Raw genomic sequence first — 72,089 nt, 5'->3', positions numbered from 1 at the left:
TCCCCAGGCCCAACTGGCCACCCAGGGACCCCAGGCAGGGCTTCCCGGAAAGCGCGGGGCGCGGATGAAGAAGTTGTCCACAGACTGGAGGAGGTGAAGGGCCCGCCCAAGCCACCCAGGGCTGCCGCATTTCGGCGAGTCCCCGCCCGGGCGCCCGTCCCCCTCCACCCCGCTCGGCGCCCGCGGGCGCGTCCGAGGCCTGAGGGTTGGAAGGGAGTTGGCCACCAGGTTCGCCCCGCCGCAGAGAGAGCGGCGCGGCGCTGCCAGCCGGGAGGGCGCTCTGCTGAACCCCGGGCCGGCGTCCGAGTGACAACACAGCAGCCCCCGGGTGCCCTCCTCCGCTCCAGCCGTCGCCCCGGAGCAGGACCGAGTGTCACCGCCGGACGCGCACGGAGCTACTCACGTTCTTCCGCCGCGCCCACCGCTCAGCCCCGGCGCGGCCGCCCGGCTCCCCGGAGCGCGGACGTTGTCCGTTCCCGACGGAGCTGTGGCCTCCGGCGGCCCCGCGGTGTCCCCTGCGCCGCGCGTCTGAGGCTCCGACTGCGGCGCGCGTCCGCCCGCGACCCGGGCGAAGCAGGGCTGGCCCCGCGTCGGCGCGCGCCCCCGCCGCTCCCGCCCCTGCGCGCCCGCCCCGCGCCGCGCTCTGCCTCCCGGTCGCTCGCTTTAGCGTCCTACCCCCGCCGCGCTCGCCTCCCCGGCGTCCCCCGCCCTTCCCCGGTTGGCCCGGCCCCTCCCTCCCCTGCGGCTGCGGCGGCGACGAATGGGCTCCGGCCGCCGGCGCCTCGGGGACCGGGTGGCCCCCTCACCTGGGATGCCGCGCCCTCACCCCGCCAAGCGTGTGTGGCGGTGGTTGTCGGGGTCGGGGTCGGGGGGGCACGGAGGGGCGGCAGGGATTTGGCTACAGGAGACGTTCCAGAAAACGGACGGTCTTTAAATGCCGCTCTCATGGGTGTGGGTTTCTGTCTGAGGTCTATGGCCTTTTCATTTTCTCCTTGTGAAGCATTGAATTTCTTCGAAACTCACCGGTTGGATGGGTGAGATTGGTGAACTGGGGGGGGAGGTGTATTTTTATTTGTTTACTTCTATTTATTTATTTTTTTGCAACCGTTCTTTCCAAACAGCCCCCAGAAAGGGGAGCGAGCATTCAGTGTAAGGTAGGTGCTGACTGCCTATTCGCGGTAGGAATTGGGTCTTCTGGTTCCAGGCAATAGGATTAGTTTACATTTGCTTAGTTTCAGATTTGGAAGCTTTATGGAGAACCATTTACAAGGAAAAAAAAAAAAAAAGAAAGAAAGAAAGAAGAAAAAAAGAGGGTTTTCTAAATGTGTAGTATGTTCGGGAGGCCCTTCTCCACTATACCCTAGATGGGGTCCAGGATTTCTTAGCCTGGCACTCAAGGTCATCAGTCATCTCAGGTCTGCAGCCTGACTTCTGAGAACTTCCCTCCCAACCGCCAGGCATCACACGGCTTGACCAGTTGACCATTTACTGCGGTCTCGAACCCTCACTAAGGCTTAGCTGGAGAATGGAGTTTTTTTCCTTCTCTAGTGTCACTCAGGAAAACATTTGTGAAGCCCCTCCTCTCTTCTCTCCACCCCCAGGCTCCTCTCCTGGGCCCCAGGACTAGGGCAGGGATTCGGGAATAAAAAAGGCGCAAGGGCGATGTTCCAGGCCCTGACTACTCCTCTGCTCTACTCTAACTTGAGTTTGAACTTGCCACTTCAACCCACCCACACACGCAGGGGAGCAGCCTTCCTTTCCTTCTGCTAATACCACCCTCTCCTCCTCCCACCGCCTGATATGCTCCAGGCACCCAGAACCTCCTGTTCCTGAAACCACAGTTCCCGAACCCGTGTTCTCATCGCTGACTACGGGTCTTTGCTTAGTCTCATCCCTCTTCTGGCCCTGATCTTTACCCACTACCTCTCACCTCTCAATGAATTGTCCAAATTTCCTTCGGAATGACCTTTCAAAAAGAAAAAAGAAGAAGAAGAAGAAGAAGAAGAAGAAGAAGAAGAAGAAGAAGAAGAGGGGGAGGAAAGAAGAATGTGCTTTCATGATACCCTTATTTCAAAGTTTGGCCTGGTTCTCTGTTGCCTATAAAATAAATTCCAGAACTCCTGGCAGGCTCCTTCACGATCTGCTCTAACTTCTGTCTCCATCCTCCAGTGAGAAGAATTGCTTTCATTCTAAGCCTTTGCACGGGAGACTCCTCTTACCTAGAATATTCCTCCATTTTTTTTTTTCCCATCTGGTAAACTTGTTCATCTCTCAGACTTGCTCAGTTGTTACTTCCTCCGTGAAGTCTTTCCTGAGTCCCTGTGTGTTTAGCCGTAATAATACCTGTCGCATCGTTACGATTGCATGTCTGACTATACAAAATATCCCTTCTTGGAGGACAATTTGTCATTTATTATTGTGTGACCTTATTTCCTACCCAACACAAATGGACCCACCGGTAATCACAATACTCCAATCTCACTGCCTCCTCATTCCCACCCGTGTGAAGGACTTCAAGACCCATCGACCCCCTCCTCACCCCAGTCATTGCTGAGAGTCCTGGGGTTTCCCGCGTATCCTCTGCCTTGTGCCCACCTACCCCAGGGGTGCCCCTTCACCCCAGCCACTGTGAACGTTCTCCTTTCCAGGGCAAGGATGAGGTGGGAAGATGGCACTCTGCCGTCTCCAGTTCTTGCCCTCGTTTTGTGTAGCAGTTTGTCCCAGTGGGCACTTAAGCAGGACTGTCTGTATCCTCTAGTGTGACAACCTCATAAGGACCATCCTGAAACAACAATTCCAACTTCTGCATGGAACCGTTCCTTTCCTTCAGGCCTCAGCCCTGTGGGCAACATCAGGTCAAGGTAGACACTAAGCGGTCCCGGTGAGGTCCAGGTCGGTCCCGACGCCGTCCAGGCGGCCTGCAATGCAGAGGTACTGAGGTTCTGGAAGGGAGTCTCAGGCAAGTGGCAGCTTCTTGACTTTTCCTTATCTCGACAGGTAGAATAGCAATACTTCATACACAAGTTATTTTAAGGGTCAATCTATATAGCACAGTAGAGTCTGGGACTCAGCAAGTACTCAGCAGATTCTAGTTGGAAAAGCAATTGTTTGATCAGGTGTTTGCTAAGTGAGTGCATACTATTCAGGAAAGGAGCAAAGACAGAAGAGGAAAACAGCTCTGGGGGAAATGGGAGGTTAAGTAACCTGCGGAGGTCACAGACCACTGGGATTCCGGCCAGGGCATTCTGTCCACGCTCTTAACCACAGCTCTCTGCCCCCCTTTCATTGACAGTGCACTCAAAGTTTGTTTTGGTGGGTGCTTCAGAATTTCTCTGCCTCCAAGCAGCGACATCAGAAAGCCATGGAGCCCCCCAGTGGTACCAGCAGTGAATATGTGATCAGCCTTTCCCGTTTCCTCCCGTTTCCTCCTCCATAGTCCTGCTTCTCTTCCTCAGAACCCTCGCTCTCCTTTCCTCTTCCCCTGCTACCGTCTCTCATTTCATTTTCCGTCCTAATTGTCCATCCATGCGTCCGGCTTCCCGCAGGAGGCAGGGCGATGGCCCTGCCCTAAAGCCAAGGCCACGTTCACTGAAACCTAACATGGACCCGGCTATGCCAGGACCTGGCCGTGCATCTGGGAGTGAGTTACTTCCTCTCAGTCTGGCTCCACACTGAGAAATGAAGGAGCCAGGCTAGCTGAGGACAGATACTCTTTTTTTTTTTTTAAGTCTGTCATTCTGTGATTCTGGTGGTGACCAAGAGCATTTCTTTGAGTCCGGTGGCCAAACTCGCAGGAAAGCTGGTGGAACTCTAGGTAGGAAAGAGTGGAACACTGGCAGCAATATAATAACGTTGTTTCCTACACGAGTGCCTCGCACGGGTATCATCTCTGTCTTAATAGCCTGTGGCTGTGCAACGTGAATCGGGGTATTCTAATCCAATATGGTCAAACAGCAGAGTCGTTATTGTGGGCAGCTTCTTAGATGGCACCTAGTGATCCTCTCTTCCTTGTCTATATGTCCTGTGTAGTCCCCTCCCCTTAAGCATAAACTGAACTAGAGACTCACTTCTCTCTCTCTTTTTTTTTTTTTAATGTTTATTAATTTATTTTGAGAGAGAAAGAGAGAGTGAGTGTGCACGCATGCGTGAGAGGGAGACAGAGGATGCCAAGCAGGCCCACGCTGTCAATGCCGAGCCTGGAGCAGAGCTCGAGCTCACAAACCATGAGATCGTGACCTGAGCAGAAATCGAGAGTTGGATGCTTAACCGACTGCGCCACCCAGGCGCACCGAGACTCACTTCTAATGAACGTAATATGGCAAAAGTAGTGGGATGTCACAAAAAGACTGAGGCTCCTTCTCTCTTGCCATTTTGCTTTTTCCCTTGCTTGCTGGAAGGGAAGCCAGCTGCCATGTCGGGAGCCCTCCACACGGCAGGGACCTGAGGGAGGCTTCTGGCCAATAGTTTGTAAAGAGCAGAGTCTTGCCTTAGCCATCTGAGCGTGCTTGGAGGCAGGTCGCCCCTAGGGAGCTGCAGGGTGACTCCAGCCCAGGTCTTGGGAGAGATGTTGGGTCAGAGGACCCAAGTCATCTGCCCCTGGTTTCTCAACCCACAGGAACTGGGAGACAATAGGTGTTTCTAGTTATAGCTATAATTTCGTCACTGATACGATTGTTTAAGTGCATTTCAGAACTCTGAATTCACATCTGACCATGCATATCATATCTGTTTTCTGGATGGGAGAGGGGAAACTGGGTCAGCTGGTGGTTGGGATAAGATGCAGACACAGTCTGGGTAAAGAAGCAAGTGTGGAAAACGCGTTAGACAAGTGTGCCTTGTCCAAAGGTCAACCCCGGCAGTGCCACATCCCAGAGCCACACTTCGCTCCTATAGCCGAGCCCGGGCTTAGACATGCACCGTGCCCCCCAACCCCCCAGGCTGTGCTACTCTCTCCTCTTGGATGTTAGCCACAGCCTCAGCTGGACCACACCCCTTGCAGCCTCACAGTGGGTGCTTATTACCCACCATGGATAATAATAAGATGTGCAGTTATGGATGAAATATAAATAATAACAGGCTGTGTAGTTTCATGCATCACCTAACCAGTAAGCAGTAGAAAGTCTCCACAGATGCAAAACACCAATAGCTCTCATGCCATCTGCCGCACGACCACAGAATTCACTGTCCCTGCCTGGTGCCGTGTGGCACCACAACAGAAACCAGAAATGTGCAACCCAGTCATTGCCTGGTGCTTAGCAACACAGTATCTCTGCACCTATCTAAAGAGCGTACTGCTTAAGCAATTGGAGGAAAATGTGACCTTAGTGGTTGCCATCTGTGGATTTCTTCTCCGGAAGCTTGTGAGTCACTAGGACCTTCTGCTTGGCTCAACCCACCCCCGTGGTTGGGAAACCGGCTTGGAAAGAGGAGAACATTTTCAGTGGTAATAAGTATGTTCCTTATAGCCAACTTCTCCATCTGTTCCTACAGTTTCTATCCATAGGAACGTACAGAGGTTCTGCGGATTGGATTTCAGACTAGCCAAGGTCAGCGTGCAATCAGCCACTGTAGTTGGGGTCATTAGCGACAGCGAACTGTTGCTCTGGAAAATAGAGATGCTGAGAAACACTCTTGATATGTGCCCTTCATTGCTGGCTTAAGAGGGAACAGATGACAGGTACAATAAAGATGGATTCACCACAGAGAAACAAAAGGAAATGGCTTCAGAAATGATACTCTGGGGTCTAAATGAAGGGTTGATCCAAACGCTTTCTCATTTGGTGTTTCGTTGAATTTATTTAGGAAGAAAAAATGGTGTTAGGTTGATGGGCCTATTGTATTTCCTTTTATATTTTTCTTTTAAGCCTCGATTTAAATTTTACTTTAAAGCCTTCCAATATTTTAAAATGCCAAATAGCGACAGGAGACAAGCAAGTTCAGTACCACCGTGCCCTGGGCCTTGTGCTTTCGAAGGCCCTGCTCTGGTCCACAGAGCCCCTGTCACCCCTTCCTCCTCCTGGACCACATCTGGGTACAGAGGATCCCTGAATCTCATCAGGACTTGCAAAGCGTCTGCTCCTCATGCTCCTAACAGAGGACTTTCTGGGGGTGGGCAAAACTGCAGGCCTGATGCATAGAGATCTTAAAAGTTCTCATCACAAGAAGAAACGAAACGAAACAAAGCTGTAACTGCGCATGGCGGTGGATGATAAGCAGACGTATTGTGGTGACCATTTCACAAGATATACAAATGTTGAGTCATTGTGCCATCCACCTGAAACTAATAGGTGTCAATTATATCTCAGTGGAAAAAAGTAAGTGAAGTGATGGACAGGTGGACCATCATGTGATCGTGTGACAACCAGGTGGTAATCGTGTCACCACAGATACGTCTAGAAAATCATCTCCTGGGGCGCCTGGGTGGCTCAGTCGGTTAGGCGGCTGACTTCGGCTCAGGTCACGATCTCGCGGTCCGTGAGTTCTAGCCCCGCGTCGGGCTCTGTGCTGACAGCTCAGAGCCTGGAGCCTGCTTCATATTCTGTGTCTCCCTCTCTCTGACCCTCCCCTGTTCATGCTCTGTCTCTCCCTGTCTCAAAAATAAATAAACATTAAAAAAAATTAAAAAAAAAGAAAAGAAAATCATCTCCTTGTACACCTGAAGCAGACACAATGTTATGTGCCAAATATATCTTAGGAAACCTGGAAAACAGGAACAAAAACAAAGAAACAAACCAACAAAAAGCCCTGGAAGTCCGGTAAGTGGCTGATGCAGCAGTGTGGACAGGATGTGGACACATGGATTGGGGTGTTCACCCAAGTCGGCTTGAGGCCCTCGAAGCTTTATGACTACACCAGGGATGGGCCATGGGCTGGGGTGTGGGGCTGTTTTCATCACCATATTCTGACATGCAACTACGAGAACTCTAAAGTTCAAACGTGGACGTCAAGATCTTTATGAAGGTATCTTTGTCAAAATAGGAAGGCAGAACATATCTTAAAACTTTTAAATATTTACACATGTGGTGTGGACCTCCAATTGTATTCTTTCCCCAAGCTTCCCCTCTCCCCCATTTATTATGGAAGATCCTAAAAGAATCCGTTTCTTACTATGATCAATATACTGATGTATTAAAACATACTGTTAGAATAATAAGGTTACGTCTGGATTTAAGTGATTTTGGTTTGTAATGGTTCGTACATAAATGGATCTCATCTTAATTTTTTTTTTTTTTTGGTAGGGGAGGGGAGAAGAGAAGTAGGGTTATTAGTGTAATAAAATTGTCTTGAATTGACTAATTTGATATTGGTACAGAAAGTGCTTTCCTACCGTTCTCCCCTAGTTTGAAAAACTTACTGGATTTTCATTCAAAACCTACATTTAGAGATAAATGTGTTTTTGTCCTTCAGTGTTTTGATTATTCAGTTCGTTCATTGTTCAGCATTGTTGGTTTCTTCTCGTTGTTGCCATTTGTTGTTTTATTTGAGCTGTTTTCATTTACCAAGAATTTCTTTGATAATGGAAGGGGTGGCAAAAATCAAATCACATCACTTCCTCCTTGATTCCACTTGCTAAAATTAGAGGATGTTTATATTAATAATTTAACGACTTATGGTATAACACAACATGAAAATATCATGCTATAGGTTAAAATAAGGAGAAGACTGAGAAATGAGGAAAATATTTACATGCAATATGGAAGAGTGGAGCGGAAAATGATACGTGTGCTATTATTGCAACTCTAAAAGGCATAAAAGAGAAAGATTATATGCAAATAAAAAGTTCTATTAAGGTGACAGAATTATGGGAGATTTTTAAATTGTGCATGGAAAGTTTGACCAGACATATCTTTCCAAAATAATATTTTTATTTAAAATCTCAGACTCTTCATCGGAATTGGTAAGGATGGAGTAAAACTTTCACTATCAGCAGATGACATGATACTATATATATATGTGTGTGTGTGTGTGTGTGTGTGTGTGTATACACGTATATATATGAATATATATATACATATGCATATGTATATATATGTATATGTACATTTATATATATATATGTATATGTACATTTATATATATATATATATGTATATATATGTATATATAAAACCCTAAAGATTCCACCAAAAAGCTATTAGAACTGATAAATGAATTCAGTAAGGTCACAGGACACAAAATGAATATACAGAAAGCCATTGCATTTCTATGCACTAACAATGAAGCAGCATAAAGAGAAATTAAAAAAAAAAATCCCAGAGAATTGCACCAAAAATAACAAAATATCTAGGAATACATTTGACCAAAGAGGCGAAAGATCTGTGCTCTGAAAACTAGAAAACACTGATGAAAGAAATTGAATACGACACAAAGAAATGAAAAGACATTCCATACAAACAATCCTAAAATTGGTATGGAACCACAAAAGACCTCAAATAGCCAAAGCAATCTCGAAAAAGAAAAATAAAACTGCAGATACCACAATTCCAGACTTCAAGTTGTATTACAAAGCTGTAGTCATCAAAACAGTATGGTACTGGCCCAAAAACAGACACATAGATCAATGGAACAGAATAGAAAACCCAGAAATAAACCCACAGCTATGTGGTCCATTAATCTTCAACAAAGCAGGAAAGAATACGCAATGGGAAAAAGACAGTCTCTTCAACAAATGGTGTTGGAAAAACTGGACAAGCAACATGTAGAAAAAAGAAATGGAGGAGTGCCTTGGTGGTTCAGTCGGTTAAGCATCTGACTTCGGCTCAGGTCATGATCTCATGGTTCGTGGGTTTGAGCCTCGTGTCAAGCTCTGTCTTGACAACTCGGAGCCTGGAGCCTGCTTCAGATTCTGTCTGTCTGTCTGTCTCTCTCTCTCTCTCTCTCTGTCCCTTCCCCAGTCATTCTCTGTCTTTCAAAAATAAATAAACGTTAAAAAAAAAGAAGAAGAAAGAAATGGAACCACTTTCTTACACCATACACAAAAATAAATGGATTTATCCTCAAAATGGATTAAGGATCTCGATGTGAGACCTAAAACCATAAAAATCTGAGAAGAGAGCACAGGCAGTAATTTCTGTGACATTGGTCATAGCAACATCTTTCTACATATGTCTCCTGAGGCGAGGGAAACAAAGCAAAAATAAACTATTGGGATTACATCAAAATAAAAAGCTTCTGCACAGTGAAGGAAACAATCAATGAAATTATAAGGCAACCTACAAAATGGGAGAAGATATTTGCAAATGACATCTCTGATAAAGGGTTAGTGTTCAAAATATGTAAAGAACTTACACAATTCCACACTGAACACCTAAATAATCCAATTTGAAAAATGGGCAAAAGATATGAACAGACATTTCTCCAGAGAAGACATACAGATGGCCAACAGACAGATGAAAAGATGTTCATCATCACCACTTACCATCAGGGAAATGAAAATCAAAACTGCAATGAGGTATCACCTCACACCTGTCTGAATGGCTAAAACCAAAAACACAAGAAACAAGTGTTAGCAAGGAATTGGAGAGAAAGGAAACCCAGTGCACTGCTGGTGGGAATGCAGACTGGTGCAGCCACTCTGGAAAACAGTATGGAGCTTCCTCAAAAAGTTAAAAATAGAACGACCTATAATCAAGGAATCGCATCACTCCGTATTTACCCAAAGAATATGAAAACACTAATTCAAAGGGATACAAGCACACCTGTACTGATTGTAGCATTATTTACAATAGCCGAACTGTGGAAAGAGCCTAAGTGTCCATTGATAGACGAATAAAGAAGATGATGATGATGAGGATGATGATGATGATGTGTGTGTGTGTGCGTGTGCACGTGCGCACGTGTATAAACACAGTGGAATATTATTCAGCCACAAAAAAGAATGGAATCTTGCCATTTGCAACAATATGGATGGATTTAGAGGGTGTAACGCTAACTGAAATAGGTCAGATGGAGAGAGACAAATGCCATATGATTTCATTCATATGTAGTATTCGAGAAACAAATAAAGGGGTCCCCAGTGGCACAGTTGGTTAGGCATCCTACTCTTGATTTCGGCTCAAGTCATGATCTCACACTTCGTGGGATCAAGCCCCCCATCGGGCTCTGTACCGATGGAGTGGAGCCTCCTTGGTGCTCTCTCTCTCCCTCTCTCTCTGCCCCTCCCCTGCTCTCTCTCTCTCTCTCAAAATAAATAAATAAAAACATTTTTTAAAAAAAGCAAACAAACAAAATGAACAAAGGGAAGAAAAAGAGAATGACAAACCAAAAAACAGACTCTTAACTATAGAGAACAAACACGTAGTTACCAGAGGGGAGTTGGGTGGGGTGATGGGTCCAATTGGTGAGGGGGATTAATTAAACTTATAATTAATTAAACTAAATAAAATTATCTTGATGAGCACCAAGTAATAGATGAAAGTGTTGAATCACTACGTTGTACAACTGAACTAACATAACACTGTGTGTTAGCTCCACTGGAAATAAAATTTTTAAAAAATGTAAGTCAATGAAAAGTCTCTTTTCTCATTTTTCCCCCCCATCCCTTCTCTACATCATGCCATAGACCAGACTGTGGTACCTGGTGGGCTCCTGGGCACTGCTTGGCCTTGGCACTGAAACTTGGAGCTAAGGCAGCTAGTATTTTCACTCGAAGCCCGGGGAAAGTGTGTCCCATGAGTGTGCCCTGAGGTTACAGGGTCCTCTGCATTCTGGTGATGTTCAAAAGATGGTCCAGACAGAGAAGATACTACAGTCATCTGACCCCACAATACGGGAGGCATACATTGGTGAGGCAAAGACCACGTGCTTGCTTAACAAACTCCTGGACATTTGGCCCTTTAGCGATTGTCTTTGGAAACACATGGTATTTTGAAATTGAAAAACCTAAAGGCAGAAATAAAACCCCCAAACGCTGTATACTTTGGTATACTTTGGTCATCGCTGCATGCTTCTGTGTAAGCACACAAAAGTTCTATGTGATACAGAAGGTATTTCTGATTCAAAAGCAGTACGATTGAGGCTTAATTTTTTTAAACGTCCAGAGAGACTTTTCTGTCAAGTAAGCTAGGTGTTCAAAGTCCCTGATACAATTTTGGGTTAATTAAGTAAATCCTCACAGCCATATGATTTTCCATCGTTAATCCTGTCTTGCAGGTGAAGAAACCGAGCCTTGGAGGTGTTAATAACTTCCCGAAAGATCATGAATTTGAAGTTTGTTTTGTTCCAAAGACTCAGTGATTTCCACCACAGTATTAATAAAGAAATTATTTCTAGAAAAGTAAACATAAATGTATATACCAGAAATTGCATATTTTCTATAATAGAAATTACATGCTTTAGATACATAGCAGAATTTATTTATTTAGATTATATATATATAAAACTGAAATTATATACATAAACATATACTGGCCCAGGAGAACAGTTCCAAAAGAGAGGTCCCACTGGGAAAATCACTGATAAAACTGCAAAGCTTCCCATAGCAACTGCTTTAAAGGCCAAGAAACTCTCTTTTAGATGCACAAGGTCTGGGGTGCCTGGGTGGCTCAGTGGCTTGAGCATCCGACTTGAGCTCAGGTCATGACCTCGCAATCTGTAAGTTTGAGCCCCGTGTCGGGCTCTGTGCTGACAGCTCAGAGCCTGGAGCCTGCTTCAGATTCTGTGCCTCCCTCTTTCTCTGCCCCTCCCCTGCTCTCTCTCCCCCCGCCAAAAAAAAATAAACATTAAAAAAAAGTATAGACGCACAAGGTCTGGTACTTTGGTGTTTTCATCACTCTGCCTGTTTTATTATAATTTCTTGAATATGTCTGGTGCATATTAGATGTTTAACAAATATTCGCTCAGTGAACAAATTGAATCATCAGCGCAGAGAACTCATAGGACTCTGGAACCATGGTGTGTGTATGTCAAGTGGAGGGGGGGTGTGCAGCATAAAGAACAATGAAGACACTCTGTGAAATAACAGTAAATTTAAAAACACGTTAACGTGTTTTTTTCAGCTACAGGGCACCTGGGTGGCTCAATCACTTAAGTGTCTGACTCCTGATTTCGGCTCAGGTCATGATTTCATGGTTCGTGAGTTCGAGCCCTGCATTGGGCTCTGTGCCAACAGCTCAGAGTCTGCTTGGGATTCTCTCTCCCTCTCTCTCTCTGCCCCCCTGCCCCTGGCTCATGCTCTCTCTCTCTCTCTCTCTCTCTCTCTCTCAAAAATAAATAAATAAACATTAAAAAGAAACAAACCAAAAACATCTTTTCTCAGCTACAAAGGAAGGTTAAATCCCCAGACCTAGGACAACAAAAATCAATCTCTGGAAACTCTTCCTTTCCTGCCAGCCACATTCCTGCCAAGGAAGGTGGACTAAACTCTCTCTTTTACATTTCTTGAAGGAGGAGTCTCTGTGCGAAGGGAGTACACTCCACAGTCGGGATCTGACATGCTAACAACAGGAATGCCCACGATGGATTTCTTCACAGCTACCTGGTTTTATTTGCACAGTTAGTAACTATTGCAACCTGCTGGAAATGTAATTTGCTAAATATCTTAAAGCATCTTTTTAGGCATATATAAGACATGTAGGGTCTACAGTTCTCATGCTTGTTACTCTGTCTTATTTTATTTTTTGTTGTTGTGGTTGTGTTATTTTAAAATCAATTTCAGGAAATTGTTTTAAAACCATTTGGAAGCAAATAACAGAGATGTAATAATTCACGTGCAACAAGAGCATTTGTATCCTCGATTTTTATCCCAAAGTACAATACTAAGTATAATAGCATTAATGTGTTTAGCAATGCAACACGCAGTATGATTTAACAATAATAAAAGATAATACAGAAAACTAAAAAGACGCCCTGCCCTGTCAAATGATTCTATGATCCTTACAAGGTTTGGAGGGGAAGAGTGTTGCACAACTAGGGCTAAGATATTGTGTTTGAGAAACACATACTTAGATGTTGGAACTAATGCATTTCCGGGAAAAAAAAATATTAACTGAATGTACTTTCCCTCAGTACCTTAATTTCCCAGAACACAAAAATAATAGCAATTACTAGTTGAGTGCCGACTATATTCCAGGCACTTTGACTTCTATTATTCTTCCTGCTCACAACACGGCACTTTTCGGGTGAGGAAACTGTCGGGGAGGTGAAGGAACTTGGCTCAAGTCTCACTTGGAACCACAACAAAGACCTTCATCTTAACACAAAACCTATCACCTCCCGCGGGCTATGACAGGGGACGCTTGGGAGACTAGACAGACAACTGGACAACACAACACCGTTTGTGTACTTCCAAAGCACATAGGCTATCACTCTCTGTATTATTTTTCTGACATCCAGATCTTTCACATCCAGATCTTTTAGGACAAGTTTCTCGATGTACCGAAATGGTATTAAGAGTTAAAGGCAATGATACAAAAGGGCCCTTAATAAATGTCATTTAGACGATGAAGCCTTCCCCTTTTAGAAAAATAAAAGCAAATGTCACAGAAACACAGCTCTTGCGCAATACCGGGCAAGAATACAAGTCACTACCACGACCAAAACCTATTAATTGCATCCAATCTCCCCCCCCCCCCCCGCCCCCCCCCCCCCCCCCCCCCAGCTATTATTGGCGAAGCAGTGGAAAGAGTCCTGGACTGGGAGGCCACTGGCTCAAGCCATCATATTGAACAGGGTGAGGTCACGCAAGCCTTTGGATTTGCTGGTGATGTGCTTTTCATATATTCCTTGTGGGGTACACGTGCTGGCCCGGCCAAACCCGCAAGACGGTCGTTAGAATAAAAAGAAGAAGTATATTTGCAAGTGTTTGGGAAAGGCTAGAAACGCTGTCTGCAACCACGAATAAATGTATACGGATGTGTGACTATAGTTACTGTCCATTGAAGACACAGAGCTCCCCACCCATAAATTTACTAAAACAAGGTGCATCTTCAAGGATGTAGACAGCCCAATAAAAAGACTCCATCTGCAAAAAAAAAAAAAAAAAAAAAAGACTGAGACCCCAAGTGAGGGGAGCAGCTAGGATGAACAGGAACATGGTTTTAGAATGAGAAGATACTGGTGAGATAGAGGTAGATAAAAGCTCACGTTTCAAACAAAAGAAATCTGTCTTCTGTGCCCAGAAGGGCTGTATTTGAGCCCCTGTCAAGATGAGAGGCACACAGACCGATGCAGCAGCGTTTACCCCAGGCGCCAGGCGCCAGGAAATGCCAGGCTTTGTCATCTGTGCCATTTCTATGATCTGTAAAGGGTCCCACTCACCCTAAGGAAAATGGTACCCGCCAAGATCCTACCTACCAGACAGGGAACGGCCCCGTGTTCAGATTTCAAAGGTCAAGGGTTTCAGACAGTACTTTTGAAAGCAGTTGCCTTTCCCCCACCTCCCTATAATGGTTTCAGGGAGATCAGTCAGGTTAGCCTCATTTAAGAAAAATATTAAGGACCTCTAATGTATCGAGCAGGGGGCCGGAAACCGTGAGGTATTCGCAAGAGAAGCGTATGATAAGCTGAGTTGGGAATACATAACATAATTAGTTAAAAAGAAAGAAACTTACGTTACTTCAATTATGGGACCCCGTGAGAATGTTCCTTCCTTTCTCTTTCGTGCTTCAAACAGAAACACGAATCATAGTTTCATTTACGTGTTTTAAAATCGCAATCATGGCTCGCAGATATTTGCAGATGACTGCAGCGCCTACAAGACGCTTGTTTTTAAAAGAGTGACTCTGGTTGTGAAAATCACCCTAAAGAGATGTGGAGTTGAGTGGGTGATCACGCTTGTTGAGCTGGGCGTGGCAGTATTTTTCCACACACTATTGCCCACATTCAGGACACTGCGTCTGAAGATCAGGTTCACCACGTAAGAATGGTATAAGCCCGTATCACAAAATTCTCTGCTCTCTAACCTTCATCAAAACCTTTGAATCGCATGTTTCCTTCTTCTGTATGCATATATAAACAGATATTTTCACTACACTCAGCAAACATGGCCTAAAATCCAATGCCTCTACAGTTTCTGAGGATCAGACTGGATACGTTTCACGTAATTCAACATGGGAAGTGGATGCCTAAGGGCATGTTTAGATACGTATGGATTATTTGTATCCTGATACCAAGGGTGCATTCAAAATTAGCAAAATAACAGCACCTGTGATTTACAAAGAATGTGGCTTTAAGGATTCACACACACACACACACACACACACACACACACCCCATGTGATTTTGAAATGGTTCTTAGTTCTAGTATTATTCTGAAAATTTGAGTGTTTTAAGAACAAATTTGAAAGGCAGAGAGAGGTTGAGTTACAAGAGCCTTTTCAATCTGAGTCTTTTAAAAATCTCTTAGATGGTTGATGCATGTTACCACAAACACAAAAGCACAATGCCTAATGTTTGTTACCCCAGAACATTTGTTTTTAACAGTGTGGTCCAATTGTACGAAACATAACAAGAATGATAAGGCACTTTCTTTTGCAAGATTCCTATAGAGTGAATCCCAAGGACTGTGTTGAATATAGAACGTAGCGTATTTGGTGACTTTTTGGTTTTTTTCTTTTTAATATTCTGTTCTGTTTGGTCCAGGTATGGATTATTTTCAATTGCTGTCACGCTTCTTTCTACATTATTTGCAGAGGTAATTTAATTCAAATGTACATTAAATACTATGTTGGAGCAAGGTATGCTTGGAATACAATGTAATGTGATTAATATAAGATGACATAGCTTTCCTTTCTCAGATAACTGGATGGACTTTTGGATTGCTATTAATCACTTTGTTTTTTTACAAACACCGTCAGTAGAGGGATATGCTATAAGAGAGTGTTTCCAACTAGCAATTGTTAGACTATTTTGTTCTATAAAAGGGTACATTTATCTTGGGTTGATCCTTGAAAATTGTCTAAACAATACCAATCTGGCATTTACATGTGATAAACCTTAGATTAAAGTATGTGAAAGGATATTACAGTATTTATTTTAGGTGTATAATTTTTAACAGACTGGTGTCATTCATGTTCACACTATGATCTTTAAGTTCCCATTGATAATGAGAAGGTTGTTTGTTTTTCTTTGGTGAAGGACATAGAGCCTGAGCAGCGCTCAGGAAAGAGAAGACCTTACTCACCGTCATCATCATCTCATGCTAGTTTAGCAGAGATAATGCTAACACCTACCTCACAAGGTTAAATGGCGATAAATGTTAGCCACAGCTATTACCAGAACCCCCAATCATTTTGGAACATGTAACCTGTTCATATTAATCAGACTGAAATCTTTAAATTATATCTCAACTATATATGGTCTAGAGGCGAGGAATGAATCTGTATCAAGTTAAAAGAGTCTTATCATGAAGGTAAGTCAATGTTTTGGTCAATATTTTAACCAATTACAGAAACTAATAGTTCCTACCTGTGGAATGTGATGAATTTCAAACCACATGCATCGGTCTGAATAAAGGTTATAACGAACAAGGCAATCAGTGTGACTTCTGAGACAGACACATTTTTCAAACCCTTGGACCAGCGCATGCAAACAGTTCAGTCCAGAGACATCTGTACTCTGTGAATCTTTTTTGGAGGGTAGATAGCCCCTGCCAGGAACAGAACAAACTGTTTTTTAATGTGATCTCCCTCCCTCCTATTTCCTAGTCATGAAAAGAGCAATTGCCATAGATGTGGTCCAAAAAAAAAAGTGAGATGAAGTGAACAGCTCAGTTGTTTTTCAACTTGGCATTAAAAAAAAAAAAAAAGAAAAAAAAAGAACAAGAAGCAACGAATGCAGCAAGAATTCCTATTGGGATGAAATGGGAATGGAATTTTGCACACGGTGGGTGCACCCTAACTCTGGGTCTAAGTATACCCTCAATTTCTTGTGGAAGAAATTCGTTACTTGCATTTTGTGGATAAGCAGCTCATACTTTCTGAAAGGGAGCAGTGTAGGTTTTTGGGGTGGGGGAATTCTTCACAATGAAGGGCTCTCCTCCGCCCGGTCTGTAGTAGAACAGTAACCATATCCGACTCCCCGAGTACTAAATGCTGCTAGTTCCCCCAGACAATCACTCCCTACTCCCCTAGATTTTCGGGGATGTGGGTAACACCACGCCTAGTAGAGACCCAGTGTGGTAGACAAGGGTGTAAGCACTATTGACCCGATCTGATGTTGGAATTACACTCCCTCACTGACTAAACCCAAGAGGGGAGATTCGGTTTAGCAAACAGAGGTATGAAGTCACTTTGCAACTTTTCAGGAAAGGACATTCTAGGAAAGAGGGTTAGAAAAAGTTGTGGTTAAGAAAATGGATTCCTGGGGCACCTGGGTGGCTCAGTTGGTTAAGCATCTGATGGGCATTGAGGAAGGCACCTGTTGGGATGACCACTGGGGTGTTGTATGGAGACCAATTTGACAATAACTTTCATATTAAAAAAGAAAAAGCATCTGCCTTCAGCTCAGGTCACGATCTCACGGTCCATGAGTTCGAGCCCCGCATCGGGCTCTGTGCTGACAGCTCGGAGCCTGGAGCCCGCTTCGGATTCTGTGTCTCCCTCTCTCTCTGCACCTCCCTTGCTCACCTCTCTCTCAAAAATAAATAAACATTAAAAAAATTTTAGAAAATGGATTCCTCTTAGCTTTCCCATGTCCTGCCTGTGGTATGCTGTGCAACTTTTTCTTACCAAGGAAGGGATGATGATGATACGCACCTCACAGGCTTTCCGTGAGGATTAAAGGTGCTAACACGTGTAGCTTGCTTAGCTCCATTCCGGGTACACGGCAAGCACTCAAATGTTACAGCTGTGAGGCATAAAGGTAAGAAACTGGGAGTTCATGCATTTAAAGGAGCAAGAATTTGTCAGAATAACATACACCCGAAGGAACAAAGGTCAATTACGACAGCCTCACAGAAAAACCTAAAAAGGGGCACCTGGGTGGCTCAGTTGGCGAAGCATCTGACTTCGGCACAAGCCATGATCTCATGGTCCGTGAGTTCAAGCCCCGCATCAGGTTCTGCGCTGACAGTTCGGATTCTGTGTCTCCCTCTCCCACTCACACTCTCTCTCTCTTAAAGATGAACATTAAAGACATTAAAAATAAAACTAAAAAAATAAGGCAAATGGCAATTTTCTACCGTCAGAAGCATGTCTTATTTGTTGCCCTGTTAACTGGTAAAGAAAAAATAAGAAAGTGTGTATTTTCATAAATTCACAAGACGTGAGATGAGCTTTCGTGTTTATTATTTTGTGCCGTATTTTAAATTCATCATGGACTCCTGTTCAAATTCGTAGAATTCAGGAACTCTACACTCGATGGCTCACAATTGCTCAGCCTATGTCAAAATTTTTTGTTTCATTCATTCATTATGAATTTGGTGCAGGAATCCACAATGAATACATGAAAACAAAGAGAACAGGCACTCTAATTCCTAAATTCATAACCTAACAAATAAATGGACAGAGCACCTAACATGCTGTTCTCTAAATTAGCCTGTAATTCATATTTTTACTGATTGAGACTGAACTCTAATCCAATTAACACATTTAATCATATATAAATTCAAAACATCTTAGATAAGAATAACATAGAATGCTAAAATGTGACTCCGTAGCTGGTGAATTACTCAGTGCCTGCAACAATAAAATATCATCTGACCCAGAATCCAGGATCTGACTTTTTCTAAATGAATAAAATTCCTAGAGATTTAAATCCCTTTATGCCAAAGTAATGCAGTAATGTAAATGTGATATTTAATACATACACATGCTGTTGCACAATGAATACCGAACACTTTAAAATATGTGTTCACTGCCCAAAGATAAAAATAACCCAGAACTATCACAGTCATGCGTTACCAGTAAGACCACTATGAGAATACTGGGATGATTTTTCACGATCTGTAGCACCCTGCCCGTACTTCATGGGCCAGGCTACTGTGACATTACTAGGTTGGTAATTCACAAACTGGAAAATCATGCCATCACCAGAGGTGCGATCACTGTATGTATGTATTTCTACAGGCCAGCATCAATTACAAAATGCAATTAAAAAGACATTCTGTTCATAATGATATCAAAATGAATAAAATACTTAGAAATAAATTTTCCAAAAGGAGGGCAAGAGTTGTACGCTGCAAACTACAAAACATGGCTGAGCTCAAATTTTTTAAATATCCAAATAAATGGAGAGATAGTCCATATTCATTGCCTGCTTTGAAGGACAGATGCTACTGAGACGCAATGTTGTTAAAATGTCAGTTCTCTCAACATTACCTATACATTCAATGCAATCCCTATCATGTTCTAGCAGTTTGTGTGTGTGTGTGTGTGTGTGTGTGTGTGTGCGTGTGTGTATCTAAAATTTATATGGAAATGCAAAGGAACCACAAGCGCTATAATAATTTTTAAAAAGAACAAGTTGGAAGAATTATACTTTGCTTTCAAAACTTCTTATATAGCTATAGTAACAAGGACAGTGAGTTACTGATACAGGAATACCATACAGGCCAATGGGACAGAGTAGGGTCCAGAAAGAGACTCACCAATTTAAAGACAACAGATTTTTGACAGAAGTACAGATGCAATTCAATGGCGAGAGGATATTTTTTTCAACAAATGATGTCGGGGCAACTGGATATCCCTACACACACACACACACACACACACACACACACACACACTTTGACCATTATTCATATCATAAACAAAATTAACTCAAATTGGCAAAATGATAAATTGATGCTCATCAAAATTAAAAACTCGTATGCTTGCTTTCAAAGACACCATTGAGAAAGTGAAAAGACAAGCCACAGACTAGGAGAATAGAGCTGCAGATCATGTATCTGGCAGGAGACTTGTATCCAGAATATAAAGAACTCTTACAACTCAAAAGGAAGTCAGATAAATCAACTGGGAAATGGGCAAAAGATTTGAACATTTTAACCAAAGAAGATACACAAATAGCTAGTAGGCACCTGAAAAGATGCTCAACATCAATAGTCATTGGAAGGCCACAAATTAAAACCACAATAAAATGCCATTACATGTGCCCTTGCATGGCTATCTTCAAAATGACAAACATTACCCATGTCTGATAAAGATGTGCAAAGACCGGAACACACACGCTGCTGACAGTGACGTAAAATGGTATAGACACTTTGGAAAACTGCAAGGCTGTTTCCTGAAAAGTTACACATACACTTACCACACAACTGCAACAATTAACTTCCAGATATCTATTCAAGAAAAATGACAACACAGGTCCTCAAGGAGGCTTGTACGCGAATTTCACAGCAGCATCACTCCTCATAGGTAAACACTGAAGACAACTCAAATGATCAACTTTGAATGGATAAACGAATGTGGTATATCCATACAATGGAATACCACACAACAATAAAAAGAAGTCAACCACAGACACATGCCACAACGTGGATGAATCTCAAAAGCATGCTAAGGAAAGAAGCCAGATGCAAGAGATTACATACCGTATGATGATATGTACATGAAATATCCAGAAATGGTAAATCTGTGCTGACAGAAAGATCAGTGGTTGTCTGGGGCTGGGGACAGAAGCCGGGAATGACTACAAACGCACATGAGGGAAATTTTGAGGGCTAACGGAATTGCTCTAAGATTGGATTATGGTGATGGTTATGTAACTGTATAAATCTGCTAAAAGTGACTGAATTGTATAGTTACAAAGGGTGGCTTTTTGGTATGAAAATTCTACTTCAATACACTGTAAAAAAATAATGGAAAAAAAAAGACACTTCACGTTAAAGTGGGAGTTGGGGCACCTGGTTAGTTCCGTCGGAGGAGCATGCGATTCTTCATCTTGGGGTCACGACTTCAAGCCCCATGTAGGGTGTGGAGATTACTTAAATAAATAAAAGTTTAGGGGGGAAAAGAGAAAGAGGCATTGATCTTCAATGGGTGATGGAAAGGGTGAAGTCCATTCTGGCATAAAGATGGCAGTCGAAAAACATTTGTACAATGAGTAATTAGCTTCTGAGCTTGGCTAACTGGGAGAGATAAAAAAAAACTTTACAATATTCATGATTTTCTTCATTTCACTATTATTTAACTTTCTAACTGCCTCGGTTTCCTTCGCTGGAAAATAAGAATAGTAATAGTACCTCCTTCGCAGGGATAGAATGAGGCCTAATGAGATGATGGACACGGTGCTTTCAGTATAACGCCTGGCATGTAAGTGCTAAATATTAAATATTAGCCGGGGCTCCTAGGTGGCTCAGTCGGTTAAGTGTCCGACTTGGGCTCAGGTCATGATCTTGCGGTTTGTGAGTTCAAGCCCCACGTCGGGCTCTGTGCTGACAAGCTCAGAGCCTGAAGCCTGCTTTGGATTCTGTGTCTCCCCATCTCCCCGTGTCTCAGCCCCTCCCCTGCTCATGCTCTGTCTCTCTTTGTCTCTCAATAATAAATAAATGTGAAAAAAATTAAATATTAACTCTCAGTCATAAAAACATTCAGATTGCCTCGCTAGATGTTAAGATACTTAACAAAACACATTGATATTGCTCTACTTCCATGGCTATGAAATTTCCCTAAAAGTAAAAACAGAACCACAATGAACTTTGTCAACCTTAGTTGTCATAAAATTATTGACACCGGAGACATTTTGGTTTTCCAATCAGATTTTAAAAGATAAATCCATTTGCAAGGACCACAGTGACATATTTTAAAAACACAAAATGAGACATATCCATTGGCATGCACAAAAACTAGCTGATCTAAATACATGTTTATCAAGAAGCATAATGGTTTTATGGAAACCAATTTGACAATAAATTTCATATATAAAAAAAAAGAAGCATCATGGTTTGCTGAAGACATCAGTTAAATCTTACACCGTAAATAGGAAAAAAAATGTAATATCCTAACTTCTTGTTTTTTTGCAACTTACCTATTGTTTCTACGTTATCACAGAATTACAGGATTTAAGGAATCCAACTAGGCCAATGATCTCTTTTTAAGAATTTTCTCTCATAAAGAACCTATCCTACTTTAAAAATAGTGAAGAATCCATAACCTACTTGGTAGCAAGCGCTTATCTTTCCGAAGAGTGTTCTTTACTTCTGTTCTTTCCTGAAAAGAAATCCACTTTGCTTTTGGAGAATGCGAAGCACTGGCTTCATTATAAGATGAGGGTTATCTCAGGTGAATTACCCAGCTGCTCAGATAACCAGTTTCAAGGACAAATGGGGACAAGAATGACTGAGAATTGGTACACCGCACACCTGGGTGTGCCTCCTGTTGGAGAGCGAAAAGAGCTCAAGAAACAGGGACAGGGACACGGGGACATACTTAGGTGCCGTGCAACGTAGCGCAAGAGAGAAGCTATGGCCAGAGGACACTTGTCTATTTTGTAGTGTTCAAGAGGGAAATAATCAGCGAAGCAAAAACAAGGACAGAGAGTTAACTTCAGCTGGAAAAGAGGTAGGCTGCATTAACATGCTCTGTCTTCACATTGATAATAGTGACCTTAGGAGAAGGTGTGAATCTGTCGACTGCATTAAGTATTACTTTACTGGGCTTGAAATGTTTTATTAGAAACAAAGTATTTCTGGGGACTCCTTCTGACTCCCAATTGTTTGCATTTTTCTTATGAGCTGCTTCAGTTGCATAGCAATACGCAATTATTTGTGGTCTGAAAGGACGACTTTACATCTTTAGAGATCATTGGTATTTGGGCAGACCAAAACCCTGGAAAGCCAAGTCCCTTGCCTATAGTCCTTGGGCCCTTTCGAATGCTCCCTCTCCGAAAGCGAGCTTTCATGCTACTTTAACTTCCCAATCTCATACGCTGATAAACTTTTGCCTGCTGCTCACTTAAAAAAAAGAAAGAAAAGAAACCATTGGTATTTTCATACTTACTTACACTGGGTCTAAAAACTGTGTAATCTGCATCTCACAAACCTATCATTTTAGTCACATTACTAGCACTGACACTTGTGACATATTCAAAACTGTGACAAGAATTATTGCTAGAACATAGCAGATTAAGTAAAGTTTTGAGCTTCGAACTTTCGGGATCCTCGCTGCTTCAGTAAGTAGCAGCTCGATACAGGGTGAGCTGTCAGCTGCTGGCAGGGGCGGGGAAGCTCAGAGGAAGCCCGTCTGTTCTATCACCAGAACAAAGTCGTAAGCCTCCCCTCTGTCCCCCCAGACTGTATGCTGTTTGTGACTTCCTTCCCTCTGGGAAGATTCCTTGGGAATCTACTTTCTCCTGGATAAAATGGGGTGTGGGAGGAGCGAAGGCTCACAGTGTCAAGTTAACCCAGGCCGGGCTCTCTCCTGCCTCTAGGGGAAATCCCACGCAGCCCATTTGCCTCTAGAGACAGCTCTACCTGAGCTACGATTTTTAATAAAGATTAGTATCTGTAGCAAGAACAGAACTGAAACATGGCCAGCATACCTTTTATTACAGAAACAAGAATGTTGAGACACTCAAAGAGGCCTGGGCATCAAAACCATTTCTATTCTCTGTGTTTTTTATATGATGTGTTGGAGAATTAACTACATTTCTAAAATCGACGATTTTTCCTCTTTGCTGCTTTGAAAAGAGCAGGTAATTCTACCAAGCACTAAGACTGAAAACTCATTTTCACATCTCTTCCCATGGTTTGCTTGTATATTTGCAGAATTTGGATTGCCGTAAAAGAGGACGTAACATCTTAGAGCCAGCTTTTCTCATTCGATCAATAAAACATCCAAAGCCCAGAGCGCCTGCCCCCCCTCCTCCAGGTCACAAACAGGACTTTGCCTCAGAGGTGGGATTAACATCCAGACTCTCAGCTCCCCCCAGCACTCTGAACCATGCCTCACTGCCTCTGTGAATTCACGTTATAAAGAAGCAAGAGCCATGCCCAGGCAATGGGGTTTAGCTTTAGTTGATGTGTACACAAAGCAAAAGGCATTTACCTTTTTTCATTTTTCTGGACAAATCTAAACATGATGGAAGGCTTTATATGACAGATGGAGAGACAACAAAGCAAAGATGAATTTGGTTGGCATAAACAATGATTCGGGTCGGTACACCTACAACCTCCGTGAAATCCGATGGTTAAAGGAGTTAATCAGGTAAAACAAAACATAATTTTTTAAGCACACTGTGGACACGTATATTCAAATGCTTACAGCAGGTGGGAAGAAGCTACGTTACGAACAATAAAAACTTTACAAATGACATTAGCCTTTCAACAATACATTATTTCAATAGTTTATTTTTGTTAAGATAGGGATATTTTCTCAGTAAATTCAAATAGTTAATTTTATAACAGTGAATGGATAAGCTAGAGCTAGAAAAGTTAACACCCAGCACTATCTTGAAATTTCAGGTGGAAAAGTGGTTGATTGGAACTTCTCCTCTCTTTATGAGCCAAACAGTGCTAAAAGAAACAAATTTTGAATAGAACTGTGTATCTGGTTCTTTCATATTTCAAATGTGAAAGTCCTCTGATAGAGAAATTCCACGTTTCTGCACCGGTTTTGATGTCATTACAGTCAAAGGCAACATTTGGATCCTAAAATGCAGCTGGTCAAAACATCAGTGACGGAAATTTAAGAAATCGGCTTTTCCACTAACAGAAAACCAGTCATCAAACAAATTCAACATGATTATGGTGACTAAAGCAAAAACATCAAGTGTAGTGGTGTCACAGCTCTTGCTTGGCACATATATTAATACATTTTCAAATATCAAACAATATAACACCAAGATCTACTAAAACCAACTAGCACAGAAAGATTCCTAAAGCACTGTTAATTATGAACATCATAAAAACCGAATCCCATATGAATTCTGTAACCAAGCACACCCTCTGTGCTGCACAAGCCGGTCCGAGCACGTCTTTCTTCAGGAATTCTCCGGCATCTCAAGGCAAACTCGGGCCAAAGCCCCCAATTCCTTACTGAATTCACTGCATCTTCTGAACAGGCCCTCACTTAGGGAGATGGATACGCACACACTTCTCACAATTTTGAAAAAAATGGAAGGCCTTCGTACATGTCAGTTTTTAGTTTTATCCAATCGTTAATTTTCTGCAGAGTTGTTTTTTCTTGACTTAGTATTTTTGCAAGTTTTTTCATTTTTTCTTCATTTCTTTCGATGTACTTCAACCCTTCCAGCTGCAGCTGATTGAGCTTTTCATTTCGGCTTTCGTCTAGAGGTATGTTTTCACACATGACAGGATTAAATCTAAAATAGGTGTCAGGAGGTAACAGACCATCAAGCATCACATGGACTTCTGTTAAAACAAAGAGAGAACAGGGTAGATGAGAAAACGGACTTACTCTGCAATGATCTAATTTTATCCTTATTTAAAATTATCTTCTTTTAAGGCAAATTACAAAGCCTTACTTATTTCATCACTCCAGCCCATTAGAAGTAGGTTTAAGGAATCCATACTAATGAATCTAAGGAAATTCATCTCCCAAGATACTTCTTCCTGTAATTCTGCTACTTGCTCCTTTACGCTCTTGTCGCTGTTTTCGGTCATACTGTTAGCCACCGCTGAAATGCCTTTCCAACTTGTTTTGTTTTTAATGTTTATTTATTTTGTGAGAGAGAGAGAGAGAGGGAGAGGGAGGGAGGGAGGGAGGGGCAGAGAGAGAGGAGACAGAGAATCCCAAGCAGGCTCCACACTGTCAGCACAGAGCCAAAAGCGAGGCTCCATTTCACAAACCTTGAGATCATAACCTGGGCCGATATGAAGAGTCGGATGCTTAACTGACTGAGCCACCCAGGTGCCCCTCTTTTTGTTTTTAATTTTGGGTATCATCTTTATGGAGGTATAATCTATCTACGATAAAATTCACCAGTTTTAAGTATATAATTTAAGAAGTTCTGACAAATGTATACCTTTGTGTAATCACAACAATCAGGCCATAAAACATTTCTATCACCCCAAAAAGTCCTTAATGCCTTCTTAATAGTTCCTCCTCTCCTTACTCTTTGGCTTTTCTAGAATTTCATACAAATAGAATCAGAAATACATAGTTCTGTGTCTAGCTTCTTTTACATAGCAACACACTTTGGAAATTCATCCCTGTCATAGTATGTATGTATCGATAGTTTCTTCCTTTTCACTGGTGAGGAGGATTCCATTGCACAGATATACACCACAGTTTGTTCTTTCCAGTTCTGGTTCTCTCCGGTTTTTAGCCAGTTGGAACAATCCTACAGTAAGAATTTACATATAAGTCTTCTTGTGGATATATGATTCCATCTCTCTTGAGGGAATACTCTGGGATGAAATTGCTCGATCATATGGGAAAAGTGTGTTTATCTTTTTTTTTTAATTGAAGCACAGGAGACAATGTTACATGTTTACTTTTTTAAGAACTGCAAACCATTTTCCAAATGGCCACAGCATTTTGCATTCCAACCATTAATACATCAGAGTTCCCACTGTTCACATCTGCCAAAACTTGGTATTGTCAGCCTTAATTTTAGCCATTCTAGAGAATGTGTGGTGGTATTTTGTGGTTTTACTGTTCATTTCTCTAATGACTAATGATGTAAAGTCTTTTATGTACTTTTTAGTCATCTGCGTATGTTCTTCAATAAAGTGTTCAAATATTTTGTCCATTTTTTTCTGAATGTTTTCTTTTATACGTTATATTTATATAATGTATATATGTATATATGTATATATAAATTCTCTATACAGTTTAGATCTGTTTATGTATTTGGTTCTGATAATGGATCAGATACATGTTTTGCTAGTATTTTATTTCAGTCTACAGACTATCTTTTCATTTTACTAAGACTGTCTTCTGAAGAGCAAAATCTGTAATTTGATAAAGTCTACTTTATTTTATTTTTTTTGGTTCATGTTTTTTGTGTCCTATCTAAACAATCTTTACCTAAACTAATGTCATTTAGATTTTCTCCAGGGTATTCTTCTAGAAGTTTTATAGTTTTAACTCTTATATTGAAATCTATGATCCATTTCAGATTAATTTTTGTATATGGTGTGAAGGGTCAAGGTTCACTTTTTTGACTACAGCTACCTAACTGTCCCTATACTATTGGTTAAAAAGACCATCCTTTCCCCATTTAGTTACCTTATTAAAAATCTTTTGAGCTTACATGTATGGATCAATTTCTGTACTATTATGTACCATTCATTGATCTAAAGGTCTAACCTTATGCAAATACACAGTCCTTTGCTTACTGGAGTTTTATGGTCTTGAGATCAGAGAGTAGAAGTCCTCCAACTTTGTTCTTTTTCAAAATTGTTTTGGCTCTTCTAAGTCCTTTGCACACCCATATAAATTTTACGGTCATCTTGTTAAATCTCCACCCCAGAAAAAGGCTGTCTGCGTTCTCATAGCAATTGCATGGTGTCTATAGATCCATTTGTGGTGTGCCACTGAAACAACACTGAGATTTTCCAATTCATGAATACGGTATATCTACTGCTTTACTCAGTATTTCTTTAATTTCTTCCAGTAATATAGTTTTTAGTGTTCAGGTCTTGCACATTATTTGCTAAATAATTCCTTCAGCGTTTAATATTCTCATGCTATTATAAATGACGTCTATCTTTGTATATATTTAATTTCAACTTCCAGTTGTGAGTATGCAGAAATATAATTGTTTTTTACTGACCTTGTGTTCTCCAACTTGTTGATTCTAGGAGCTTTTTAATAGATTCCTTGGGATTGTCAACATAGACCATGGTGTTATCTATAAATATTTACTTCACATCTAATCTATCTGCTTTTTATATCCTTTTATTGCGTTGTAATACTGGAAAGGACCTCCAGGACAATGCCAACTGGAAGTGATGAGAGACATCTTACTCTGCTCCTGATCTTAAATAGAAAGTATTCAGTCTTTCACCATTAAATATAATGCTAGCTCTAGGTTTCTTGGGTTTTTTTTTTTTTTTTTTCATTCTTTATAAATGTCCTTTGTCAGGCTGAGGAAGTTTCCTTCCGTTCCTAATTTACTATGAGTTTTTATCATGAATGGATGTCAAATTTTGTCAGAGTCTTTTCCACATCTATTGAAACCACCACAAATTTTTCATGTTTTAGTCTATTAATATGGTAAATTATATTGATGTTTTTAAATGTTAAACCAACTCTGTATTCTTGGGATGAATCCTACTTGGTTATGCTGTATTCTCCTTTTTACGTATTTCTGAATTCAATTTGTTAGAATATTTTAAGAATTTCAGCATGAGGAAACTAATCAGGAATTGGTATTTTTATGTACTTTACAATGTTTTTTTTTTTTTTGTTTATTTTTTTTTTTTTTGCCTGGTTTTGGAGTCAGGGTAATGCTGGCCTTATAGAATGAGTTGGGAAGTATTTACCCTTCTTCTATTTCTTGCAAGTGTTTATGTAGAATTGCTATTCATCTTGTCAGCTGCATCTTTTTCACTTCAGATAGTGTATTTTTCATCTCTAGAAGTTTGATTTGGGTCCCTTTTGTATCATTCATTACTCTCCTTATCATGTTCAAGTCTTCCTCCAGCCCACTACATGTAAAGCCTGCTTTTAATAACTACTGTAATGTCCTTGTTTGCTAATTGCCTATCTATCATCTGATTCATATCTAGGTCTGTTCTCATTGATTGGATTTGCTCTTCTTGGTGAAGGGTGTCTTTTCTTGGTTCATTGTATGCCTGGCAATTTTTTATTGGATACCAAACACTGTGAATTTTTGTTTTTTTTCTGTACTGGAATTTATTGTATTCCTTTAACAGTGTTTGATTTTATTCTAACAATGGATGCTGTTAACTGGATTCAATTTGATCTTTTTGAGGATTGCTTTTAAGCAGTGTTAGAGTGGATCCAGAGCAGCCCTCAGTCTAGAACTAATCTGATGCCACTACAGAAACAATGCTCTTCTGAGAACCCCACTGCATGATCTCCTGTAACACAAGTTCCTTCTATTCTGTTGATAAAAATCTGAGCTACTCTGGGTCCTATGTGAGCTCCAAGAACTGTTCTAACCTTCCTGGTGGTTCTTCCCCTGCCTTGGGTAGTTTCCTCATAGGTATGCACCAATCAGTACTCAAGGGGACTCCCCTGTATGTCTGGAGCACTCTCTCTATGAAGCTTCCTCCTGTTATATTTTGCCCAAAAATTCTAGTTTCCTTGGCCTCCATGAACTATAGTTCTGTATCCTATTCTGCTTTTTCAGGTTCACCCCTCACTGTGCTGTAATCTAGAAATGCTTTTTAGGTAGCAAGCTGCACAACTGCAAAAATTGCTTCATTTATTTTCCTTCTCTCAGGGATCACTGACCCATTACACCTCTAGAAGTTTGATTTGGGTCCCTTTTGCATCATTCATTTCAGACATCTAATGTCGGTTTGGTTCAGTCTGCTAATGGTTTAAGGTGAGAGGAAATGTATGGTTTCTATTATTTTATCATGGCCAGCAGTGGAAGTCTTAACCCTCTTTTAAAATGTCTAAACCCTATTCTGTTATTAAGACCTGTATCAAGTCTAATTCACTTCTTTTTAAAAAAATTTGTTTAAATGTTTTATTTTTGAGAGAGGGCGAGTGGGGCAGGGGCCGACACAGAATCTGAAGCAGGTTCCAGGCTCTGAGCTGTCAGCACTGAGCCCAATACAGGGCCCAAACTCGTAAACCCTGAGATCATGACCTGAGCCGAAGTCGGACACTTAACTGACTAAGCCACCCAGGCGACCCTAGTCTAATTTACTTATTGTAAAATCCCCACAATAACCTATTTTAGTTTTCTTATTCCCCTTCTTAATTCATAGTTTTAATCATTTACAACTATTCACCATTTATTAATTGATAATACTTTAGACTGAACTAAATGGAATTGCATTTTTTTTAAACCTGGAAATATTTTTATTGATAAATGTTTCACATACTTCTATAATACCTTGTTTTTCTTTTCTTTTTACCATTTTGTTTATTTTAATTTACATCCAAGTTAGTTAGCATATGGTGCAACAATGATTTCAGGAGTAGATTGCTTAGTGCCCCTTACCCATTTAGCCCATCCCCCCTCCCACCTCTCCAGTAACCCTCAGTTTGTTCTCTATATTTAAGAGTCTCTAATGTTTTGTCCCCCTCCCCGTTTTTATACTATTTTTGCTTCCCTTCCCTTATGTTCATCTGCTTTGTATCTTAAGTGCTCATATGAGTGAAGTCATATGATATCTGTCTTTCTCTAATTTCGCTTAGCATAATACCCTCTAGTTCCATCCACGTAGTTGCAAATGGTAAGATTTCATTCTTTTTGATTGCCAAGTAATACTCCATTGTATATATAAACCACATTTTCTTTATCCAATCATCCATCGATGGGCATTTGGGCTCTTTCCATACTTTGGCTATTGTTGATAGTGCTGCTATAAACATGGGGGTGCATGTGTCCCTTCGAAACAGCACACCTGTATCCCTTGGATAAATGCCTAGTAGTGAATTGCTGGGTCCTAGGGTAGTTCTATTTTTAATTTTCTGAGGAACCTCAATACTGTTTCCAGAGTGGCTGCACCAGTTTGCATTCCCAGAAACTGCAGTTTTTATAGTTCAAGAACCATCTAGTACCAGCAATTACATACGTTTCACTCAATTTTTTCATTAACTAGAGTGTAAGTACACTAGAGTGGAAGCAGCATTACTTGTTTCTTGAAAATTCCAATTAGTCCATCACATGCTTTGCACCAGATACACAGAAATATTTTGAGACTGGCTGATTAGGGCTTCTTTTTCTCAGCAGATTATACAATCACAATATTGTATAGACCTAGATATATGCTTCTTGATAAGAATGGTGGTAATTTCAGAGTCTGATGAAAAATAGTAAGAAATTTTCTTTTACTATTTTTAAATCACAGATCAAGCACCATTCTGTTTTAACTTCTCACTTGCATGTCCATAAAAATATGCCACACGTATCGTATCGCAGAAGCAGTGTCATGCCATCCTTAAGAAAGTTGTCTTATGCCACCACAGGCACTTATTTCAATGCAAACATTCGGAAGTTTAGTATTCCGGGTGTAAGTCAAATGCATTTGTGCTGTGATCGAATACAGTAAAAATGTAATGGGGAAAAAAAAAAAGAGAGAAAAGAGTATTTTATTGATTTGATGACAAAATTTCAGATAGTGAAAAATCCAGTATATAAGCTTCTCTTGGGTTGTCATTAATAGATAAAAGTCCTTAGTGGGGAGTTTAAGATCCTCATGTAGGCTAATGACTTGACGATATGGAAAGAATGAGATTCAGAAGCAAGGTGCTGTTAAATGGTGACAATTCTTTTTAAGAACTGAATAACGGATTTATAAAAGACTTAAAATAAAATAGTAAAATAAGAAGATCTACATCTCAAGGCCAAAACTGGACACTCAACATATACTCATTGACTGCCTACTATGTGGTGGGCACTGCAGTCAACATAGTCAACTGGAGAAGTTTCCACCTTGTATTCTTGCAGGATAGAGAGACTATAAGCAACCACACAAGCAAAAATGTAATCCATATCCACACAATGAGAGAATGCTCTAGGTTGGAAAAAGAGAGAGAGAGAAGGAAGCAGGGTAAGGAGGTTAGAATGACATGGTGAGGGGGTGGAAAGGAATCAGGAACAGTCTCTCCGAGGAAGTGACATCTGAGCAGAGACCTGAATGAAACAGGGAAGTGAATCAAGAATAAATGTGGGAGAAGACCTCACAGAGAGAGCACAGCAACTGTAGAGGTCCCGAGGCAAGAGACTTCCTAGCGAGTCTGAGGACAGCAAGAACTAAAGTGTGGCTGGACGACTTGACAGAGGGGGGCCATGCGAGGAGAGGGGGAGGGATGCAGCTCTTAAAGGACCTGGTATATTTCAGTGATTGAGGCTTTGTGATTTTGGTCTAAGTGTGATGGGAAGCCTAGAGGGTTCGGAGCAGGCTAAAGACAGGATTTAATTCACATTTTAAGAGTCTCCAACCAAACCTTTGTGCTAATCCTGCTTCAGATACTTCTCCAACTGTACCCAGGCAAAGGTAACACACCAGGGCCCAGGTGAAGAACAGTCTCTCTTCTGGGGTCACTGAGAAGAAATGAGTGAGGAGAAATGGAAACATAAGATTTGCTCCCCTACATCCGTGAGCCTCCCGTGTAGACACAACACACTCTTTTGTAGTCGGCAGCGGCATATGCTACCCAAAAGTGAACTTGAGACGTTACGGTGCTTTAAGGTGGCAAACAGACTAACCTTCTGTATCCGTAGCACTGTTGATAACATTCGACAGCTTGGTTTTCAAGCTCGTGTATGTCACAGAGTTTCTCACATCACTCTCGTACCGCCCGGTGCCCAGAGACACGATGCACTCCAAGGGCACGTCCGGCCAAAGACATTTACACTCGTGCATGGCGAGCGCTGAGGGGTTATTCAGAAGCAAGCCTCCATCCTGCAAAACAGGAGTCAAGAAAATATAGTGCAGAACTCTGAAAAGTGAAATTCCATTTTACAAACATGAAAACAAAGCTGTATTTTAAACAGTTTGAAATTTACTCACAAGGAGAGTAGTGAACGAAACAAATTATTTAAAAACAAGAAGTTCCCTTAAAGTATTTATTTTGTATACCACAGCTTCAAAAAAGACAATGGGAAAATTCACTGGCCTTATTACACTTTCCTTCCTATTATGAAAGTTTTTTAACTTCTTCCTTGATCGCTTTGCATATTTTTCTCAAAACTACTAAAACGAACAGAATTACCTTTTAAAGATATTATCCTTGTTCAGTGGTCACTATAGAGTCTACATAAAAACTAACAAAAAAATTGCGGTTCTACCAAACGATTAAAACTAGCTTTTTGTTCATAAGTCAAATAGAAACAAATTAATTCAACTAATTTCACTGCAACTCTGTGAACAATACAATTTCAAAGTATCACATTCATTAAAACACATATATCATCTAAACAAAGTAGGCAAACCTTGTAATGCTAAGCATTTATCAATTATAACTATTATTTTGAAGAATTCAGAAGGATTAAACATGCCAAAAAAATACTGTAAAACTGTAGAATAACAGTATATAGACAGCCTTGCATCACTGGGATAAACCTCTCTTGGTATTAGTGTATCCCTTCAATCCTGAAAAACTATAAACTGTTGGAAAAGTTACTCCTTCTAATACGCCCATATCGCCCTCTCTGTAACTGTCTCCCATTAATTCCAGATAGTGCCACACAGATTTGGTCAGCTTCTAAGCCTACAGTCCAGTCACTCATTAATTACTTGCAGGTTTTTGATAACCCACATCCCCTTGCCTTTGTGCCTTTGGACATGCTATCTCACTCAGAACACTCTTTCTCCAGCCCCCTTCTTAGCTCAACTAACTCCCATTCACTCTTCAAAACATGGGCCAAGAGTAATTGATCCAGCAAGAACCTAAGTGAAATAATCCTAACATGTTGAGCTGAAAACAGTCCGTCTCTACTGGAAGATAAGAGACTGCCGAATTCTGTACTAGTACACTGAAAAAGAATTTTGAAAAAAATAGGTTTTCCTCAAGAATAGGAAGAGGAGATACAAGCTTAAATTGGCATATCCTAAGGCAGTACACATGTGAAATACAGGCACTGAGATTACAGTGACACAAATATTACGGGATAAAGATCTATAAAGAAGTAATATTTTTCCTTAAGACCTGTATTTTCAGAATTCTTTTTCGTTTTTATTTTTTTTTTAATGTTTTATTTATTTTTGAGAGAGAGAGCGTGAGAGAGAGAGCAGGGGAGGGGCAGACAGAGAGGGAGACGCAGCTTTCAAAGCAGGCTCTAGGCTCTGAGCTGTTAGCACAGAGCCCAACGCAGGGCTCGAACCCAAGGACTGTGAGACCATGACCTGAGCCAAAGTCGGAGCCCCTCAAAATTCTTTTTTAGTGTACTACAGCAAAATTATGGCAAACTAGGATCTTGGGCAAATGAGCCACTTTGCATGGCTAAGTTTTCCTTAGGACAGAGTGTGTGTACAGGGGTGTGCATTTAATAAAAACCCTTTCTGCAATAAGCCATATGCTTTTCAAAAAAGAATATAATGATGATGTTTCAATTTTCTCTTGATGATTCAGAATTGTGGGGGAAAACACAGATCAGAAATATTGCTGCTTCTAATTCCAATCTCAGCTTAGCTTCCACTTCCTAGCTCTTTGGCAGAGGCATCACGACTTTTAAAAATAAGATGTGACTTGATAATTTCTAAAATTTTAGGATTAGGTACTACACTGAGTGTATAGGCTCAATGGCAACTTATTTTAGTACCGGCCCTAGAACTTCAAGAAGTGTTTGCCGACAGCTTTCCCCCAGTAATCTGCAAGTTTCTGACAAAGGTAAAAAGCAGTACATGCGGCGATCCAAGCTCCAGTGAGGTAGTGATTTGACTGTCTTTTTACAAAACTGGGGACTCAAAGGATCAGAGACTTCTGCCAAGTGGTTTCCTTTCCTTGTGGAAAATCACCTCCCCCACCTCCCCCACTGCCAACACTACTGTTCTCTGGCTTCAAGGCCCCATTAAAAACATGCAGCATTTTGCCTTGGTAACGAAGTGACCAGTGTCACTAAAATTTCTCACGGACCACGAAAGAGAATCGCACCTTACCTTTTTGTGAATTTATGTTCCATTATCTTAGGGGGAGGGGGAGGATTTATTTCATAGATCACAGATAATGACAACTCTTCATTATTTTAAGCGTTACCAAAACAACTTTTCAAAAACACATATCTCAAGTAACACCCTGCATCGGTGAGATTACACTAGAAGGCAGCAGCACAGAAATGTCCCAGAGGTAACTGGCTCTTTAGTTATGGAACAGCCGATCTGACCCTAACAGTCCTTTATTACGGCCCATGTCATTCATCCCCAGGGTGTAGCCTCAGGATTCCTCTGGGGTAACAGGCATACACGGGATTCGCAGAAAAACCGTTGGGTCACGCGTTTTCACTGCTCGTTTTGGTCTCCATTTCAGGATGGGTTGTTTGCTGCCACTTCTGATCTGATCTCTACCTCCCTCCATCACTCTCTAGCATCATCTCTTCAAAAGAATGTGTTTTAGGTATCCACACGTGTTGACTTTCATGAGAAAAGGCTATTCTTTCGAAAGACATCTCCAGTTAACAGGGGCCCATTTATTCGCAGGCCCACCACACTTCAGCTCTTTGGCTGTTTTCAGAAAGTCCCTTTGTGGCTGATAGAGGCTCGAGTTTCGACTGTCGCTGAAAGCTACAGACTGCAGAAAGCTGGCCTGTGGACGGCCTCAGGTCTGGGACACAAAAAAGGGGGAGACTGGGTTCTGTCATTTGTCACCCGACTGGCAGGAGGTGTCCTAAGGAGGGGGAAGCTTCCCTCCCTTGTCTAGACTAAGGAAGAGGGACATGTGTGACTGAAGCACACACGCCATCATCGTGCTTACCTTTATTACAGATCCCACAGGCCTAATTTTCAGCATGCGTGTTAGGAAAACAGTTAAGTCATTCCGAAACCCGAAACAGCATGGCAGAGAGAGAATACACACAAACGATAAGAATCTTAAACGGATCAAAGTGCCAGTTAAGACCAGGAGAAGTAAACCTTCTGTGCCACCGAGTAGGCTGCCTCAGTTCATCCAGCAGAAACTCGGATGTCTGTCTACGCCATGCCAGGCCGAAAGGCGTGCCAGCCTCGAGTGTGCCGAGCCTGAAGCAGGTGAACCGACACTGTGTCTGCTGGAAATGATCACCGTGGAGGGTGGGATGGTTTTTAAGGTTTTTAGAGCTACTAGGCTCACTTTCCTCAGACCCGATAGGGGCTAAATTCACCTGTTATTCTAAACTCCAGTGTCTTTGCGCCATTCAACATTGCCACTCAAGTCCCTGAGCCTGCTTGCCACGGACACAGTCTTTCACTCCTCCTGGACGTCTCCCGCTGTGCTGTACGGAACTGCTCCACAGTTGAAACCGCCAAGGTCATCTCACCTTCTTCTGAAAGTGCGCTCTTTAACAGAAATGTGGCTCTTCCCCAATACTGTTTCCCAGGTAGCTGTTGATTCTTTCATATCTCCCATACTTTAGTGGTTAGGAGGACGGTGTCCTATTTATTCTTTAGTGTTCCTTCTAGACCATTATTAGTCTCAATCCACTTGGAAAATTCATGTGCTTTAACGGTTCTGCTATTCCCCCCAGCCACCACCACTGTTGTCACCTGTCACCTCCCCATTCAACAAACTGGTGAGCACCTGGCTCACAGGTTTCCTTACTATCCCATGTAGGAAGGGGTAGAAATTCTTTATCACACCCCATGTGACTTCACAACTTTCTAACACCCTAGACTCTCAGATGCTCAATCCTCTTATCTTCCAAATCCATTCTTCCATCTACTCTCCAAGGTCACACATTAGCTCTTGTTATCAAGATAGATGGAATCATACGGTATTCAGTGTTTTGAGTCTGGCTTCTTTCACCTAGAATAATGCTTCTGAGATCCATCTATGTCACTGCACATGTCCGTAATGCATTCCTTTTTATTGCTGAGTTGTATTTAATTATTTGGATGTATCATAGTTTATCATTCACCAGTTGAAAGGAACTATTTTTAAATTTAGCTATCTTTAGGGTGCCTGGGTGGCTCGGTCGGTTGAGCATCTGACTCTTGATTTTGGCTCAGGTCATGATCCCAGGGTCGTGGGATCAAACCCCATATGAGGCTCTGTGCTGAGTGTAGAGCCTGCTTAAGATTCTCTTTCTCCCTCTGTCCCTCTCCACTGCTCACGCTCTCTCCCTCTCTAAAAGAATTTTTAAAAATTAGCTATCTTTATACATCTGTTGACAGTTTTACATCGGCCGTTTGTACTGTTTAACTCTGTGAAAACCTACTAGGATTCCTTGAATGTAGGTAGCAATAATTATTTCGTAAAGGCTTCTCAAATATAAATTTTAATATTTTCAACTTTTTCCTTTGTTTTCAATTAATAGGACATTAGAACAATACCTATCACATAACAGAGACATTTCAGAACAGACATTTCACTTCTAATTCAGCAAGAAAGTTACCTCTTTTAAAACTTTTGTTTTAAATTCTGGTTATACTCTCTGTAACTTCTAATCATCTCAGTATTTTAGATGGAATACTTCACTATTATAAAAGCCCATAAAGAAGGGTCAGAAAAGACAGAAAGGGGAGAAAAGATAAGGGGCAAGCAAGGTGTAGCAAAAATTGATAATAACAAAACCACTCCCAAATTAAAGAGTTGCCAGGTTTCTAATGGTTTTAATAGTCATGCTTTAAATTCCCATTCCTTTACCTTTACCTATTTTCCATCAAATACGTGCAGAAGTTAAGATTTTTGTGTTCACTCTAGTCCACGGAGAGGCACACCGTCCCTTGAGCCCTGTTATACTTAGCCCACTCCTGTCAAATGCCTCTTCTATCAGGAAGTCATCAGGCTAATGTTACGACCGTGGTATTTCCTTTAACCTTTCCATTCATTTAAGTATTCATATTTACAGTTATTTATTTATTGTGTATTTGCCAGGCCCACTGCTAGATGCTCATGTAAAAAAGACTTAAAAAATGAACTGATTGCAGGGCGCCTGGGTGGCTCAGTTGGTTAAGCCTCCGACTTCAGCTCAAGTCATGATCTCAGCTCAGAGCCTGGAGCCTGCTTTAGATTCCGTGACTCCCTCTCTCTCTGCCCCTCCCCCACTCATGCGCGCGCACACGCGCACGCTCTCTCTCTCTCTCTCTCTAAAATAAATATTAAAAAAAAATGAACTGATTGAATAATTTGCTACTTATCTCTCAGAGATACATACAGGATTGTGTTTTAATAGCAGTACATCATACATGCACTTAACAGCCTAAAATTTAAATACTTTTGATTGATTTTAATGTACATTTAATCATTTCAAATCATACGGAATCCCATCCAGGAAATGACCATTGCACAATGTGAATGTCTCCTAATCATCTCATCTCAGCTTATTCTTTTTTGAGTTAAAAAAAACTTTGTTTCTTATTATGGTAAAATTCACCAAACATAAAATTGGTCCTTTTAAGCATTTTTAAGGTTACAATTCAGTGGCATTAATTACATTCAGAATGTTTTACAACCATCGCCACTGTCTATTTCCAAAATGTGTTTATCACCCTCAAGAGAAACTCTAAAAGCATTAAGCTCTCCTTATTTCCCTCCCAATCCCGTTTCTATCCTGCCCTACTCATTCTTTCTCTCTCAACTGCAGTGGAAACGTCTTTGTAAAGCCAGTCCTGATAGAATAAACCACTTCCTACCCCTGTACATATTTTCGTTATTGAATTTATCCTGTTATTATTTTCCTGTGCTTATATTCCCCTCGCTTGAGCTATTCGAGGGTAGGACCCAGGAAACGCAAGCAATAAACTGGCACTTATTAAAACCTTTAGGGTCTTCAAGGTTAACACAGTTTCTGGCACTGAGCAAGCAGTCACTACATTTTTGACCAGTTATACTGAAAATTAATAGTTGTGGCCTGGCGCAGGCACAATCTGCCAGGTACCAGGCCGGTTCTTTCTGCTAAAGACACTATTTACCTGGAACATTTACATGAAATAACAAAATCCCTTTTAGGTTAATGTATTCTGAGTTCTGGACATAACCTTTCACAATGTAAATTAGGCCTAAGACAGATAACATATGAAAATCTGTCATGAAAACCTTTAGTGCAAATGAATTTATCAGGGTCTTTCTCCAAAGGCAGAGAATTAATGATTCAATTCTGGAGGTGGAGATGGGAAAAGGTAAGAGAGAAGGGACATGCATATGTCCAAACTCATCAAACTGTACCCATCAAATATGTTCACTTTGGGGTATATCAATTGTATACCAATAAAAGTTAAAAAGAGAGAGAAGGGATAATTTTATGTAAAACGCACTATTTCAAGATAGATACGATGCTACTTGGGCAGGGGGGAGAGAAATAATAGATTAGAAAACTACTCAAAAAGAATTCCTCTCACTATAATTTTCTAAGACATGTAATAAACCTTGTAAATATTACCATATTCTTTTCTTTATAGGAAAAGGCAAATGTAATCCATACATCTACCTACTCGCACCTCTTAATTATAGCACTATTTTCAATAACTGCTCAAACAGAATGTTAGTCTATAATTTATACTCTATGTGGTTCCAAAAGGATATGAAGTAACTTACATTAAAACATATGTCAGACATGACAGTTAAAAGAGATTTTAAAGATGAGTCTGGAAATAACTCAATTATTCAAAGAGCTCAGGATAAGAGGACTGTAATAAGTAAGCACCATATTTTAGTTTTAAACTTCGTAACAAGTTCTGAAGGGTTGGAAAGGAACTTCACTTGAACGTTTTCTTTGTTTAAACGATCAAGATCATTCACATCTTAGAATGTTCTAATCAATCTTTCACGGTGTCCTTTCAGTAGAAAAATATCCCATTTCTTCCTCATGTTTGGAAGAGAATAAGAAAAATATTCTTAACAATAGGGCTTGCTTAGAATCCAGATTTAATTTAAATATGATTAATTAGATGTGCAAATCTTCCCGAGTCAAGTCACTGATTTACATCCAAGTATAGTCTCTGTACATGTGATTACATGCTTTACATAAACTTTGTACAGTAAGTTATGTTAATCTGTAGCTCAACCTAAATTCAAAGATTATGGTCATCAATATAAAAATGGCTAAGCATGAAAAGAAATATCACTAGTCTAAATGAAATGGAAAGAGAACCACTTGGATTACTTTGGTTTGTTATAATGTATTCCCAAGGACTGAATTAAACTTTAGAGCTACTTCCTCTCAGATGAAAAAAATAAAAAGAAAATGAGATAACTTCTTTGGAAGTCTGGGAACACATGGTCCTGAAATGCAGTAACTTATCATTTGAGACTTCTACTAATATTTGGCATAACTGCGATTTTGTAGCATGACAATCATCTTAAAGTTATGTTATAAACCTTAAGTACTATGTTTTGAATACACAGTCTAAATTTATCTCCGTTTGTGACATGGTGAGAAGAAGAATATGCAGAAATCATTGTTAGAACAGCAAGGTACATATTAAAGTAAGAATTTTATTTTGACCAATAAGTCTTGAAACCAATGTCAGAAGGACTCTCCAGCTAGCACTTTCTGCCCTGAGTGGGTGGAAGAAAGAAGAAAGGCGAGCAGGGGAAGTGCCTTACATAATTCAACAATGACTGATTTGACAAAGTAAGAAACAGTCTGAAGTGGCTCCAAAGACAAAAGGAATCCTATGTTAAATTCGTGACTACAAAGATTGTGACACTACTTCTAGAAAGACAGGGGAAAATGGGATAGTTGACCATAACATTTTAAAATATGTGTAAGGTACTATAAAAACATAAGAGAAAATAAAACTGATAAAAGTATTTGTTATTATAACATTGACACATGTAAACTGAAATTATATAGTTGATGTGTAGCTCATATAGACAAACGACGTATGTAGGAGCTTCTGAATGACATGTGAAAATCTTTATCAAAATAGTTTTCCTCTCAACATTTATCCAAATACCAAATACATAGAGCACAACAAATACTTCACTGCTAGAGAGTAAAGTTAAGGTTAGTAGCTCTATGGAATGAGACTGACTTTAAGTGGGATATCATCTACAAAATTAAGGATATATAAAACATATTTTGGTAGTATCAGCTGAAGAGTTTTCGTCACTTTTTTATCATTTAAGTCAGGAGTTAAGATTTCCATGAATAATGGGAAAAACTTGACAGAGGAAAGATTCATGATAAATAAATAAGTCTACATTACAGAAAAAGAATAAATTACCAGAAACAATAGTCAATGTTATACATCATTTAGCCATAAACTTAGAAAAAGTGTAACTATAGACAGCTTCCTGATCCTGCCGCTTGCTAACTGTGATCCTACTCGTTAGTGAACATTTCTCAAGACTCCACTATCTCATCTGTAAAAGGGGAATAACTCTATCCACCTCATAGGCAGTGATAATTAAGTGACACAATGCATGCCAAGGACTATGTAAGTATCCAGCACATAGCTAACTTATTATTTTATATCATCTCCTTCAAAATATGTCCACCAAAACTGTCAAACGGATTGGGTTCCGCGTTCCCAGGGACCATGTTTCACCTTGAATTTTTACTTCATTTTATTACATTTGAATGTTTTCTTTTTAATTTTTATTACATTTGAAAAGCCACACAATTTTCCATCAATAAGTGATCATAATTAGTTATGAATCACATTATGTAATATACAAAAAAAAAAAAAAAGTCTTTCCTAAAATGTGTTCTCAAGCCAGAAGGCCTGTTGATTTAAGGAAAACAAACAACAAATAAAAACATTCTGTGTGGCACATTTTTTACCACACGGAAACATGAAGAACAAATGTGACATTTAATAAGTGCCGATTCTATAATCACGTGAATGTTTCAAAGGTAAGCCATGGTCCACTTACTTGGTGAAGATCGTTTCCCAGTGCGTACTCCGCAAAGTAGCCGGGCGCAGCAGACGAGGCCCTGATGGCCTGCCACATTTTGTACTGACAGCCTCCCAGGTAGTGAGAGTTGATGCCAGGGAAGTGACCATAGTTTCTGAACACAAAAGCCTTGGGCGTTATCCCTCTGTTCACTATGGTACTTACTGCAGCTACCTAGTAAATTAAAAAGTGAACAATACCCATTGTAAACAGCCGTATTGGGGATCTGTGAAAAATTAAGTTATTATTTAGTAGTGTATGAACCACCTACAATTCTACCCATCAAGATAAACGTATAACATAAATGTGATGTTCAACAAAGGGAACCAGATGTTTCTAACTAGGTAGTTCTTTACGGGAAAATAGATACAAGGACTGAGATAATTTTGAGAAATGTATTATAAGACAATAATAGTGAGGTCCTGTAGCTCAGGGGTCAGAGCCCAGGTCTTGTAAGACAAGAATAAGATATTTTTGACTACATGATTTGATTAGCTATGTAAAAAGACATTAAGAAGACATAAACTTGCAAATCTTTGGATAATAATCAACACAGCAGTAGCAGCAATGAACACAAACTACTTGAAGAAGAATAAATACGCTATTTTCACAGTATTTACGGATTAGTCTTTGCTTCTGTTCTCTTTGAAGGCACTATGACTTTAGTAACTGAAACTAACACTATACAAACTCTCGGGGCTTTCTTATCATAGTTAATAACTGGTAGCTGGGTGATTTTTTATTGAAATAACTAACAATAACCATCTTGGGTCTCGGATTTCATTGATATCAGTTGAATTTATGTAAAATGTGTTGTATTTGTTAATGACTTATAACATAAACTGAAGAAGGTGAAAGGTATTGAGGAGGCCAAAGTTATTAGGATTCTGTGCCAAGCCCTGTCAGGGGCCTGTCTGCTTTGTTATTTTATAAACCAAACGGGATATCCCTAGATCCCATGAGTGATCTGAGTGTGTCTCTAGGCCACCGTGGGGAAGAGTCGTCACACACCAAAATCCAGGGGGGTCTATGGATTGGTATATAGACAGGCTGAATTAAGAATCCTGTGGGAAACACGATAAACCCTTTTATCACAAGTGAATTACTTTTCGAGGTGGCTGAAGTTCTCTTACACCTACTCTTTTATTTAAAGTTGGCGAGTCCTAAGACTTAAAAACAAACAAGCAGAAAGCTCTGAAGACATACAGGGGAAGCAACAAGAGGTGCAGGGCACACCCGGGGGTCTTCTCCAAAAGAGCCGTGTTCGTCTCGTTATGACACGGCCTCCAAGGCCCTGCTGGTCTGATTCACCTGCCACTTCAGTCTCAACTTGCACGATGCCCTTGTATCCTCAGGCTCCAGCCTTCTGGAACTCTCAGTTCCTGCACTTCTCCGTGCCTCCTCCCGCACAGGTCCTTCCCTTTGCCAGCAATGCTCCTACTCATCAGCCTCCACACTAAGATCTCAAACCTCATGTCCTTAGAATAGCCTTCCCTCGTGTCCCTGTAAATACATGCGTTCAGAGAACTGTTTTTGTTGTCCATAGCATTTATTTCAGGGAAACTATACATCATTTGTGTGATTACCTGATTAATGCCTACTTGCCCTACTGGACTATAAACTCCATGTCTGCATTTACTCACTAAGGTCTCCAAAGTGCCTAGCAGAGTGTTGACACATTGGGCTTATAATTAATATCTAAAGAATGAATGAGGGGGACCTGGTGGCTCAGTTGTTAAGCGTCTGACTCTCGATTTTGGCTCAGGTCATGATCTCATGTTTCATGAGATCAAGCCCCGTGACAGCCTCTGGGCTGTGCTGCTTGGGATTCTCTCTCTCCCTCTCTCTCTCTGGCGCACCCTCTCTCTCTCTCTCAGAAATAAATTTCAAAAAAGAAAAAGGTATGAACAAAATTTAAATAAGCAAGAGAAATAAAGGGAGCTGTATTTGATTTTTCATGGCTACAGATTCTTATCCAAAGAATAAATACAAGCTGCAAGGGATTCTGAAATACATAAATCCTATTCCTTCTTCAAATAACAAGTATTATTAAAGAACACAGAACTCAAGCAATACTCAGATCACTGGGTTTCAAACAAAACAAATAAAAAGAGCAGCCACACTGAGACATATCCTAGTGGCATTAACACTTTTAAAATTTAGGTTCCATTCGTATGTTAACCTATATCTACAGGCATATAAAATTTCTTTTAAAAATCTTACAGGAGGAAATGCCAGACTTTCTTAAATCACTAGATTGATTAACCTTATGATAAAATAATTCTTCCTTATTTTTAGTCCTAGTCTTTCATGTTTTTAAGCTTCTGTTGTACTCTTACTGGATATAGAAGAGGTCTATCGGGGCGCCTGGGTGGCTCAGTTGGTTAAGCGTCTGACTTTGGGTCAGGTCATGATCTCGTGGTCTGTGAGGTTCGAGCCTCATGTTGGGCTCTGTGCTAACAGCCCAGAGCCTGGAACCTGCTTCGGATACTGCGTCTCCCCCTCTCTCTGTTCCTCCCCTGCTCACACTCTGTCTCCCTCTCAAAAATAAGTAAACATTAAAAAAAAAAATTTTTTTTAGAAGAGGTCTAATGAACACATCCTGTATCTTCACAGAATGGCCCAAGATGTAAGAAATTAATATAATCTATTAAAAGAGGTTCCTAAGAAATGTTTCCCTTAATAAAGAAAGGGCCTCCAGAATAAGTGCTTTCAACCTGACCTTGAATTCCAAATTGGTATTATATTTAAGACTCTAAACTTACCTTAGGACATGTAGGGTTTCTTGCTGTTTCAATCATTAGTGAGGATCCCATTCTATCCCTTTATAAAGGAGAAAATTAAATTATATCAAAATGATTTTATCTCCTAACATCAAGGAACATACAATATGAAAACACTGTTTGCTCAGGGCTTTGTCAAAGTACTATGAGCGACAAACAAGAAATATAAAACTAAGAAATATAATAAATTAGGCACCTCTAGGTGCCTTACAGTACAATTAGTGCACACAAAACAATATATAGTTATTTGTTAAGCTCTGATTTCAACTGCTGGTATCTATAGTATGGGGAGGAATCAGCCCAGGCTGCAAGGAGGGGTGGCTTGAGAAGGACAGCAGGGGATGGCAAGGAAACACATCCAATGCCAGGATGTGGAAGGGGTAAAGGCACGGAGGCAGAATAAACCTGTTGTCTTCAGGGTCCTCCTGACAATATAGAGGAACTATGCTGAGATAAAGCTGCCTAAGTATATAGCGTAGTTACAGAGTGATCTAAAAACCAGAGCAGAGCATTTAGACTTTAAACCTGTTTTAGCAATACAGAGCAAAAGTCACTCCTAAAAAATGCTTTGGAAATCATCTGAGTTGGCACCTGAATTACCGCAACATTACAGATATTGTCCTTGGGCAACAATTCCCACAATTCCATTATAAGGGAGTTTTATTTCAGAGCACATTTTTTCCCTGGCTTAAAAATAGGTAATTTTCCCCTCTATTGAATATAAGAACTATGTTCTCTGCCAACTTGCCTCAAAAAGAAAAAACATGTTTCTAATGACATTTTTTTTCAAACAATATTCATAATTTTCAAATACAGTATTAGTGAATTTCACATGTAGGTAGTATGCACAAATTAGGTGGTGATCTACGCTGTATAATCTTTTATAAATATTGATGTAAAATACTTTCTAAAGCAGACAAGATCTTTGTCTTTCCGAACCTGATCTATAGGTTTCATCTGCATGAAGACCAATTGTATTCTTCTAATAATCTTTTCATAGAAATCTTGCTGTAAAATTGGGACAGAGATCCTGGGAACATGCTGCTTTTACAGTTTAAGCAAAGTTCACATTTGTTTTTTGTTTTTTTTTTTTTGAACCTTGATTTTATAAACAGAGGTAATACGCTTTAGTGAAGTTATGAACATAAATTCAAAAAGAAAGCCAGGAACACTAATTGCTTATTTCAGATGGATGTGAAAATACAAAAAAAAAAAAGTCACCATTCATAGATTCTACTGATGGTATACTTGAAGTGTCCCTAAAATAACACAAAATGATCTCAGGAAAAAAAAAAAAAAAAAGCAGAAATATGCTTTCAATAAATAAGAGAAACAAAAGACAAAAAAAAAAAAAAAAAAAAAAAAAAAAAAAAAAAAGCAGAAATGATAGGTAAAAATAATGGCCCCCCAGTGAATGGCACTTCTTGATGTCCATATCCTCGTATACAGTCCCTTCCCAGAGACCTTAGGTTTCAGTGGCTGTGGTCAAGGGGACATCAGCAAACATGCCATTAAAGTGAGGCTTGATAAGTATTCATGCACTGGGGCTTGCCCTTTTGAAACTCAGACCACTTTAATGGGATGAAGTCCAGAATGAGAGTGACCGCGTAGAGAGAGACCGGCACGGGAGCCATCTCAGCCGTGGTGTGAGTGGGAGTGAGTTCAGTCAGGCAAGAACAGAAGAAATGACCACACCACAGAATCAGGTTGTTTTAAACCACCATGTTTTGGGGCACCTAGGTGGCTCAGTCAGTTAGACATCCTACTTTGGCTCAGGTAATGATCTCTTGGCTTGTTAGCTCGAGCTCTGTGTCGGGCTCTGTGCTGACAGCTGGGAGCCTGGAGCCTGCTTTGGATTCTGTGTCTCCCTCTCTCTCTCTGCCCCTCCACTGCTTGCACTCTGTTTCTCTCTCTCTCTCAAAACTAAACATTAAAATTTTTTTTTAAAAATAAGTCATTAAGTTTTGGAGTGGTATGCTTTGCAGCACAAGTGAAAAAGTAGGGAAAGAAAAAAACAATTAATCACACTTAGAAAGGTCATTAATGCTGTGATTAAAAATAAGGAAGGCTTTGAAGAACCTTCACTGAAACAGCAATAAGCAAATATATAAAGATACCCTAAGGAGTAACAAAAGGAAAAACCACTTCATAACAGAGAAAATGGCTTATAGTCTATTTTATAGTCTTATTATACAGATATGCCTACTGAAGCACTGTTCATAATCACAATAAATTAAGAACATAAATATCCTAAATGTAAATGGTTCAGAAAATATGGTACCATCACACTGTGGAGCATAGTCTTTAAAAATTTGTCAAGAGATTTTCACAAAGTTGGAAATAGGGAAAGGATATAAAATTGAAGCTACAATATAATCTCTGCTATATAAAATACATATGAGAATGCATACAGTCTAGAAAAACAGACTAGAAGAAAATATAAGGTCCACAGCTCTGAATGGTATTGTGGGTGATTTTAAAGGTTTCAATTTTATGCTTGTATTTTTGGGAAAGTGAGTATAAAGCCTTTGTAGTACCCTGGAAAAAATGTTTAAAAACTATTAATGTTTTAGAAGAATATTTGTTAATGACGTGAGAAAGACTAATATGTTAAGTAAAAACAAGGTGCAAACATGTCGATCTATTAGATGGTCTCAATTCTTAGAAAGAATTGAAACTTCTACATGCAAATCTCACACATGAACTCAAAAAAAATGGTGACTGGAATTACACACTAAAATAGTAACAGTGGTCATCTCTAATTAACTGGTACCAATAATTTAATATTCTTTTTTAATTATGTGCACGTTATTTATATAATCAAACATTAAAAAATAATTGTAACTTACTTAAGAATATTTTCCCAGGTTTGACTGTCATAAAATGCATGGCTCCAACTCATTTTGACTGTTCCAACAATGACATTTTGTGAAAACACATCAGATCCTAATTTTCGGTACAGTTCTTCACATTCATCCAAGGGCATATGAAACAATCCCAGCATGAATGCTAATATAGCACCTGAAAGAAAGAATGCTTGGTTTTTCCGGCATTGACATTACAGTACTTATAAGACTTCCCAAGTCACAGATTTGGTTAAAATTCTAGCTGCAACACTCCCTGTGTCACCTGGGACAAACTACTTAACCTGCCAGAGCCCTGATTTCTTCATCTACAAAATAAAGATAACTAAAAAATGTATAATAACTAAAGATAATAACTAAAAAATAAATTAAAAAAAATAAAAACTGTATACATGTTTTTATATCAGGATTAACACAGGTAAAGGTCTTTACCCGGCCTCAGTAAGGACTAAATGTCAACCAGTGATGAGGAGGATCAATTTTAAAATATAAAAAATGGTTGTTTTACATTAAATCAAATACACAATTAAGCTGCGGTCGATGATGTTCTTTCTAACCTTCATAGATTCCTTAAAACTTAACAATTCATTAAAATAATTACTCCTTCAAGTTGGTCCAGGGAATTAAAATAATGAAAGAAATTAAGTCTCGGGGCACCTGGGTTGCTCAGTCGGTTGGGCATCCCACTTCAGCTCAGGTGACGATTTCACGGTTCATGAGTTCGAGCCCCACATCGGGCTTTGCACTGATAGCACGGAGCCTGCTTTGGATTCTCTGTCTCCCTCTCTCTCTTCCCCTCCCCCGCTAGCTCTCTTTCTCTCTCTCTCAAAAATAGACATTAAAAAATTTAAAAAAAAGTAATTAGGTCTCTGGGATATCCTTTTAAATAGCTGATGTCATATCCTAGCTGCACGTGGCAGGACACACTGCCACCTAGTGTATCTAACTGGCCTAAACCTGAATTAAGGAGAAAAATAGGCGAGAAAGCTTTGGGGGATTAGGGGTAAAGACCTATACAGAATGACAGTTTATTTTGACATTATAAACAGAATAAAAACAGCAACTCATTATCATAATGAGTTTTAAATATTTTATTATATTCAGTGTTATTCTAGTAAAAGATAAAACAGCTTATGTTTTAAATTAAATTGTATGGCATCACTATATAATAGAAACTATTTTTTTCAATTTGCAGAAAATCTCTAACACAAGAAATAACCTGCCAAAAATTAAGTTCCTTTCAAGTACAGCTACTATAAACATGAGCAGATTATTTTAAAACTAAATTTTACTGAACCAGTAAGGATATTACCTTTAAATTAAATATATTTATTAAGTTTATAAAAATTCTAAGTGCAAAGAAAATTTCTACATTAGAATATACAAAATGGAAAGAAGAAAGGAAAACTATAAGCACTGTATTCGAAGTTAAGGTTAACGTAAGCCAGAAGAGACAATGGAAAAGACAGATCATGATAAATACAGAAATGTACATATCACATAAACGGATACCCTGCTTCATGGATGATGAATCTCTGTGATTTAAAATTCTCTTTATTGAGCATCCACCTACTAACAGTGGTGCCAAAGCAGGAAGTTTGCTTGTTTAAATGTGTGAATTGCTAAGAACTACTACAAAATTTAACAGAAATGGTCAGGGTAAAGCTGCAAAACAAGTGTCAAAGAACATTAGCCCTAGGAAATGTCTCTTTAGGAAGTTTCCACAGTTAAATCAAATTGGGAAATAAATATTATTTTCCTATTCTGACAGTCCCAACACACTTTTACTGCACTCAACGCGGAGCTGCAGAGGAGCTCGATCCCACAACCCTGGGATCATGACCTGAGACGAAACCAAGAGTTGGACACTCAACCGACTGAGCCACCCAGGTGTCCCCAATGCATTTTTAATATACTAAAATATCTCTGAAGTCCCTCTGTAAAGAAACCTGTAATAACTTCCTATAACCCAACAACTTTCTGTAACCTAATATCTTGGGGAATTAGTGCTCATTCCATGGAACATCATAAGAATCACCGATTCCTTATGTGTTTGAATCATTCCTTTAACTGCTCATTAAGCTTTCAAAACTGAACATTAATTAACATGCCCTTTGAGCATATTGGGCATACTGGACACACGTAATGTGGAGAAGTCATTTGATTTTGTTACTAGTAGTCTTTAGTACTATTTTAAGAGAATGAGAAAAAAGAAATAGAAATAAAAGCCTATGAAGATCAACTAACATGAAGTGAGAAATTATCAGGTCAAACAGTAAAATACACAGCAAGGATCCACAATCCTAATAGTTCTTGAGTGTTACCTCAGGGGTAAACAATAGCTATGTGTATCCCAAGGGGCTTAATGTATACATGGGGTGGGCACGGGTGGATGTATGGGTGACAGAGCTCATGGAAGGAAACAGAAAAACCAACAGAAAAAACAAAAATTTATCTGATGGTGACTCAAGGAAAACTACGAAATTATTCAGTAACAATCATATCCTAAGTTGCCAATTTATTCTATACACATATGAAACTACAACTTTAAATGTACCTAGCAATATTAAGAAGCAGGCTTTAAAAAACACACATTCTCACGTTTATCAATTTAAATTCGGGTTTTAAACAACCAGACAAAAAAATGTTATAAAAAGCAATTTCCTCACAGAGGGACACGTCTCACCAAAAAATAAAATCGTATCCATCTTTAACACTCCATTGGTTTAAGTACAATTTTGGTCCCTACCTTCCTTCCACTTTAACACTTTCCTTGAGGTGACTACACCATAAAGCAATAATTCGTAATTTGTATTTGTCACTGTGGCTTATTTAAAACGTATTAGGAAAGCACATTAAAAACCAATTCTGAATGTTACCTTACTCCCAATAAGCATTTTATAAAGTTCATTAAGCCAATCAAAGGATTATCCATCATTAAAACATAAAACTAATACCCACCACTTCAGAGAATAACCAGAATTTTAAATGCATACTGCTGGGAGGCACGGCTTCCATATGCCAATAATTTACCTGTGCTCACACCACAAATATAATCAAAGAGCTGATGAACTGGCTTCTGAGTAAGTTCAACCAATTTTCGCAGTGTCTGAAGAGCAACCACACCCCTACAGACAAAAAGGAAGATAAAAATTCCTGTTTCAAGGAAATTAAGTATTGAATAAAACAAGCCTACAAGTTGCTTTTCTAGCTTAGATGCAAACACAAAAATTAGTAACATAAATTAGCATCAGTAAAAACTGCCTGTTTTTAAGATTACTTTCAAAACTCCAGTACTAAACAATGGTATAAAACCTGTGTCATAGCAATGCATTTTTAAATTTACGCTAGTATCTCTTTGAATAAGACTACAAAGATATGCCAATGTAAAATATACTTTTTTAACACGCCAACTGTGGAAAATACTTAAAACCTCCATTCACCAGTTTTGGAATGCCGTATACTGGTGGTTTCTTCTCCCTCCACTATAAGTTGGTTATCTATGCTTCTATATATTTTCGTTTTCTCTACTTTGCTAGTCATACTTTTAAGTTTTCTTTTATTCATTGTTTTTTTTAAACTTTCAACAACTTTAAGATAATGCCCTACATTTAAGATAATTTATGCTGCTGACTTTGCTCATCTCTCGATCTTGGCCAAGGCAGCAAAATGCTTGATGATAAATGTGAAAAATGAAACAGGCTAGAAGGTGTAGGCCAATTCAGGATGTGTGTAACACGTGGACAATTCTTAACACTAGGAAAATATACAGACACAGCAAAATGGTCTAAACCCAATACAAGATGTGGGGCAGAGAATCGTGGTGGTTAGTCAGGGACCACCAAATAAAATTTAGAGTGTCAAACAGGAAATCACTAGAAAATATTCTAAGATTAAAATAGAAAACCAGACAAACAGAGGGTTACTGGAGGGGTGGTGGGAGGGGAGGTGGGCTAAACGGTAAGGAGCATTAAAGAATCTACTGAAATAACTGTTGCACTATATGCTAACTAACTTGGATGTAAATTAAAGAAATAAAAAATAAATAAAATAAAATAAAATTTTAAAAACATATTTTAAAAAATAAATAAAATAGAAAACGAAAGATGCTGATTTTTTTTTAATTTTAAGAAATAATGTGGATTTAAAGAGAGGTAAGAGAAGATAAGATGGCTTATTAAAGAGATACATTATGAAATCAAAGTGAGGGGACATGAAGAATTAGAGACAATGCTAGATAAATATATTTAACAATATGACCACCACTATCATATAAAAAGAAATAAACATGCACATATATACTTGTGCAAGAAAAAAAGATTTGAAAAAATCAAAATATTAAAAATAATCTAGGAATTGTGAGCTACAATTTTTGTTTGCTTTTCTTTACTTTTTTTTTCCTCCCAGGTTTACTTGTATAATCAGGAAGAAAACTATTTTAAAGTGCTGTATTTATAAACTACTTCAGGACAAATTTAAAAGTAAGTATACCTGCCAGGTTGATTCTATCAGCCTAACAGCCTACCAGGCTCTCATATACAAAAGAAATAAAAGATCTGGGTTCTTTTCCTCACAAGCCCTCACACCTTCCTCCTTCCAACATAAACTTCCCATTTTGGCTGCTTTCTCACGATCCCCTACACCGAGGTGTCCCATCAGCAGCACGAGTGACACCTGGGGCTGGACAACTGTGCTGTGGGGGCTGTCCTGTGCGCTGCAAATCATTGTGTTGTACACCTGAAACTGATATAAGTTAATATCTCAATAAATTTTTTTAACCGGAAAAAAAGAAGTCAGGGTCATGATCACTCTTTAAAATAGTACTGTTACTCTTTTTTTTTTTTTTCGTTCCAAGATTTTATTTAAATTCAAGTTAGTTAACATACAGTGTAGTATTGGTTTCAGGAGTAGAATCCAGTGATTCATCACTTACATACAACACCCAATGCTCATCCCAACAAGTGATCTCCTCAATGCCCCCCACCCACCTCCCCTCCAGCAACCCTGTTTGTTCTTTGTACTTAAGAGTCTCTTCTGGTTTGCATCCCCATTTTTCCTTTTCTTCCCCTATGTTCATCTGTTTTGTTTCTTAAATTCCACAAGTGAAATCACATGGTATTTGTCTTTGACTGACTTAATTCGCTTAGCATAATACATTCTAGTTCCATCCACATCACTGACATATACATATATATATACACATGTATATATACATGTGTATATATATATATATATATATACACACACACACACATATACCCCCCCCAAAACACACACACATATATCACATCTTTTTTTTTTTTTTTTTTTTTTTTTTTTTTTAATTTTCTTTAGAGACAAAGGGCATTGAGCAGCAGATAGGGGCAGTGGGAGAAAGAGAATCCTAAGGAGACTCCATGTTCAGTGTGGAGCCTGGCACCGGGCTCAAACCCACAATCCTGGGATCATGACCTGAGCACACCAAGAGTTGGACTCGCCACCAACTCAGCCACCCAGGCACCCCTATAGCACATCTTCTTTGTCCATTCATCAGCTGATGGACATTTGGGCTCTTTCCATAATTTGGCTTTTGTTGGCAGTACAAAATAGCACTGCTACTCTTTATCACTTTGCTTTGTTTTTCTTCATAACACCCATTCCTACCAAAAGTACATTTTTCCCCCCTATTTGTTCTCTTTCCTCCCCTAGAATGCAAGTACCATGAAGACTTGGATTTTGCTTACTGAGTGACCCCAGGATCCAAATCACCGTGCAGAACATGGCAGGCACTCAATACGTTAGCTGACTCGATAAATGATACCATCCTTCCCAAATGCTCTGAACTTAATGGCAGAAGAGGACTGGCTTCTTCCTGCTCCTCAGTGAAGTTCCTTACTCATTCAACTGCCATTCTCCTTACTTCTCATTACTTGGAACCAATTCTATGCACTAGAATGATTCTCTCTAACTCATTACCACTTTATCATATGACTAACGTTCACTTTCTTGAATTTCACTTCCGTAAGAAACATCCAAAAGATCTTCTAAGACTTTTCTCTCCTCAATCAATTCCACCTTCACTTGCCAAATTAGCACTTCTATATTGCTGCGTGAAGCCTTACAGTCAACATGTGCAAAACAGAACTGTCTTTCTCAATAGCAACCACCTCTTCCCATTTCCCTGCGATTCTGTCCCAATCATCCATAGGGTCTACACTTAAGAGTGATCTTGACCTCTTTCAACTATATCCAAACCCCTTTTTCTTCAAAGTTTTCTTACATATTTTTCCTTCCTCCTGCTTCCCACTGCCATCTGAAGTTATTATTTTATTGTCCTCTGCCTAGATTATTAGTCTCTTCTCTCATCATCTACTCCTTCATTCACATTGTGTCATAATTAAAAGAATCTGGCTTGCACACAGGACTTTAGAATTTAACAAAAAGGTCAGGGTAGTACTTGGACATACAAAACAGTAACTGGCAAGGCAGGACTATCAGAGAACAAAATCAGAGAGGCAAAGTAAGCTAAGAACAACAGGCAGGGCATGTACTATGAATTTAAGAGGTAAGAGCAGAGATGGCAGGAAACTAGCACCCAAGCTAGAAAATTTGGGGCGAAAGGCTAACACCAAAGAATCTAACCAACAAGTAGTAAGGAACTAAGAACAAGAAGTATGGATGAACTGCCAGCAGAAAGAATGGAGTTTGATGGTGAAATGACCTCCTGAGCTGAGAATGCTTAGATGGCCCCTGTAGCACCAAAACTGGCATCTACAAGTGAAGATGTAGGGAGTCAGGAAGTTACTGATACAGACTCCTTTTCTAACCATCACTTAATTAAGTGACTAGCTGACTGGTAAACATGGGTAAGATAAATATAATGAAGGAAAGCCGACATTATAAAACATTGCCAAGATTTTAAGAGAATCATGGTTGGTAAATTGTGCTAAATTACCAAAAAGGTCTGAAAAGACCAAACTGAAATAAATACTGGATCAAATTAAACTAAAAGAAAATCCAGGTATATATTCTCTTAGATGGTAAGTAACAAGTTAAGAAAAACTATTTACTGTTTTATTTCAAAAATTTGGTTTTATAACGAAGTAGTTACTATAATTACACAGAATCGGTTAAAAAAATTCCTAAGGCTGAACTAGATCAGCAGATTTAAAACATCATTTTTCTGTGGTGCTTGGGTAGCTCAGTCAGTTAAACATCCGACTCTTGATTTCAGCTCAGGTCATGATCTCACGGTTTGTGGGTTCAAGTCCCGTGTTGGACTCCGCGCTGTCAGCACAGAGCCTGCCTGGGATTCTCTCTCTCCCTCTCTCTCAAAATTAAATAAACTTAAAAGAAAAATCATTTTTCTAGCCTCACCTTGTCCCTCCACCATCAATTGTAAGAATTCGGATTCCTCTTCCTTTCACTGGATCCACGTAGCCAATTAAGGCCAAAATTTCTCTAACTGCAGCCTGAAGAGTTTCATCCTTAATTTGTCTCAATCGTAATAAATATGGAATAATTTTTTCCTGTATTGAGAGAAAAGATACTTTATTGCTTGTGTCAAATCAAGAGTGAAAATGTATGATTATTTTTAACCAACACACGTAGATCAGCACATATAATCACAGTGCTAGCGTTTATTAATTTCTCAGTAACCTTAAATGACTTTTTAACATATTATTAATGTCAATTAATATTCAAGACATATTTTTTCTAATATCTAGGTTAAAAATTAACCTCGAGCCAGATACTTTCTTTAAAAAATACAATGCTTAATAATTAGAAAAAAATATAATTTGCTTAACACAAATTTATGTAGTATTAATTGTTACTGCAAAAGGTTAATAACATTCTAATTACATAAAATATTTTCTCCAAATCCTAAAGAAGATGAAACTGCTTCATAGTAATTACTGGAAATTAAACTTGTTATCAAAAGAAAAACATAAACCATCTTGTGTGCATGGGATATAAGGGTAAGTCATAGTGAAATAAAAATAAATGTCAGTTAATAAATCAAACTAAGGTAGAAGGCAGAAACTTCTATCCCATTACAATAAATTCAAATTTAAATTCATTATAATATGTAAATAATCCATTTAAACAAAACTAGGACTTCAAGATTCCACATGTTCATATTGTTGACCAGAGGCCAAGAGCCTAGATCGTAGGGTTCTACATTGAGTTTGGCAAAGATTCTCTAGGTTCTGTACAGAGAAAGATCTCACCTCGTCAGTACCCCAGGTACTGGGGCAAAGCTGAGTAGCAGCTACACTAGTGCTACGTAACCTTCAGTAAATTAAAAAAAAAAAGAAATCCCAATGTTTCACTCATTTTATTTCTTTTGTATGATAAGTCAAATCTGAACTACTATTGTTCTAAATTCTTTTAGGTTGTGTTTCTGCCCTGGCTAATGTCCGGCTTCAAGGCCCCACTAGAAGAACCTGAACAATGGTAGAGCATGGGAATGTAAATTTCCATTTCTGGTCAGGGTAGGACAGTTTCTTTCCAAGAACTAGAAAAGTTTAATAAAATACAAAAAAAAAAAAAATCTGTTTAAAAGCTGCAGAAGCAATGAGGGCAAGGGAGGCTAAGAATCTGGAGAAGAGATCATGACTCAAAGGGGCATATGCACCCCAATGTTTATAGCAGCACTATCGACAATAGCCAAATTATGGCAAGTGTCCAAATGTCCACTGACTAACGAATGGATGAAGAAGATGTGGTATACGCACACACACACACAATGGAATACTACTTGTATTTTTGGAGAGGAAAAAAGAATGAAAGCTTGCCATTTGCAACAACATCGACGAAACTACAATGTATTATGATAAGTGAAATAAGGCAGAAAAAAGACAAATATCATATGATTTCACTCATATGTGTAATTTAAGAAACACAACAGATGAACATAGGGGAAGGGAAGGAAAAATAAGATAAAAACAGAGCAGGAGGCAAACCAGAAGAGACTTAAATGCAGAGAACAAACTGGGGGTTGCTGGAGGGAAGTTGAGTAGGGGGATGGGCTAAATGGGTGATGGGCTTTAAGGAGGGCATTTGTTGGGTTGAACACTGGGTGTTATATGTAAGTGATGAATCACTGGGTTCTATCCTGAATACTATGTTGTATGTTAACTAACTTGAATTTAAATAAATAAAATTTTAAAACGTGAGCTGACAAACTATAGCTTTTCTTCCCTCGAGGCATTTGATCATTGCGGAAAGAAACAGAAGACTGAAAAACTGGGATTGGTTCAGATAGAGGGCCATAAATGGAAGACAGAGAAACTAGCTGAGTTAAAAGGTAACTCAGAGTGGGAAAATACACTTACAAAAAAGATACATGTAGCTACATTACTATTATATACATTATATGCAATATACTTTCTATGTTATATTATATTTAATATATACTATACATATAAAAACTTCTATCCATAATATATAAAGAAATTCTCCAAATCATAAGAAAAAGCTAGTCAACCCAATGGAAAACGAGAAAGAGCTGGAAGAGGCACTTCACAAAGGAGGTATACAAATGGCCAATAAATAGTGAAAATGGTGCTAAACTTCATAGTTATCAGAGAAACACAATCCAAAGCCACAACTTAATATCGCTAAACATCTATCAAAATGGCTAAAAGAACAACCAGAAGGCTGATACAATTTTGGAAAAAGTATAAAGTGCTATAAACACTTTGCCAAACCATTTGGCAGTACCTGCTAAAGATGAAAAGAGGCATACTTCGTGACCAGGAAACTCCTCTCGGGTATACACTCCCAAAGAATAAAGACCTATATTTTCCAAAAGATATGTCCCGGGAGCACTATTCCTATCCAAAAATGTCCATCATCAGTAATATGGATAAATACATTGCACTATATTCATACCACAGAACACAGCACAGTGAGAGTGTTTCACAACCATACCATAGAAGGTTCTCACAAAAAATGTCAAGTGAAAAATACCTAAAAAGCACATGCTGTATCATTCCATTTGTACAACATGCAGAAAAAAGGCACAACTAATCGACACTGCTCAAAATCAGGAAAACTCGTCAATCCTTTTGGAGACAGTGATTGGAACGGGGCATAGAGGGGCTTTTGGGAGTGCTGCTACCATTCTGTTTCTTATATTGGGTGAGGGTTATATGGATGTTCTCAATTTTTGAAAATTCATGGAGCTGTATGCTTACATACAGTTTTCTGTCCGTGCTATTTTTATAAAAAGTTAGAAAAGGTCACATGAATGATCTTAGGGCCCCTACCAGTCAAAGCAGAGATGAATTCAGCATTCCAAAAAATGGAGGGGGAGAAAAAAATTTATAGTAACACAATTTATGAAAAACTAGTTCATAAGGATAGCTTTTTAAAAATGCCAAAAAACATTCATGTCATCAATGAGGCAGCTTTGAAAGCATCTCTTTACTTTGAAAATTGGTGACTAAGTAGAAAGAAATAAAGCATTTCTCTTGCTTATCCTGTAAAATTGGTCTTTGAGAGTAACCAAATAGCTTTAACTGGTAAAGGAAAGCTCTACTTTTACAAAAGAATGTCAATTACAATGCAGAAAGAGTGACAGAATTAGACATTTATCATTCTGCAACCCTAATGAATTGACTAGTTCTGGGAACAAGCAGGTTAATGGGTGATGGGATCATGGTTCCAGCCTAAATGTCCAATGAGAAGATCAGACTGTCATCTCTCTGATCCGGGGGTCAACATTAGCATTACTAATGGTTTTTCAACCAATTATGTTCTGACATGATACAAGATGAGGCACATGACATCACATACAATGTTCTCTAACAAAAAATTGTTTAACTCAATCAGTTCTTTATATTTAAATTCCAGCGTTCAGGAAATAAAAGGGAAGGAGGAATACGTCAAATAACACCAATGAGCAGGAAGCCAGGCAAATCCAGAAAGCGAGCCATTCTACAAGATAACCAGCCTGGTCTCTTCAATTAGTTTTGAAAATGAGGGAAGGAAGAATAGCGCTATAAGTGACCTGGGGGCAATAACCAAACGGCATGTATGGTCTAGACTGGACCCTCGTTTGGACACTATCAGTTATATAAAGAACCTTTTCAACCTGGGTATAGGATGAGATGAAAATTTACTGATACAGAAAGGTGTACACTATGAACAGAAAAAAAAATTTTAAAGTTTAAAAAAGGTTATAAAACAGTACATATACAATGACTTTATTTTGGTATATTAAATATACACAGAACAATTTCTAGAAAAATCTTGTGGTAGGCCTTACTAACGCTTCCCAGTATCCAGTTTGCTCCTCCTTCCTGGCACACAAAGGCAGTACTTCTAAAGCAGGATAAGTAAGTTCTGAGTAGAAGAAGCCTGTGGCACTTTCTGCTGAAATACTCTCTTACCTGCTAGAGTCATCATGGAGGAGGCCTCATATGGAGACAGAGAACAAGATCAAAGTAGCCACCACACGCACGTTCACTGTCCTGGAGAGTCACCTAAACCCCCAGGCGACGTTGCACAAGGGACAAATAAGTTTCTGTTGTGTTAAACCACTTAGGTTTTGGTATTGTTTGTTATTAAGTTTAAGTCAGCTTCCTCTGATTAATACAAAGTGACATCAATACACTTACAGCAGTAATCTCTGGGTAGCAGAAATATGTCATTTTTTTTTTTAAATGTTAAGGAATGCCTTTTTTTTTTTGTTTATTTACTTTTTTTTTTGCAGGTTTTTTTTTTTTTTTAACGTTTATTTATTTTTGAGACAGAGAGAGACAGAGCATGAATGGGGGAGGGTCAGAAAGAGGGAGACACAGAATCCGAAACAGGCTCCAGTCTCTGAGCTGTCAGCACAGAGCGTGACATGGGGCTCGAACCCACAAACTGCGAGATCATGACCTGAGCCGAAGTCGGACGCTCAACCGACTGAGCCACCCAGGCGCCCCTTAAACCACAAAAATATTTAAATAAAAAAAAATGAAAGGCTTTGCTTTCTCCATCTTAGAAAGTGTATTCGTATTCTTATTCTGAGACAAAACCAGATTCAATAAATTAGAATTACCTTGACAGCCACTCCTTTTCCCTCAGGAAATTCTAGGAGATGAAAAGTCAGTTCTTCAACCCTGTTAATGCAGAGCTTTGGGTCAGCTGTTCTTCTCAACGCTTGGACTAATGCCCGGGTTCTGTTATCAATACTCACTCTTGCAATAATCTATAAAAACATGTTAAAATATAGATGAGTAGAATATGAAACTGCTCTAGTAATATCAACAAATGACTGAAGTTCCTTAGGTCCCATAGGGAAATGAAACTTAGGAATTGGACAAACATGAGAACTTCAAGCGACACTGGTAACAACTTGCCTTTTCTCGCTGAAGAGATAACCGCTTTTTCTCCTCCGCATTTTTGTCTTTGCTGACAGGTTGCTCGGCTTTAACAGCCTCCTCCTGTTCTTCCGGCTGACTCTTCGAATCATACTTCAATTTGGGGACAAGTCCACCAATATAACCACCTACTAAAGCTTGTACACCTTCAGTGGGACGAGAAAGAAAGTTAGCAATACTTTGTTTAGTAGAAACTGGAAGTGCCTCGGGTGTTCCACCGGGACTTGCAGGCTTGTCCTCAGAACATAAGGAAGATTCTGAATCTAGCTTATCCCTCAGGGAGCCAGGATCTGGAGAGCTAGATTTCCCTTCTTCAACCTTTGTATCTTCAAGTTCCGATTTGTCCTGGAAACGTTTACTTTCTTTTTTTTGAGGCATTCTTTCCTCACGTTTGAAGTATGAATTAATATGACTTGATAAAAAGTAGAATGACTCTCCAAATTTTGTGGTTATACTACGCGTGTAACGAAACAGGCTTTGTTTACCTAGATCTTCATCTAGAACACGACTTTCCTTTTCCGAAAAAGAAGTATCTTCTGATTTGTTGCTATACTTTTTCAGAGATTTGATGGCTTGTTTAATGTTTTTCTGTTTTAACCAGCCACCATCTGATACTTTTCTTAATATTCGAGAACTTGGCTTAAATTGAGCTAAACGTGAGATCATTTCATTCTGAGTGCCAAAAACAGCCTTTGAAACAGAGTTCAAAGTACTTTTAATACGGGACATACGAATGCCCACTTTTGTTAGTCCCTTGGGGGCAGAAGTGCTAAGTTTCAAAATTCCAATATGTAAACCATGGTGGCTTGGAGAGGAACAGTGCCTGCTGCAAGAATGTGCTTCACTTTTGGTCCATTTACATCTTATTTTGCTTGTATGAAAACCTCTTTGTAGATTGACGTGGCTTATCCTCCAGTAATGTTTAGGTGAGCACAAGAAATGCAGTTGCTTGCTTCTCTGCTTCCCACAAAGACTTCTTGCATTACTAAGGAGGTAAATATAATATATATCTGTAGTCAAATTAATAGACATAACTTACAAATCATTTATTTTCTATATGTTATGATTTTCACTTCATTCCTGAATGCTTCATTTAAGAAATGCCATAATTCATGGTCTTACCTGAAATGGCAAGAAAAAAAAATTAGGATTCAAGGTAAAATGGAAACCGGGTGTAAGATAAAATACATTTCTGCTCGAACTAAACTCAGCAGCTTGTCTCAAAAGAAGACAGAGTAATGCATTTCCATTACAGATAGCGCAGATTTGACTTTTAAGCTAACCGAAAACAATTCATTTGTCAGTGCAGCAATCAAAGAAAGAAGAAAGTCAATAGTAGGATGTTTGATAAGAACTAATTTAGGGAAGCTACCCAATACATAAGTTTTCCTACAACACATAACTGAATACGCAGTTTAGATACTATGCTGTTTTTTCTTCCTTATTGTTAAAGTCTTGACTGGTTTACGTGACACTAGATGTTGAGTTCTTTTTTAAAGAGTCAAGTCTTCTACTACCTCGTTCACTGCAAACATTTATAGAATATTTGATCTATACCAGACATGGTGCTAGATGCTGAGACCACAAAGACAAACAGGATAAGAGGGAACTCTCGGTCTAGAGATACAGATAGCCATGTAGAAAACACTTCGCTCTCTACTTATGTTTATTAAATCAAAGAAGTTTGACTAGAAGAAGCTATGTGCCACATCTAACAGACCAGGGGTCACCTAAGAATAAATACAAACAGTGAAATTACAAAAACATCCTCACCACACCAAATAAAAATACCAATTTTAAACAGATTATTTTGTTCTTTTAATTGGTAAAAATGTAAATGGTTGATAATATCCAGCATCGATAATGGCCTGGAGAAATAGGACACATAGGGCTATTTGACAGTATCTAATGAAATTTTAAATACTATCTATAGAAATTTTAAAGGCACAAATTTCTTGACCAGCAATTCCAATATTAAAAATCTATTAAGAATCCTACAGAAATACTTGCCTAAGAGTGCCAAAGTATGTAAACCCTTTCCCTAATGCATTGCTTGAAATAATAAAACAATGAAAAACTCTAAAGGTCTTCTAACAAGGAATGGTTAAATAAATTAAGTCACATACATACAACAAAGTGGGTACCATATAACGTGATGCAGCAGTTAAAGGAAACCAGGTGATCTGCATATCTTCCATAAGCACTACAGTGAAAAAGGCAAGCTGCTATACACATGCTATACATATGTGGAGATACAAGGAGGCAGATACGTAGCTACTACATAATGAAAGAAAACAAAACCTATATGTGCCATTTAAATCTGTGGCTACACACACACACACACACACACACACACACACACACACACACACACAGATTCTGAAAGGATAGGTACCAGGTTTTTTGTTTTTTTTTTTTTGACATTTATTTATTTTGACAGAGAGAGAGAGAGAGAGAGAGACAGAGCATGAGTGGGGGAGGAGCAGAGAGAGAGGAAAACAGAATCTGAAGCAGGTTCCATCCAGGCTCTGAGCTGTCAGCACAGAGCCTGACGTGGGGCTCGAACCCACAAACCATAAGATCATGACCTGAGCTGAAGTCAGGCTTAACCGACTGAGCCACCCAAGCGCCCTGAGCACCAGTTTATTTATTCTTATGAACTGAGGAGTGAGATCCAAAGAGAACAAGGAGAAGCGCTTTTCCTTTTTCCTTTTGTGTTGTCTGAATTTTTCTTACAATAAGCATGTATTGTTACTTTTGTAACCATGTCAATGGTGAGAAGAGATATCCAGGTAAGGGGGGGGGGGACAAAAAAACCACACTAAAAACTGGACAAAGGTAAAAAGGAATACATGAAGTGGAAAGCTGAGAAAGAGAGAATTTTAGATAATGTGAAAAAATAAACACAAACACAAAAAAAGCATTTAAGAAAGCATATACAGGGGCTCCTTTGTGGTTTAGTTGGTTTGGCGTCTGACTCTAGATTTTGGCTCAGGTCATGATCCCAGGGTTATGGGATTGAGCCACGCTGGGCTCCCTGCTGAGCTTGGAGCCTGCTTACGATTTTTTTTCTCTCTCTCTCTACCCCTCTCTTCTGTTCACACACTCACTCTCTCTCTCTCTAAAATAAAAGAAGGAAGGAAGGAAGGAAGGAAAAGAGGAAGAAAGGAAGAAAACACAGTATAAGCAAAAATGGCAAGCAGTCTAGTTTCACTCCAGGACCTACAGAGAACAATGAGGGAGAGGTAGAACATGACATTGCAAAGATAGTTTGGGCCAGATTATGCAAAGTCTTACAAATCTTGCCAAGGAGATTAAAGATCAAACTGTCAATAAAGTATTTTAAGCAAAGGAAGGACACTAGAAAGGTGATTCCAGCAGATCTCTGAAAGAATGGAATAGACAAGACTGAGAAAGATAGAAACCCAGAACCTACTGTTGACTGTTCAGATTACAGTCTGAACTGTCCTATCTAATATGTCCTATCCGAACATATTATTTTAAAATACCCAATTTTACAGAGAGGAAAAGAGAAAAGAAACCAACCTGTCTGCCTCCCAGGTTTTCCTGAAGTCCTCAGGACTTGCAGTCAATGAAAGCCGAATTAACACAAAATCCCCACAATCCCCAGCACAGAAAAATACTTGATAAAATGCAATTAAAGTCGTTGTGAATAAAACGCCATGCTCAAAACCGATAATGGACTCCTCCTACTCAACAACACAAAATCAAATAACCCAATTTAAAAATGGGCAAAGAACTCGAATAGACATTTCTCTAAAGACCATATACAAATGGTCAACAAGCATAGGAAAAGATGCTCAACATCACTGATCATCAGAGAAATGTAAATCAAATGAGATACCACTTCAGACGCATTTGGATGGCTAGGATTAAAAACAAACAAACAGAAAATGACAAGTGTTGACAGAGACGTGGAGAATTCAGAATCCTTGAGCACTGTTGGTGGGACCGTACAATGGAGCAGCTGCTATGAAAAACAGTACTCTGGTTCCCCAAAATATTAAAAATAGAAGTATCCTCTGATCCAGCAAACCTACTTCTCGGTATATACCCAAAAGAATTGCAAGCAGGGTCTCAAAGAGGTATCTGCACACCTCTGTTCACAGCAGCACACAATAGCAGAAGTGGAAACAACTCAAACATTTATGGACAGATAAAGAGATAGACAAAATGTGGTATTTACATACAATGGAATATTATTCGGCCTTTAAAAAGAAGGAAATCCTATCACATGCTATAATAGGCATGAACCCTGAGGACATCTGAAGTAAAATAAGCCATCACAAAAGGACAAATACTGTATGATTCCACTTTATAAAGTATCTAGAGTTATTCAAATTCATAGCTATGAAAAGCAGAATGGTGGTCCCTAGGGTTTGGGGGAATGGGGTAAAAGGGGATGTTCAATGGGTACAGAGTTTCAGTTCTGCAAAACAAAAAAGTACTGGAGATCTGTTTTGCAACAGTATGAATGTACTTAATGCCACTGGACCAGACACTTAAAAATGGTTATGATGGTAGATTTTATAATATGTGTTTTCATGATAACATAAAACAACCCCAATAGTGGTAAATCCATAATTGAGAAATCACAAGCCTGTATCTTCTTCAGTCGCATTGCCTTGAAAGGTACACAGACCCCAAGCAAATGAAAACTAGTCAGAGCAGGTGAACCCCAAGGGGCCTCAGCAGAGTCAACTAAAACTACCACAAAAGGACACTTCCACAATCAGGGCAAATGGGCTATTTTACTTGACGTGATCAGGAGAACTGAGCTGGCATTTTACTGGAGACCTGAATTAAGGAAAAAAGCAAATTATTAAGAGTATCTGAGAAAAAAGCATTCGAGGCAAATGAAAAAGTAACCAAGATTTTGGAGACAGTAATAAGTTCTGTCTACTCAAGAATAAGCAAGAAGGGGCACCTGGGTAGCTCAGTTGGTTAAGCATCCGACTTGGGCTCAGGTCATGATCTCATGATTCATGATTTCAAGCCCCACGTCAGGCTCTGTACTGACAGCCCAGAGCCTGGAGCCTGCTTCGAGTCCTGTGACTCCCTCTCTCTCTGTCCCTCCGCTGCTTATGCATGCTCTCTTTCTCTCAAAAATAAACAAACATTAAAAAAAAAAAAAAAAAAAAAAAGCAAAAAAAACCAGGGGGCTGAAACAAAAAAAAAAAAAACAAAAACAAAAAACAAAACAAAACAAAACAAACAGGGAAAATGGTGGAAAAATGGGCCCAAGAGTCAAACAGAAGGCAGAGCTACAAGCCTAGACCACGGTAAGGGGTCTGCATTGTTACTTTCCAATGCTCTAACTCTCATGAATTATGAATACACCTAACAATAAGGCACCAAAATACAGTATATGAAGCTTAAAAAAAAAAAAGAGGAACAATTACAGGAAGACTAGACAATTTCATGATCATAACATTTTAATACACCTCTCTAGATACCACAAATATCAAGCAAAAATTAATAAACATAGAGAATTGTCAACAAAATCAACAAGCTTCATTTAACTGCTCCCAAACCACAACACTAGTAAATGCACATCAAAGTTTTGAGAGTAAATTCGGCTAGAACAAAAGTTAGACTGCAAAAAGGTAAAGAGAAGAATGTCAAGTGGGCAGTGCCATCATTTACTGAGAAAAGAGAGGGAAAGACTTGAGTACCTATTTATAGGGTAGAATAAATTCAGTGGAGGAATAAATAGAATAGAAAGGTTTAGACCAACCTCTAGGATATGGAACCGCATTTTAACTAGAGGAAATAAGGGAATTGCTAGGTGGAGGCTCGACTGAGGATGGAAAGAATGAATCTACACAGGACTTCCCTTAGTTATAGCAATAATGCAGTCATAAAGGGACAAGGATTGAATTAAGGTAATGGCACTGCACTGGACAAAGGGTTGCTGGAGAAAGGACTCGGTAACAGGGAAGAATGGGGTAAGGAGAAGATGTCAAGACAACTCAAGTGTTTTTATTCAGAGACACAGAGAGAATACCATTAGTGAATACGAGATAACTGGGAAGGGGGCCAATTTAATGTGAGAGGAAAATCTCTGGGATTTACAGGGTGAAGTAACAGTGGAACATTCAAACAGAAATGCACTACAGGAACACAGGCTGGAGTTACCAGCACGGTGACAGCTGAAAACATAAGACTGGATTTACCAAAAAAAGGTTTATAGTAATAATACTTGAGAATTTGGGATTCACAGAGCCTGATTAAATTTCCTCTTCCTTGAAAACTGGTTATTTGCATATATATATATATACACTACATTCTCCATAATGGTTCAGGATATTTATGAGCCTACTAAAGAATTCCCTGGATTTGAAATTTTATAACTCGGGGCACCTGGGCGGCTCAGTAAGTTAAGTGGCAGTGAGTTCAAGTCCCGCATCAGGCTCTGTGCTGACAGCTCGGAGCCTGGAGCCTGCTTCGGATTCTGTGTCTCCCTCTCTCTCTGTGTCCCTCCCCTGCTCGCGTGCTGTCTCTCTTTCTCTCTCTCTCTCAAAAATAAACATTTAAAAAAAACCCTGAAAGTTTAAAACTCTGGTTTTAGTAGTTTCTTTAGAGAGAAGAACAAGGGTAGAGCCTTGACTGTGAGGAAATCTTGTAGGAAACAAAAAAAAACGCAGGAGAAAAGATACCCTGAAAAAAACAGGGTAATGGAAACCAATATAACATCAAGGCATAAAAAACTGGATGATGCACAAAGTAAAATATAAAACGTAGGAGTGAGAGATTATAACTAAGACATGGCAGGAAGGTGTCCAGGCCTAAGAGTTCTAACTCTGACCTTTTTACAACTATGTGTCCCACAAGGGAGGCAATATGTACCCTACAGCACAATTCCTTTCTCATTACTGAGCAAAACAACTCAGGACAAGCTGTACTTTTACCAATTTTGCATGTGAACCCGATAAATACATAGTCAACTGATCTTTTCCCTCAACATCCCTATAAAAAGATACTCTCTCAAGATTTTAATATAGATCGACGGCAGAAATGGAAAAAAAAAAGCAAGACAACACTGATAAAAAGTCTGACCAATAAAAATTATGAAATAAGAACATGTTCTTATGTTGAAAGTACACATAAATTACGCAATTTAACAAAACGTCAATGGGCTCGTGAGAGGCATAAACTCTCACTCACAGTTTAACATACTTTTTTTTTAACTGTCGGATTTAAAAATTCTTAACTTTCCAGTTTCCCCGATACAATGAAGCATACTTTTGTCAGTCTGAAATCCCAGCAACTAGGACTAGAGAACCAAAAAAACACCACCTTCAATAAGACAGTCCCTTCCGGGCATTTCTTCTGTTTCTCCTAGAAGGCCCCACTTTTCTTTAAAGTTATCACTGTACTAGGCGTAGAAGCCAGGTTTCTCTCAGCGTAATGACAGAAATGACAATGACGAGGAGCGCTGCAACACAATGATTCATACAGTTTCATCTTTTAAAGGGCACACACCCGAAAGTGCCGAAGCAACGGCAGTGGAGGGAGGGAGTTAAATGCGGATGGGGTTAAAAAGAAATCGCTGGTAAATAAAAATATCACGCAGGAGAATGAGCCGGTGCACCGACAGTCGAGAACGGTGCAGAATAGGGAAACCGTTTTGACAGTCCCCAGCGAACTGATGGACAACCCTACAGCCCAGGGGCCGCCGAAACACACTCGGGGTCTCCAGGCTGGGAGCGGTGGGGGTGGGGCAGGAAGCGAGGGGCGGGACCAGGGAAACCAAAACAGTTCGCGGGTCCTTGCCAGCAAAACCCGCGGGGGCCGCAGGGGCAGGCACCGCGCACCAATCAGCCCGGCGTCCGCGGCTCCTTCCGGTGCCCGGCCGCCTTTTGGAACCTCACTCCCGGGAAGCCGGGCGTCTCCCCGCCCTCTTACTCTGCAAGTGCCCTCCGAGGACAGAGAAGGGCCGGACAAGTGCCCCGGGGCGACCAAACTGCCCTCTTCCCTATCCGGTCGTCCCGCCTCCGTCCCCCAGCCGCCACTTACCGGGATGCAGGCCGCAACTACTTGGGCGGCAGTGGCGACGCGCCTCTTCCCGGCGAGGACGTCCACTCCAGCCGGCCCGCATCAGCTGAGCTTCCAACACAAACAGAAAAGCAGCGGCCGCGGCACCACCCCCACAGCTCCGTCCCGCCCCTGCGGAAGTGACGCACGCGCGGACCGCGTCTACCCGCCGGTCCGGGAGGAGCCCCTTCGCAGGGCTCGGGCCTCGGCCTCTCTGTCAGTCGCGGGTCCCCTCTCTGAGGCATGCGCAATGGAGCAAGAGTGGGCGCGGGGCGGGAGACGTGCGTGCGTGCACGCGCCTGCGTGTGCTGGGGGAGGCGGAGCTGGGTGGTGGGCTTGGGGGTTGTCACTGTGCTCGGTGTGCTTCTCTGCAGGTCTCAGCTTCCATCTCCAAGTCCCTGAGGGTCCTTTCCGCGCGCTGTCCAATCCGCGGAGCTGGGGGCTACGTTACCAGCTGCCGGGAGGGCGGTGAGCGGCGTGGGCCGCGATTCTTTCCCCTCCTACTCGCCGTTCCTGGGCTTGGCCACCGCGTGAAGTACTGGAAAACGCTTCCACCTAATACTATCATTTTGGAAGTTAGCCTGGGACGTTAGCATATGCATCCCACAAAAGGTCCCACGCTTTACGCTTCTGTTTTTCGAATTCTGACATTGTATGCCTACCACGGGAGCGAGCAATCTGCAGCCCTTAGGGCAAATACGGACCCCTGGCTGTTTTTGTACATCCGTGAGCTGAAATGCCTTTTACATTTGATGGTTAAAAAATTAAAAACATTTTGGAACACGTGGCCACAACATGAAATTCAAATTGAAGTGTACATTAAAAAAAAGGTTTTAGGAGAACACAGTCGTGCTCGTTCCTTTGTATGTCAAGCAGCTTTCATGCTACAGCAGTGAGTGTGGGTAGTCACAACAGCTTCCTTTATTCTCTTGAACTGATTTTGCAATTAAATTGAGGTTAGGAAACACAGAAAGTAGGCTGTATTGGACTCCAACCTTAAAATGTTACAAAGACTTAGATTCTTCCCTTCTGGCTCACCATGTTTTAGCTTGCTGTAAAGCTATTGTAAAATCTTTAAGGAAAGAATTGTATGAGCTATCAGACATGGTGTGTGTGTGTATATATATATATACACACACATATATATATATACACACACACACACACACACATATATATATATATATATATATATATATATATACATACATACACACACCCGAAATAATTTTTTTTTAGTTAAGGCAAGGAAGCCATCTTGCTAGGCTCTTGGGGCACAGTTAGCTGGGTTGCCTACATCACAACGCGTGGTAAAACCCCTGAAGCACATAATCCACGTTATTTAGCTATACAATAGTTAAAAGATGTATGTGACACATAAAACTTTAGAGGTGTTTGGAAGTAACTTTAGTTCTGGAGCGATGTTTCTCCCCATTGTTAAAAAAACAATGATTCTTACACTTCCTCTGTAAGGAGGACTTTATTCAGGGCTATTGCTGTAGGTGTCAAGACTATTGTTGGGGCGCCTGGGTGGCGCAGTCGGTTAAGCGTCCGACTTCAGCCAGGTCACGATCTCGCGGTCCGTGAGTTCGAGCCCCGCGTCAGGCTCTGGGCTGATGGCTCGGAGCCTGGAGCCTGTTTCCGATTCTGTGTCTCCCTCTCTCTCTGCCTCTCCCCCGTTCATGCTCTGTCTCTCTCTGTCCCAAAAAAAAAAAAAAAAAAAAAAAAAAAACGTTGAAAAAAAAAGACTATTGCAATAGCGGAGAGAGATTGGGCTCAACTGTGAATACAACAAAGACAGCTGAAGATGTATAGCCAAGGAGCAGAGAGAGGGGTCAGTGGATAGAAAATTACTAAGGACATCAAGGTTAGAGGTGATTCTTGCTAAACTGATTTCACAGGATTCTTGCTGAAGACAGACCAGTGAGGTCATAGATCAAAGGTGAGGGATGAGGAATTTGATCAGATATCAAGGGTGATAAGATATAAAGGCTGGGAGATTCTCTCCAAACTGCTTTAGGATTCTGACTAAAATTGGACTTGGCAGGCCAAAGATGGGGCCCAGGCAGGAAGCCTAGATGAGAGGAGGGCTCACAGACACCTAATTAAAGTTTGGTCAAACAGAGTCTTGGTCACCATCTATTCTCCCCTTGTTTTCCTTTATTCCCCAACTTAGTCAGACTTCATGATTTCAGATTTTCCTCCCACGTCAGAAATTTTCAAATAACTCTCAAGTCCTTCTTTGCCCTTCCCGTCCCTCCATTGTCTACCCCCATAGCTTTAACAGCCATGAATGAATGATGATTCCTACTGCCAAATCTCTCTACTCTTGCCACTGCTCTGCATTGTCATTTCCACGGCATTGGTTTAGGCTTTCATCATTGGGATGCAACATAATCTAAACTGGTTTTCCAGCCTATAGCTGGCCTCTAACCCAGACCCATTCTCTTCTGTGCAGCCAAAGTAATCTTTCTAAAGTGCAGTCCAATCGTGTTTTCCTTGAGTACAAAGTTTTTGTTGGCACTTCATCTCCATAGAAAAAATGCATAGCATGATAGACTCTGACACTTGCCAACCTTCTAGCCTTAATTTCACCACAGGACCCTTGCTGTTTACCTTCCAGCCATACCAATAGTTCTCCAAATACCTGTGCCTTTCTGTACTTCAGTGCCTTTGTTTACACCTCCTTCAAAACCAGAAAAACCTACAAAACCTAAACAACTTAAACATACTATTACCATATGACCCAACAATTGTGCTCCTTGGTATGTATCCAAAGGAGTTGAAAGCTTATGTCCACACATAAACCTACACACAGAGGTTTATAGCAGTTGTATCAATAATTATCAAAACCTGGAAACAACCAAGATGTCCTTCAGTAGATGAATGAACAAATTAACTGTGATACATCCCAAGAATGGAGTATTAATCAGCGATAAAAAGAAGTGAGCTTCAGGCCATAGAAAAGTGTGGAGGATACCTTAAATGCTTCTGACAAAGTGAAAGAAGCCAATCTAGAAAGGCTACATACTATATGATTCCAACCATACGACATTTTGGAAAAGGCAAAAGTATGGAGACTGTAAAAAGACCAGAGGTTGCTAGGGGTTGGGATGGGCAGGCAGGGATGAGTAGGCAGAGCCCAGAGGATTTTTAAAGCAACGAAAATGCTCTGTATGATACTATGATGATGCTACACGTTATTATACATTTTTCCAAACCCATAGGATATACACCACGAAGAGCGAACCCCAAACTAGGGACTTGGGGTTATTACAATGTGTCAATGTAGGTTCACTGATGTAACAAATGCACCACTTTGGTAGATGTTGATAAGGGGCGGGCGATGCATGTGTGGGGTCGGAAGGCATATGGGAAATCTCGGTACCCTCCTCTCAATTTTTCTGTGAACTTAAAGCTTCTCTAAAAAATTTAAGTCTTTAAAAATTTAAAAAGAAACACCAGAAAAGTCTGCTCTTATTACTTCATAGAGTAAACCATTCCTTCTAGTTGCATTTGCTTCTCCTAGTGCCCTGACAGCACAGTCTTGTAATTTATTCATTTATATGCCTATGAATTTCCTGTAAGCAGGGAGTATAACATATCTATACTTGTGTATTCAGGATCTAGCATAAATTCCCAGTGGAGGAGGTGCAGAGAGAGAGAGGGAGACACAGAATCCCAAGCAGGTTCCAGGCCCTGAGCTGTCAACACAGAGCCCGATGCGGGGCTCGAAGTCATGAACCATGAGATCGTGACCTGAGATGAAGTTGGCTGCTTAACCGACTGAGCCACCCAGGCACCCAAGAATCATATTATTAATACACAAGTTGTACCCCAGGTTTTAGCACGAGAGTAACAACACGAAATTAAAATCTTAAGGACACACGTAATTACATTTTTTTAACTTGATTTTGAATATAAGTTACATTTTACCTAATACTTTTGTAGGTTATTCCTTGCCTTAATACTTATTTGTAGGATATTGAGTTTTATTGTCAATTTTTTGAAGTCAAATGTCAGTATTTGGGTCGCTTAACTTCAGAGTTACTACAGGATCGGAGTCCTAGCCTTATCATTCACTGGTTGTGAGACCTTGGGCAAATTTAACCCATGCAAGCCTCCCTTTTCCCATCAGTATAAGTTCTCAGAATCTCAGTTCAATCACCTAAGGGCATTATGATCTATGGCCAGGGGCTGAGGTAGTTTGACCGGACAGCATGATCAGGCTCCCTCTGACCCCTCGGTTGTTGCATCTTTCAAGAGGACAGCAGCTCCCACAGAAACACAGAATTTGTCTTGGAGAAAAGATTTTTCCAGAAGCCGGGGAACATGGGGAAGAAAAGCGAAAAGGCTATGGGCAATACAGCAGGTACAGGAACACCGGTTGGAAGGATGGATGAATCGGCACCCAGACATAAGACAGCAAGTAGCTCTTTCCTTTCAGTAGTTTTGTATAGATAGTCTCTGAGAGTTTAGGGGTTTGTCAGGGACCAACACTGTCTGGGAAGTTCTGTGCTTGTGGCAAGCAGGGACTCTGAAGTCAAGCCCACTTAGATC

General features: G+C 39.9%; 2 protein-coding genes across 2 annotated transcripts in view; both read right to left on the bottom strand.

Moving 5' to 3' along the window:
- The window catches only part of NRCAM (neuronal cell adhesion molecule), a 282,710-nt gene extending 282,115 nt beyond the window's left edge, over positions 1–595 (bottom strand). Inside the window, exon 1 of the mRNA XM_049641330.1 lies at positions 404–595. The gene's annotated coding sequence lies outside the window, so the exon portion shown is untranslated. The remainder of the gene's footprint in view (positions 1–403) is intronic.
- A 22,813-nt stretch (positions 596–23,408) lies between these two features.
- On the bottom strand, positions 23,409–67,592 carry PNPLA8 (patatin like phospholipase domain containing 8). Its single transcript, XM_049641326.1, has 10 exons — positions 67,512–67,592; positions 59,451–60,593; positions 59,150–59,299; positions 54,472–54,623; positions 50,149–50,243; positions 47,101–47,272; positions 44,234–44,291; positions 41,448–41,642; positions 32,203–32,398; positions 23,409–25,249 (listed from the first exon to the last, which is right to left on the bottom strand). The coding sequence occupies exons 2-10, from the start codon at positions 60,501–60,503 to the stop codon at positions 24,975–24,977; spliced, it is 2,346 nt and encodes a 781-aa protein (XP_049497283.1). The 5' UTR covers positions 60,504–60,593; positions 67,512–67,592; the 3' UTR covers positions 23,409–24,974.
- Between the last annotated feature and the right edge of the window lie 4,497 nt (positions 67,593–72,089).

Source organism: Panthera uncia, chromosome A2, assembly GCF_023721935.1.
Source record: "Panthera uncia isolate 11264 chromosome A2, Puncia_PCG_1.0, whole genome shotgun sequence".
NCBI lineage: Eukaryota > Metazoa > Chordata > Mammalia > Carnivora > Felidae > Panthera > Panthera uncia.
Note: the sequence above shows the minus strand (reverse complement) of the source record. Positions and strands in the feature narration are given on the sequence as shown.

What these genes read in the sequence shown, in the direction of transcription:
- PNPLA8 (XM_049641326.1), bottom strand. Translation starts at nt 60,503, where the DNA reads ATGTCTATTAATTTGACTACAGATATATATTATATTTACCTCCTTAGT. An exon ending in GAAAAGGAGTGGCTGTCAAG is followed by an intron (nt 54,624 to 59,149) that starts GTAATTCTAATT and finishes CTCTCAATACAG; the next exon opens with GAAAAAATTATTCCATATTT. An exon ending in GAAACCCTACATGTCCTAAG is followed by an intron (nt 41,643 to 44,233) that starts GTAAGTTTAGAG and finishes TTAATTTACTAG; the next exon opens with GTAGCTGCAGTAAGTACCAT.